Below are 70,937 nucleotides of genomic sequence, written 5' to 3' on the forward strand. Positions count from 1 at the left end.
GCTTATAAATAGGACCGGAGGGAGTACAAACCAAGAGAACAAATAAGACAAGGGCATATTATACAATTTGCAAAATCACAGAAGATTCCATCTCTTCTCTTCCAATTTTGAGAGGATATGAAATTTGATATATTCACATTACACTTTTCTCCTATCATAATTTCACCAATTTTTTCTTTTTAGTTCCTTATTTGCATTTGTACTTAATGATATCTCTCATTTATTTTTACTATATCTATCTGTAGTGGTGTTAATAATTGATCCAATCCAAACAAAACCGTGAAACCAATCCAAATAAACGGAAATCCAATCAAACCGAAAAAACCAAAAACTAAAAGAAAAGAAAACACCAAAAAATTTCATTGGATTGAATTTTAGATTTGATTTCCAAAACCGAACATATGAAAACGTATACAATTTTATTTGTACCTTTGTAATATCATACTTACATATTTACATCCTTATATGTTACTTTTTTTTGTACATCTATATTATGACACATGTATATTTGTAAAAAAAATATTTGAATAAAAAAATTCCAAGTAATTATTTGAATAAATATGCATCAATGTTTAATTGATGCTATAAGCTATACAGTGTTGTATTTTGTATTTATTATACATTCTTAAGATTTATATACTGTAATATTTAAGAGAAAAAAATTAACAAAAACGAAAAATTCAATCCAGTCCAAACTACTACATATTTGATCAGGTCGGTTCATATTTGAATTCTTATACAAATCAATTAGATAATAAAATAAAGGCTTAAATGCCTAATTGGCCCCTGTAATTGTAAAGGGAATCAGCTCCGATCCCTGAAAATTTTCCGCATCAAATTGGGTCCCTAAATTTTTTTTTAATCCAATAAAGGACAAAGTGTTCCAGCAGCTGATGTGGCTCGATATTTAGCTTACTCAGCTTTTCCACGTGGCATTTTTTTTTAAATTGAAAAATTCGAATACTTAATTTTTTTTCTAAGTCATAAGTTAGGATTTTTTTTTTCCAAGCCATAAGTTTTAAAAAAACCTAATCTACTCTTAAAAAAACCTAATATGTAAAACAATATTAACAATTTAATAAGGAGATTGAAGGAAGAAGAAGGTGAGAAGGAATTGTAAAACAAGATACCTTCGTCTTCATATTTCTCTCAATCTGAGAGGATATCAAAGAAAATAGGCTAAGAAAATATGAAGAAGAAGGAGAGAAAGTAGGAAGAAGAGAAGGACGGAAAGATTGAAGCTTGTCTCCTTCGTCCCTTCCTCCAACTCCAACGTGATGCATGAATCCTCCGCCGACGCCGCCGCCGAGTTTGACACCACCGTAGATTGAGGCAGATCAGAGTAGATATAAGGAGGAGATTTAGGCAAAGCTTGAAGCTTGATTTGCATCTGATTCACACCTTTCTTCCTCGTCTCTCGATCTGGGTTGGGTTGGCTCGATAAATGTGGTTGGGGTTGCGGTGGGTGTGGCTGGGTTGGGGGTTGCTGTGGGGATAGGGTTGTGGTTGTGGTTGTGGTGTGTGGCTCTTGTGAGTGGATTGGGTGGTGGTGCGATTGGTGGTTGACGGCGAGACTCGATGGTTATCTTTGCAAGAGCAGAGAAAGAAGAAGAGATGGGTTAGCGGCAATGACAGAAAATACCCAATTGGGTTGAGGCCAAACAGAGTTTGTAGTCTTTGCTAATGTGTTTAATGCTTTTGTTTTTTTTTTGAAAGTAATGCTTTTGTTGCTAATGTGTCTAATGCTATTTTTTCAAGTATGTCTTACATATGTATATAGATTAAATTTTACAAGATTTATTTTGAATTTTGCAAGATACAGAACAAATAGTCAAAGTGATGAATAATTGTAATTCAACAATTGAATTGAAAAACATGTTTCATCTAAAGATATTAACGATATAAGATTACCGATGTAAAAACGGGTGTAAGTTGATATCTTCCCATGTTCGAAATCAATCCAAAAATCCTCACCGTACTTTACTCTAGATTATAACAGTCATTGTAACTATAATTTATATTATAAGTTCAAAATAAAATAGATAAACAAATATAAATATAAAATAGCATTAGTTGAAATTTAATTTTTGATAATAATTGTTACAAATTTGATTAAATATTCGTTGCAGAAGCTAAAATAATAATTAAAAATTTCATGTTATCATCATCTGATAATAAGGACCATATAAAATATAACAATGAAGTAACAACTAAAAAAAAATGATACACGCAACTGTTTTTTGAAAGTATAATGATATATTTGAAATTATTGAATTGTTGTGATTTTTTTTTATTTCGAGAAGAGAATAATTTATTAGATCAGTAAGCATCCAAGAGAACAACCCTCTCAAGGTAAGGGGTTAGAATTCAGGCTAAAGTCAACAAAAATAATAAAAGATAGCAAACTAAAGGCATAAAAACAAAACAAACAATAAACAAGAGAGATCAGAAACAAGGCCTAAAATAAATATGTAGCAGAAGAAGAGAGCACTAGCTACATCATTCATAGTTGAATCTGACCTACATCCCAAGAGGTAGAATCGCGTGCAGCAAACAATAGAAGATATATTTTAAATTTAATTTTTTTGGTATGTTAAATTGCTCTCGCAATTCTGATCTGGGGGTTATGAACGCGAAATGCATTCCCAAAAGTGCGCTCCTATGAATCGAAATCTCAACCTAGGGTTTCAAACATCACTTCTACCACTATGACCGACAATTGAGTATTTTAATTTAATTAATGTTTCATGTACAATCATTGATAAAATAAAAAAATTCATGAAATTAAAACTTATTTTTTTGATCATATAACAATAAGCAACATAGGATCAAAAATTAAGTACAATCTCTATCATTTAACATCCTACTCATTTTCTATTCATTGTTTATTTCATCTTATGTTAACACATTAACAGATTCGAATTTCATTATAATACTTCTTTTATTATGATTAAAAAGAAAGTCAATAATTTAGCATACATGCTATTATCATGAAAATACCAATTGCATTTTGTTTAAAAACCAACATATCATGAGTGTACAAAATAGAATGACAATAAAATATAAGTATGTATAAAGTAGAAGTAGTCCTATTGTGTACACTACCATGTTAAAATGTGGTATGCAAAGCAAAGTCAAAATTTAAATAATTGTTGTTCTAGGTTTTAGTTTTTTTTGAAATTGAAATGAGAGAAAGTGAGGAATGAAGCTTTAGCTCCTTGAGTTTCTGATCATATTTTAAAAACATATTATTGGAGAAAAACAGTAAAGTAAAGAAAAAATTATAAATAAAAGGGCTCTAGCTAGTTTACCCAAACCCACTATGTTGCCTCAATTGACAAAATCACAAAAATATATGACACTAATCACAAAGCTTAACAGTTGTATCACATGTACATAGGTCTTCTTACAAATATCATCTCATGTAATCATAGTATTTAAATGTTTAGATTATTTAACAAAATGAACCTGAAGGTTCCAGGGCTATTGCCTGTCTATCTTTACTAGAGTGTCTACGTATCAAAGTTTCAATCAAAAGACCACCTCAGCAAGCTTAGCAGTTATAATAGCAATACATGCTAAAACAAACACAATCATGTACGTGGAAGAATACCAATATAGTCAGCTATATGTAAAGGACTAGTGTAGTATTTGTAAACCACCCTCATATCCATTGATTCCTAGCTATCTTCATTGCCTTATCGGTGGGAGAGTGTTTGCACAAGATATATGCACCGAACCACAATTGAAGACCAGCAACTTCAACAATGACATGGATGTCCTCATAGTTGTTAAGAGCCAATATTGCAATTCCAATTCCTATGAACAAACATGAATTGACATTAAACAAATATTTAAAAGAACTTAAAGCTATTCAAACTTAAAATGAAAATGTGTAGCAGATATTGTTAGGCATGTAAGCAGTAAGTTGATTTTCTTGTGCACTTCATCCAATGCACCCCAACCATAAGACATAAAGTCTGAAACCATGAAGAAAAAAGTTGTTGCGGTGGCTAAGAGCTTGGTTAGTGAGTTATGATACTTCAAACATAGTATAGCACAATGAAAAACCAATGCACAATTAAGTTTGAAACATTTGTCCTAAACTTCATCAATTATAGAGTCAAACTTGAAACAATTGTTGTTCTAGGTTTTGATTTTTTTGACAATTGAAACGAGAGTAAGTGAGGAATGAAGCTTTAGCTTCTTCAATTTCTGATCATCTTTTGAAAACAGGTTATTGGAGAAAAACAGTAAAGTAAAGAAAAATTATAAATAACAGCGCTCTAGCTAGTTTACCCAAACCCACTTTGTTGCCTCAATTGATAAAATCATAAAAATCATATGACACTAATTACAAAGCTTAGCAGTTATATCACATGTACATGGGTCTTCTTACAAATATCATCTCATGTAATCAGAGCAGTGGCGGAGCCACCGCCGCCCGGCGACCTTGGGTGCTTGCCCAGACTCCCTGGCTTGGTTCAGTTGGCAAAAATAGTTGAGTGGGAGGGGTGTGGGAGGAAGGAGGAGGGATTTGTGGGCAACTGAAACTGATTTTGGTCATGAGATTTGAGGGAGGGGCGTGGGGGGAAGGTGAAAAGAAAAATGGAGAAGAAGCCCTGGTGTGGTGGGCTGTGGTTTTCGTTTTTCTCGCTTAGTTAGATCAGACTGGGAGTAGTAGAAATATTTCAGAATAATGGAGTGCATTCATTATTATTGATTACTTTACTTTACTCAATGCATTGCATTCTAACAGCTGGCAGGCACTTATTTCATATCTTATGCTTTTTTTTGGACAAAATATCTTATGCTTTTCCTTGTAGCTTCAGCTTTTTCCCTCGTTTGTATTGACTCTTTGGGCTTTGGCCTTTTTTAATGAAATACTTCATTAATTGATAATAATAAAAAAAGACAAGCCTAGCTTGAGCAACCAAAAATATTAAATCAAAATGCTTAGACAATGAAAGCATTGTTTCTTGAGTTTAATTTTGACGTACCGTCAACCAATCGAATCTGATTCGCACCTTTCTTCCTCGTCTCTCGATCTGGGTTGGGTTGGCTCGATAGATGTGGTTGGGGTTGCGGTGGGTGTGGCTGGGTTGGGGGTTGCTGTGGGGGTGGGGTTGTGGTTGTGGTTGTGGTGTGTGGCTCTTGTGAGTAGATTGGGTGGTGGTGCGATTGGTGGTTGACGGCGAGGCTCGATGGTTATCTTTGCAAGAGCAGACAAAGAAGAAGAGATGGGTCGGGGGAGAAGAGAGTGAGGTCTGGATGGTCTCTTCACGGCGACGGGACGGCCGTGGATGACGGCTTTGTAGACGTAGCCATGACTGCCTTTGCCGACAGGGGCGGAGGCAGAAATTTTATAAGGGGGGTGCTAAGATCTAAAGGAATATAATTTATAAGAAAATTTAATTTTTTATCATATAAAGAATGTGAAAAAAATTATAAATAACTAACAATTTGTTATAAACACAATCAATATAAAATTAGTTTCAGTACAAGAGAGATTCTAACCGGCACCCATAATAGGGCTTAAAACAAACAGCACCCATAAAAAAAATTGTGGCAATGGCAGCAACGTACCAATTGCGGAAGATAAATCAAGATTTTGTTGATTAAATTCTTGAAGCAGCAGCCAGAGAAAAATCCTATTGAACGCTTGAAGGTAACAAAGGCAAGATTGAAGATAGATCAATATTTTTTTAGTGTTGTTGCTTTTACAAAAAAAAAAAGGTAATCAGTACTTGTACATTCGTATGTAACAAGCTATCTAGTAAGTGATAATATATTAAAAAAGTGCAAAGGTCTCACACATAATAAGAAAGACTGAAAGAGTAAAAGAGAGTGTAGGTAATGGTGGGTCCGTGGGTGCTATTCAGCTAAAAAAGTATAATATATGAGACTCAAATTTTTTTTGTTAATAAAAAATCAAAATTCCAGGGTGGCTACAGCAGGGAGTAACCCCCACTGTGCCTCCGCCCCTGTTTGCCGAGGAGCTAGCGGTCGGAGAAGCCATTGGTGGCGGATTCAAGTTCGCTGTACCGGATCTGCTGGATCTTGATGCCCTGTCTTTCTCTTCCTTCTTTCCTTCTTCTTTGATCCCTAATTCCAGAAGATTATGTTAGGATTTTTTTTTTAAGATAGGTTAGGTTTTTTTAACTGATATGAGTTGGAATAAAAATAAATAAATAACTTAATAAAATGTTAATACAAAACCTAAACTAATCAAGTAATAATCCCTAATTTTATTTAAAACCTAATCTACTAAATTAAGTTTTTTATTAAGTTTATTTTTTTTATGTTTTAATATATGAGTTGGAATTAAAAAATAAAGTTTTAGAATTTTTCAATTTAAAAAAATAAAAAAATGCCACGTGGAATTGCTGACTGGGATAAAATTGAAGTCTTGCCGCCTTTGTCCTTAATTGAATTAAAAAAAAAATTCTAAAGACTCAATTTGATGTGAAAATTTTTCAGGAATCAGAACTGATTCCCTTTACAATTACATGGATCATTTGACCATTTAAGCCTAAAATAAAAAACCAATAAAATTAGATCAGATGGTTTTTTCCTTAAAAGCCGAACTAATCCAAATTGCGTACAACCCTACTATTATATGGGGATGGATTATTATTGTTGGTAGTTTTGGTGGGACCCACCAATTTTATTGTTTGGGAGGAAGAGATTTTGGGACTTGTTTTTCATTCCTCTTTCAACTCTTTATCCTTAAAACAAACAAACCATAAAGGACTGGTCACACTGTCATAAACTAGCTTTGTCAGTAAAACCTTAAACCTAATGTCGGAATCCACTCTGCCTTCGCACACTGCATAGAGCTCTACATTTCCCCTGCCGTCGTCCAAGCAAGGTACTTGCCGTCGAGTCGAACCTTCAAGGTGTTTGTTGGTTTGTATCAAAATTTCTGATTTTGCTGCTAATGCATGTATCAAAATTTCTGAGTTTGCTGTTGTTTGTGTTCTGTGATCATGTTTTTTAAAATGGCTTAGGAATCCTTGATTCTTTTGGGAAAATGAAACTTTGACTATGATTGACTACCTATTGCTATTTGTATTGAGAGTATGATATTGATAGTGAAGGAGCGCTTTTGCATTTCTTTGTCATAACAAAAATGCTGGATTTTTAGTGTTTACAATGCAGTACATAGTGGTCAGTAAGACAGCATTTCCATTTTAATTCAGAAAATACTTGTTTGTTTGTATTGAAGGAGCCCTTATATTTTGTTCTTGCTGTGAAACTCTTTGCTTGTCAATGGAGTCTGAACTTAGAAAAGAAGAACTGTCCTCTTGTAGTATAGTATAGATATACTCATTCCTACACCCACTTAAATTATAATAGGTGAATAGTAATTGGATTGCATATAGTTCTTATATTTGTCAATAAAATTTAGATTTGATAATTAATGTATTTACTAGTGGATGCTTTATTTAGATTTGTTAACCTATTAGTAGATACCAACTCTCCAATCTGCGGTGAGTTGAGCCGTGTTGAGCCAGCCTGAGTTTGGCGCACTTTGACAGCTCTGCTCATATTAAAAAATAGATTGTATCACTTTTCTCCAGATTTGTGCTTGGTGGTTGAAGAGGAGAGTCAATAGCAGAACAAATGGTTGCAATAAAGCTCACGGACAAGGAGCTCCGAATGGAAAAGGAGCTTCTGGAAGCAGGAAGCAAGCTTGCAGATCCTCCATCATCTGTTGATGAGCTCTTGAATCTCTTAGACGTAAGCAATTTTTTATTAGCAAGCCTCACCCGTACTTGTTCTTTCTGCATTTATTTTGTTTTCATCCCTGTTGCTTTGTATTTGTAGCGGGTCGAGTGTTGTGTGTCTAGTGTGGAACAGTCACATACTGAGCCTATGCTTATTGCACTTTCGCCATTGTTGAAAGCACTGACTGCTGATAAACTTATGAGGCATTCAGATGAGGGTGTAAGAGTTTCTATTGCCTCTTGCATCAGTGAACTTATAAGAATAACGGCCCCTGATCCTCCTTATGAAGATGACCAAATGAAGGTGCGAGAACAACTGATTTCTATTACAAGTTATTATATTGTTCTGTCATTTACCAATGCCATTACACGTTGCAGGAGGTGTTTCATTTGATTGTATCAGCTGTTGAAAATTTGCATGATATGTCAAGCCGATCATATGCAAAGAGGATCAATATTCTCTATTTGCTTGCGAAAGTCAGGTCATGTATTTTAATGCTGGATCTCAATTGTGATTTGCTGATTTTGGAGATGTTTCAGCATTTCTTTAAGGAAATTAGGTGAGTGCCATATATTTTCTCTTACTCCCTCCGTCCCAATTTATAAGTCATTTTTACCTAATTCTCTAGGATTAAGAAAAGTAGTTACTAGCACTAAATTTGCAAAAAGTTTTATTAACTTTCCTTGATTGCCCATGAATTTCTCTCTCCAAATTGAAAACTTTTCAAAATCACACCATCTCTTTCATATTAAATATGAGGGTAACTTTGGGGAAAAAATATATTAAATGCTTCAGGGAATATCACCCAGAGACCGTATTTTCATCCATGGAGACTATCATGAACCTTGTCATTGAGGAAAGTAATGATTCGAGTTGGGATCTAATTGTTCCAGTTTTAACCAGAGTTCAGGAACATGATGAGGTTTGCAAATTTCATTTTCATTAGCTGAGTTTGATTTTGCATGAGCTTAGTGTTGATTAATTTTATTAGGGATTCTGTCATTTTGTACCTTGTTTTCAAAATATTTTTATGATGTAATTATATCTGATTATCAAAACATAATTTTTCTTATAATTTTAATTGCTTTTAAATATTTCTTAAAATGCTAGTTTTTTTTGTTTCGCAAATATAATAATAATTAGTGTAATCAAAATTATGATTCAGGGAGTTTCTCCAACAGCTAGAAAATTGGGGGAGAGAGTCCTGAAGGCTTCTACTATCCTTAAACTTCAACTTTATCAAGAAAAGAAAAGCTTGGAAAATTCTGGGGTTGATTATAACCAAGAAAGTGTGTAGCTGGCATTGAATAACATATTGACGGGGATATTTGTAAGAAATTATTGATTGTCTTGTATATTATTACATTTATCTAGAAGGATGAGAGTAAATCAGCAACTACAATTGCTGAAAGTCAGTACAGGTTCTGTGTTAGACTGCCATGAATGTGAAGCACTTGAGGAAAACAATGGATGTCGGCATGATGACCGGTTGTTCTAGGACTTTTGGTCCTGAAACTTGTGGATCTTTACTTTTTTTATAGTTTCGAGAGCCCGAAACTTGGTGGTGTTCTGAGACTCTCCAAATCTTCAAGCAACCGGCTTGTCCCTGAAACTTGTTATTGTACTCAAAGATTGAAAGGGCACTTTTTCAGATCTTTCTTTTGTTAATGTAGTATTGTTTTTTTAGAAAATGAAAATATATAGTATTGTTATCTATTATAGGTGAGTAGATTTGCCATAGTAAATGAAAATCACTTATATCTAACGGCATGAAATCCTAAATTGTGTTCTGCGCACATACTACCACACTAGTCTGTTTATTAGAATATAAATTTTCAAAATATTTGTTCAAAATTAAATGTTTCTAAAATTTTATAGAATTTTCGCCAAGAGGGTAAAGACAAAACAATTTGCATAGGAACACATACAAGACATAACTAAGGAACATTCAGGAGCACCGTAAACTGGTTTATTCATACTGTGTGCAACCAATGCAGTTTGGTATGTCCCTTAAGCCCCCATTTTCAAAAACTCCATCCACAACCAAAAAAACCATGTCCACCATCCACAGTATATGAAGCTGCAGAGCCCATTAGAAGTTTCACGGGAACATTGGCCAACTGATTGGACATACGTAATATTGTTCTGTCTGGTCTTCCTTCTGCAGATTTATAGGCACAATTTGAAGTCCATATACATAATGAAGATGCCAAAGAGGCAGACTTCACAAAGAGATGGAACGAGACTGGTCAACTGGAAACTACAGTGACAAAAAGTTTAAACCAAACCTCATAGCCAATATCAACAATCAGTACATAGATCCTCTAATGCTAGAGGGTGTTGTGCCTGGTTATAAAGAAGAAAGATAAAAAAAAAAGTCCTGTTCAAGGAAGAAGGAAACCAAGAGGAAGAGATTTCCCTCACCTCCCAAAAAAAATGAAGTAATCGTTTAAGAAGCACGATACTGAAGCTAGATGGGAGGATTTTGTTCAAAGGGCTGCTGAATTTGTTTCAAGAGATACCTGACCCTGAACCCACTCTTGTGAGAAGTTCTTATGAAACACCAGCTGCTCCAACTCCAATTGTGGTACCACCTTATGTTGAGGTACCATCTTCTGTTGCTGAACCTTCAAATTACTACCATCTCATCTTCTACTGAGGAGCATCCAAGTTCAAGTAGGACCATTGATAGGTCCTTGCCAACAGCTCTTTCTGAAGACTTGGTCCCAGCTGTTGATTGGGATAAATTGGATAGGTTGGATCAAATGATAGTCATGTTAATGAAGCATGGTAATGACATCAGAAGGGCTTATGAGCAAAGGTACAGAACAGAACACATGCTCTATGTCCTTGATAGAGTACAGATGGATAAAAAACCACCCAATTCTTGTTGGAAAGTTGTGTATCCAAAAGTCCAGTCACATTTTTTATTACCGAGGATTTAACTCCTCTAAAGTGAGGGTAAAGTAAGTCATCACAATCATTGATGGTGATTACCAACTATGAAAAGTCAATAAAGCAACTCAACTAACGATAAAGATGACTTACTTTACCCTGTGAGTGAGTCTCTCGCTTTAGAGAAACCGGACCCGTATCACCCATATTTAACATGTGTGGCCACCCACTATTTAAGTCTGGCCACCCATTATGTAAAACCCAATTGAAAGGAGTGAAAGTTTAAAACCATAACATAAGCCGAAGCGAGCGCCTCCTTAATTTGATGTCATGCCCCTTTTAGCTCTCTCTGTTTGCATATCTCAAATGTGAAAACTGTGCATATCTCATTTAAACATCTCATATTTCTTTATTTCTAACTTCTAATTGCACCACATCATATATAACATTTATTCATTAATTCTCCATTCTCTATTTTCCATTCCTTGCTTTCTTTGAATATCTACATCACTTAACATTTTCCAAAAACAAAGGGTTTCTGAAAATAAAGGGTCTGATTTGGTTTTCCATTTATTTTCACTAAAATTTAAAAAGTGATGGAAATATGTGATCATGAAAAAAAAAATACTTGCCCATATTTTTTTTTTTGATACATCGGAAAATTACTTGCCCATATTTATAGTAAGGGTATACTCAGAATTCTAGTTAAATAAAAAAACTAATAAAAGACACATAATCTCAAATAAATAAGGAACAAATCAATAAAATAATGAAACTGATCTAATGAATCACATCTGAATTACTCGCTTATGAAAAAGATACGAAAAAGAGTATTCATTAGCTTATAAAACTGATTCAGTGAATCATTAGCTTATGAAACTGATCTCAATTATCTGAATTTTGACTATTTCATCCAAACTGATCCAAAGTATCTCAATTTGTTACATTTGGCATACCCTTACAGCACTCGCTTATGCTTTATAAAGAAGTGCGAAAATGGATCGCCAATATTTGGCAATTTGCAGCCTGCAAACTATATCAGGATGTAACTCCTTGACAAAATAAGCCCTCACCTCTAGGCATAGAATCCAATGTTCAACTGAATGCGCTTGGACGCATACATAAAAGAAGAAAAACGGAATGCACCAGAAGGCCCCAAAAGTCACTACTGATCTTGCTATACAAGTAATTCAGTGCGTTCTTCACCTTCTGCCACCGAGGGGTACTGTCAGTGGCGCCTGGTAAAGAGGAAAAGAGATAACAGTTAGTTCAAACTTTAGGTGATATATATAAATCAAACTATTAAGTAAAAATTATTCTCACCGGTGAAGGCCTTTACTAGGATGTGATAATATTTTAACCTCGATATGAAACTGAAAAAAACAGCTTTCACAGCAAAATCTGGTAACAAAAAGGAAAATTCAGTCTGCAAGTTATAGCATTTATTCTCCTCTTTGCGAGAAATACTTGCATAAATATGGTGCTCTCAACCAATGCTTCCAAGTTGAATGCAAGTATTTTTTACTGGAGAAACCATTTTTGATTAAGAAAAAAGTGAGAAGTGAGTTTGGTTTAGATCCTCTTCCAAAAGAAACAAGTATAGTTAGATAACAAGGTTTAGGTATAGGAATAACATAATTGAAACATATATATAGCAGCAGTTAGTTGTGTAATTGACTATCAAGACAAGCTTTCATGTAGATTTCAGAGATGGAAAGGGAACTTACAAAAGTTTGTTGTGGGCATTTGACACGATTCACCATCCAACTTTGGACAAAGACGACCATACACCGCGTATTTGGTATAGATTAGCAACCTGCTGAGCCGTGAGGCATCCATCTTTCTAATGCTAGACCTTATCAGAGCACTAGAATGAGAAAAAAAATATATTAAGCCCATCATCAAGTAAGAAAATTATCAGCACCCAATAAAGCAAGCAAGACTCTGTTTCTTACTCTACACGCATTATGGCGATAAAATCTGGGGGCAAAGATTCCATGAATAAAGATAAGTCCTCAAACATCAGAGATTTCAATTCGTGCTTTATAGTCTCTTTTTCCTGGTTTGACATTTCGAAACCATATTTGCTGCAACTCACATGAAAAAGCTTCATCATATTCTTGTTATGCAAGAAAAAAAAAAATTGGAGCAAAGATTACAAAAGAGAAGAGAATAAGATACCCTCGCCCCCCTCAGAAAAAAGAACACAGCATAGAAAAAAAAAGACTCGTTTAACACAAGAAAGTTCTTTCATCTTTGTGCATATATCTGTCAAGAAGTTCCCTGCAATAAACCCCAGTCTGAGAACCAAAGAAAGGTCCAATATGCACTCATGTACCACAGAAAATGTGGATCGTGCTTCCTCCTTTAATATATTCAAGCATTCTGCTACAACAAAACACCTAAAGCATATATAGTACATTGCCACTTTTCCATAAATACTTTCTTTTTCCTCCCCATTCTTTCTCATAGCTTACAAAGATTATTATACTTCTGAAAAGTTGGTTAGATATTAACAAAAAAAAAAAACTAGATGACAGTTGAATTTAGTCAATGAATGAGGCTCCTAACATAATAGGGAAGCTCCCACGTTGGAAACTGCTCTTTTTCTCCCTCTCTTTCAAAACATCATATAGCTCTTTTTCTCCGTCACTTTCAAAACATCAAATAGCTCTTTCTCCCACTCTTTCAAAACATCAACTCCGAATTTTTTCTGCCGACAACCACTACACTTGGGCGCAACTAAGGTGGTGTTTATCATAATCATGTCATGCACGATTTTCTTTTCTGATAACAATCAGGTTGAACTTCAACCTATCACACTTTTTGTGTCCTTGACATCAGCCTTTTAACGAAAAAAATTCATGCAGCAAACATTGAGATACAGAGCCTAATTTGGAAAGCTTTTCCACTTTAGGTTTCATTTATCTGATATTTGACATTCCCTGCAATAAACAATTACGAAAAAAAAGTGCAATAGTTTTAACAGCCAGACAACAGTACTCCTTGACTACTTATAACTATAGTATTAGTAATCCTTGACTATTTACCACTATAAATTTGTTAAATAAAAGAGAGTCATGCAAAAAACAGGAGAGCTAGCCCCACAAGGATGTGGATGTTCAGGGCTCGAACAGGCCTTCCGTAGATGATACATGTGTTAGATAAAAAGGAAAATTCCAAACAATACAAAGACAGATCAAACCAATTGCAGTGGTTTGTATTTTACAGTTGTTATTATTATTCCACCAAATAAGTGAACACCAAAGTAAATAGCTATAATCTTCAAAATGAACTTTATTTCAAACTACAAACTACAAGCATATGCATCAATGATCAAAGAGTTAAGAAGGAACCTTTCAATAGTTTTTCCAGTAAAAATGATGGGTAAATATCTAGAATACTTCCCAGCACCAAATCGCTCGCCAAGCAACATTATTTTCTTTGAGTTCTTGAGAATCAAAGCTTCCCATAAGTGGCAAAAATCTTTTCTAAATTCTTCATCCAATTCCATGTAGACTGCATGATCTAGTAGAACTGCAAAATGATGTCACGGGGCTCAACTCTTCTGGTCTTCTAAATTTAAATGATTAGAGAAAAAATTATCTCAAATATTGAAGTACGTACCCAAGGAGAAGCCATTTTGACCTTCCGGAGAAACTAGTATATTACCAGGGTGTGGATCACCATGTATGTAACCATGTACAAATATCATCTCAGCGAACATCTCAATCAGTGACCTTGCTACCTTCAGTTTTTAGGTTTTGAATGCATCAGTTAAGTATGTCATCACTTAACACTAAGAGTAGGACAAACTGAACGAGACTTGTACTGTATATTCATTAGATTGTGTACAGCATCATCAACCAATTGCCAATGTTTCACCATAACACAAGATAAATACATCCAACCATACTGAACATAAAACACAATTTACATGAGTTCACCAAAGCTGTTATGAGTCAACCTTTTCTGGATCAACCCCAATCTGATTCAGAAAGTCCAAGTCATCAATCTGAAATTTAATAAGCATCTGATTACTAGAACGTAAGATGCATACATCTAAAGCATAGCACAACTTGAATATATCAACATTGCTACAAGCACAATGAAGTAACTATAAAAAATTGACTATGCAAAACTGATTTTGTGAAATAATAAATGCAAAAATCAATGGGTTTGGCTTATTCTTCTACCTATGAAAATACTTTTACTGACATATGCAGAAGTTTCTGTTATCTGAGAAGAATACCAAACAGCTTCAATGATGCAGTTTTTCTTCTACTCAAAAGAATAACAAATCTCCAACACAATCAGATCGAGTAAGAAAGCAAATATTTGAGAAGACAGGCAGGTCAGCTAGTTCTATTTCAATAAGCAGTCAAGTTAGCATTTCAACATAATAAATCCAATTTTCGGTATTCAGATTTTCATTTTCATTTTTATTTCATTTCTTCATGTCATTTTTATTTTTTTTCATTGTCATTAGGCCATTTTGTTCTTCATACAATGTAAATTTGATTTTTCTCGCCTTGCGCATGGGAGGGATAAACAACCACTTAAGGAGCCAACAATAGGTAACACATTAAGTATTTTGGACAATATCTATTGGGTAGCTAAGAAATACTAATGATACATAATGCAACTGTCTCATTTTGTATAGGCCTCGTGTGTGATAGGGTCAGGATTGTTGAATTAACTTTTGAAAACTAAAATCACCTAATGAATAACCCTATGAATCTAGTGGGCTCAATGTGGATGTGAATGACAAGCATTCACATACGGCTTCAGGAGTCTACTACAAGTCCCACATCGAAGAGACAAAAGCATAATCTATAAAGTTTATATACGGCTTCAGGAGTCTACTACAAGTAATTTGGGCTTAAGCATGTTTGAACCTTAAGGTTGAGCCCATTCAACTAGTGTCATTACTGAATAGAATGTAATCAGTAAAATATGAAACAAAGAGTGGACAAAGCTGAATTATTATTTTACGTTTCATTTAAGATGAACAAAAGATTCATCTAAGAATCTTAAAAAAATAAATCAGGAGAGTTTTCAGGGTATCTGACCAAATGAGGAAAGTGGGGAAGATATGTACTAGATTAAATTGATGAGAGAATAAGGGAGACATGAAAACGGCTGGTGCTTCATGCTTAACTTATCATAAGAAATTTAAAGGTAGCTGCAGATATTGAAATGTCTTACCTGAGAGCTAACATGACTAATCACATTTTTTTCCTAAAATAATAATTTACTGAAATGATTGATACTTCGTACCTTGCGTCCCCTATAAAACTGCATGGTTAGGACTCGGCTTGTTGTCAACTCCTGCGTGCATTATTATGATGGTAAGTTGGAAAGTAGTATAATAAAATACTAAATAGGAAGTCCACAGGAGGAACAAAAACGATCTAAGTTATCATACCCAGAACACATGAGGAATCCTGATCACTTTGTTGTTTCTGAAATTTTTAGCTGCTCTCTCAGAATTCCTTGCCTCCTTAACAAAGTCTGCAGGGAAGAAGTTAGGGAATACATCTCATTCATTCAGTTATTTCAAATGAAGACCAAGAAGGCTAACTTAAAAACACAAAATGTTGTTAATTTTTTTGTATGTTTCATTGGATCAATCAACCTCAAGACTACCTATCCTTAATTATTTCTTCAGGATAAATACTAAACAATAACCAATGGCTGGAGCTGAATGTTGACCGCTTCAAAGCCAATAAGAAAGTAAGCTCAATGTCACATAGATAAGAGCGTTACAATATACAGTAACTAATGGCTGGAACTGAATGTTGAGTGCTTCAGAGAAAACAAGAAAGTAGGCTCAATGTCACAGAGATGAGAATGTTAAATTGAATGGGAAGTTACACAAGACAAGATAGGATTAAAAATACGATCATTAGAGAGAAAGTTAGGCTAGCTTCTATTAGAAAAACTGATAGTCTTGTCTAAGGTAATTTGGGAATGTATGATGGATCATGGAGGAGATGGAGGATAGTCAGTAGTTAGTAGGGAGACAAAGAGAATAAGTCAAATCATTAAGAGAGGTTTAGAGGTAAACGGAGAATCTTTGAATTTATAATATGAGACAGGGCATTATAGCGTCATGTGATCCATTTGACCGACCCCAACAAATTGGAAAAGGCTTTGTTGTTCTTTTGCAAGCAATGTCTGGAACATGAGCATATAGTGCAATTTCAAAGGGGTTCAAATGCTAGACAGTCCACAGCTGGTATGCCCTAATGTAGGATAGAAAGGAAAATGTAACAAAAACAATGATAGAATGCATTTCGGACAGAAAGTAACAGTCATCTATATTTACTTGGCTTTCTTACTGACCAAGTTCTGAAGACATGGACTTGGCAAACGCTAATGGTAGCCACTCAAGCCTGTATTGAGGGTATAACTGCAACCAAAGGAAGCAGTCTTAACGAAATGTAATAGTGTATGTATGAAAACTTATGAGAAAAAAAAAGAGAATAGGGACAGAATAGAGTTCAACTTCAACCCACAATTAGACATTTTATTTGTTATTCCTTTTCATTAAAAAAATTATTTAGTAAGAAAGAAAGGGGCACAAGATAGGAGGAAAAGGAATCTTCCTACAATCAGAAAAGATGCTCCAGAGGAAAGAACAGATAAAGTACATCAGCCCAAAAGACCAACCAAAGTACCTTTGCTTTAAAGGATAAATATTCAGGAATCTTGCTCCAGCCAAATATACCACACTCCAGTACTACCTAAGCCTTTTTGATAAAATGAAATTTCTTAACACTGAGAGTACGGCCTTAAATATGTGCAGTCATGTAATAGCAAGCATTTTCGACTACTTGGCATGAAGTGAAAACAAAGGTATTTACATTGAGACAACGTTAAAGGAAACACCTCTCACATAAATAACTTAAATAATGATTGCAGCAGAATATTATATTATTTTCCGCTCATCTCTGAAAAATCATTTTCAGAAGATAGTACATAAACTGTTTGCAGCTGTATTCTAACTCATTTGTTGTGTTGAAACTTAAACATTTTCAACACTAAACTAAATTTTCAAACAGGTCCTTACGTTTTCTCTGCATGCTAACTGATCATACATTTTATTTTCAATTATTATTACCATTACCCATTTATGAGGATAAATACTTCTCTCAAGTGATAATTCATCATCAAAATAATGTATGCCGCTATTTAATCATTGCTATATATTAGTTGAAAATGAAACGTTTCCACCAAATATCAGCACTACGAACAGAAAAAGTGGTTTTTGTGAATGTGAGAAATGATTTATCAGGTGAGACACTTGGTTGGGTTCTATATTCAGCTAGATTTAACGACTATGAGAACCTAGATATTTCATTAATTTTATCTGTGCTACCGATTTCCAATCAGATGAGAGACAGTTCTTGTTAGTCCTATAATTAGTTCTTCACAATTGTTCTAGATTGACCAACACAGAATCATTGGACTATCATAAGGAGAAGATTCAACACTAATGTTACGTAAACAAATTTCCATTTGGTTCCACTTAGTCTAAATTTTTTATCCCCATCTTTTTCAATCAACAATCAACATAATATAATGACCATCGATTGAGATGTTTAAAAACATGCAAGTATAATAATAATTTACAGCATAAATTCTTTAATTTATTTCATTAGATAAGAGCTGTGAAGAGTAAGAGCATACCCATGAAATAGTTTTGGACAGGAAATGCATTGTTCTTATATCAAAATTCATCTGCTGCTCTATCCAAGGATATTGCACCTAGTTACCAGTGAAGAAAATGATTTTACATTCAAGAAGTGGCTTTCCAGATGTAGCTTACCTCAATTCAAAGTATGAAATAGCTAGAAGCATCACTTGGAATAAAATGACAGAAGTAAAAAAATATTTAAACAATTTATTGTCCATGCAACATTATGCATAATATTCCACCACATGATCAGCAAAATAACAATATGTTCTAACTAGAAATTAGAATTATTATCAGAAAGAATACTTCCATCTACTGAAAGATTGGCTATATTATCTTGGTAATTAGTAATTACAACTGAGAAAAAAATATCAAGTGATTGAATGTTAATCAAGTGCAACATCCAAACCATCAAAGTAATTTTTCTGATAGGAAGTTAGACTCTAAAAACACAGATATTTGTAGTTAGGAAGACAATTATGTCTTACATGTGCAGTTACTATTCTATATCTGATAGTTACTATTTGGTAGTAGTAGCAAAGTGATATATATATATATATACCAATTCATGTTTTATTGAGATATATAAATAAACATACACGATGATACCCATTGAAAATGTAAATTTAGACAGGTAGGAAAGCTTAGGACATGACAAGGCCATTTATTAAAATAAATTCAGGAGTTAAAATTATCCTCCAGTCTTACACTCACTATAATTATAAAAACAACATATTTAACTTCTTCATGTTACAAATCCCATCAGCCCAGACTACAATGAACAATTAGTTTAAATCCAGTTCCTATCCCAAACCCCACAAGGATGTAATCGCCTAAAGCACAAGGCTCAAGTTCACATTGATTGAGGCATGAAGTAAAAATTTATCTCAACATCATAAAAAAAAAACTTGGAAGTCATTTTCAAAAAAGTATTGTACATAATGACAGCCATCAGGGATTCAAGAATCAACTGACACCCACAGGACAAACCTTGATTGCTACTTCATGTCCACTTTTAAGCACTGCGTGGTGAACTTGAGCAATAGATGCAGCAGCTGTCGGTTGTTCATCAATTGACAAAAACCTATGTAATAGAGTTCACACAAGTACAAAAAGTGATGTTACTTAAAAGATGACTAAAACTTATGGGAAAAGGTATAAGTTAACGGATTTGGCTCCTCTAAAGTGAGTGTAAGCATCAAAACCATTGATAGTAATTACTTACTTTGATAAAGTCAATAAAATAACTCAATCAATGATTACGATGCTTACTTCAAAACTGGCTATTGCTAACTCAGTCCAATTCAAGCTATAAAATTGGCTTATGCATTGTTCAGTATTTACCCTCTAACCCCAGATAACTCTTATGTCATGAAGCTAATAAAAAGAGCTTGTTTAGCCACTTAAGTTGTTAACTTACATCGCAGCGAAATCAGGTCCAAGATTATCCTTCAACACTTCCTCAACAACTTTAAAAGGAAGAGGAGCAACCTAAGTCATCAAGATATTCCAATTAGCAAGATACCCAATAAAAAAATGAAAGGAACTTTGAACTTTGCATAGACACATTGAGCTATATACCTGGTCCTGTAACGTGGACAAAGTCGAAGAGTACTCTCTTGGAAGCACTTTCTGCGCAGCGACGAACTGTCCAGCCTTCACATAAAACCCCTTGTTGGCTTCGCAGAGCCTGAGAAGCCTCTCAGCAGAGCGTAGATGAACCTGCAGAGCACCAAAAAAATCGATCACCACTCAGCACAAAATTGAAGTTGTTGTTAGCACCAACAGAGATCTCAAATTCGTTGGCAATTCTCGGCGCCGATTGAAAACGAGGGGAACGAGTTGCAGAAAAACCTGGGAAATTGCATGGCGATACTGATCGGAGTGGCGTTGAAGGCCGCGGAGCGAGAATTCGTAGTCGACGACGGTGGAAGCGACCTGGAAGATTGAAGATCGAAGGAGGTGAGGAAAATCACGAGCTGCGAGAAGAAAATGGAGAGAATCGAGATTGAATCGGTTACCGTGGAGACGGCGCGAGCGGTGCGGACGAGGCCGTGGATTTCGGCGCCGATTTTGTCGGTGGAGAATGCGGGGGCGGGGGAGAGGTCGCCGGCGTTGGCGGCGGCAACGGCGGTTGCGGTGGCGGTTAGGAGGAAAAGCGCGGTGGTGGGTTTGGCGGGAAAGTTGAAGGGTTTAAGCACCATCTCATGAGAAGGTTTTTTGATGTTTCAGTTTCAGATTAAATAAACATGGATGGGAGTATAGTTTTTCTAGGGTGCTTCCTTTAATGTGGGAGCGACCTCTCACAAATGTGGTGAAGGTCAATTATAATGCCTCTATTACCGCCTTTGTTTTATTGTCCGTGGAGAGTTCTCGCAGAGGCGACTTCGGCTTCCTGTGCAGTCCTATCCCCAGGGTTGAGGTTCGTTGGGCTCTTTGCTTCCTTAGTTCATGATGATGTACAAACTTCTAAACCTATTGTTCGTGTTTAATGAATTCTAACAAGTTAAAAAAAATTTAGTCACAATGTGATAATTTGATGCTTATTAGTTGTAGCCTTTGTTTAGAATTTGACTATTATATCACTTAGATTTGAAAATGTGCCTAAGCCTAATTTGAATGTAGTGATCACCAACGATTTTCATGTATTTAATTTTCAATTCATATATGTTATGAGAGAACTTCAATGAAAAAACATAAATTTCAATGTAGTAAGCGTGAAAGTAACTTCAAACTTTCATCAAGTTATATCTAATTTCAAGTTGATCTCAATCTAAACATGCCCTCATGTCATCACCTACTAGGTTATTCAAAGGCTATAGGATCTTCGAGTAGATTTACATAAGAGGAATAATCAAATGATCCGAAAGACAGTACAATTGTTGAACTGACTGACAAATTAAAACCACGGATATCACGATCATGATCAACATATATGAATGATTCCAAAAAACCTTCTTCCCTTTCTACACATTTCCAAAAGATATGACGATTAAGCCAAGACAACATGAAAATATGAAGGAAGATTTTGGCCTCTATGGACTGCATAAGCCTCTATGGTTTTTAAACGAGTTCCTAAACATGCACTTAAGTCTTCAATTTCCTTAGGTTGAATGCAATCTGAATGTACTTTCATTCAAATTCACATGACAAATTTGTTTCGATAAAAATAATTGCAAATGTTTGCACTAATTTCAATAGATATCTATGCATAATCTTAGACACGAGCTTGAAACCCAAGACTAAAGTGTTACCTTCGGCTTGTTGCTAAAGATGCAATTTTGGTTCTTACTAAGGAAAAAAAAAAAGCAATAAGGATATGCCTACTGGTGCTCTTTGCACTCTATGCAATATTCATGAGGAATCTTCTATCCACAATATGAGCAATACATTACTCTATTTGCTTCGCCCAGAACATGGTACACGTTTTTTTTTTTTTTTGATAATCAAGTTTTTCTTTTTTTAAACAGAACTAGATATTATAAATATATAAACTTGAGAATAGGCTCTCTCAAGTGAGCTTGAAGTGACAAATACAGACCTCACTAGATAAGTAATCTCGAGAAAGAAAGAAAAAAAGACACATAAAAAAAGACACATAATTACATAAAAACCAAAAATCCAACTCAAAACAGAGATTCCAGCCCCAGAAAAATAAGGCTCTAATGAAACAAACCAACCACTAACATACCGCATCATCGAGGGATAAAAAAGACCAACGCTAAAAACCTAATTGGAACTTGAGAAGAGCAATGATGTTGCACAAGAAAAACAACCTTTGAGCTCCCATCTCTTATCTTAAGAGAGAATAGCCCAGGACACTCATATTAGGCTCAATGAAAAGCATATATAAAAGACAGAGGCAGACCTTTAGCAACAGTAGGTTACAACCTTTTTTCAATGTTGTCAGTAAAAAATTGAACCACCGTGGTTCAGTTTCATCTTCAAGCAACATGACTACGCTTCCGGACATCTAAAGCATCAGTTGCTAATTTTAACATTTAAATGCACAAAAGATATGTTTCAAGCTTGATAATCCAGCATGAAATTATAAATATTCCTACATTACTCTCATAGTCATACACTAGTGACTGGTGCAAATGCCTTCAACACATACATTCCTATGTACCAAAAAAATGGCTTCAGCACACTAAAGAGGGCAAGCATCGTTTTGAATTTTTCACATTTGTATTTTGACAACAAACTAATCTCTTCATATATAATTTCCACACAATATCTACACCATCATAAGGAAAAGATGTCAATTTACAAAAGAAAATGGCGAGAACGGTCAATATTCCTCTCTTCAGCTACTTATATGATCAAATACTTGGTTCCACACTTACATTATGGTTCTGTCTTTTGTGTGAGTGCAATCAACATCTAGTAAAGCACATGATCTAGGTCAGAGACTCAGTCTCAATAAGCAACTAGAGAACTGGGATTGGAGTGTGGTGCACTGGGGTGTGTAATCTAAATTGTGAGCAACAAAGAACCCGTCTGCATACATGCTTATTAGAGCTTATTGGAGCTTATTTACTAGAAAAAGCACTAAATAAGCTTCAATAAGTGTTCTTTTGCATCCAAACGGGTACAAAGTAGCCTCACACAAGATATTTTGTCTCAAATAAGTATGGAATGGTAAAGTGTCTCAAACTAGTACCCTGATAAATGTTTGTCCAGAAATGCTTTAGCCAGATTACTGAAGCTCACGCTAACTTCTTCAGCTGCAGCATACCTCTTGATGACATCAATAACTTCAGGCTTTAAAACCTCTTCCTTGTTAGATTCATCACAGACATAGTAAAGTGCTCCAAGTGCAGAATTTACCTAAAATCAGGTAAATGCATTGGTTGTTTATTAACTTGTAATGAACGGTTATATGGCCATAAATCAACTTTAGAATGTACAGATAATATAAGAAAACATTATTTACTCTGTAATTATCAGAAGCAATGTTGAGAATGCATTGATATTAATGTGAGTTTAGTAATTATAAGGGATATAATTAAACTACCAACAATGTCATGCCTTTCTAGAAGTTTTGCAAATGAAACAGGATTTCATCATGTTTTCCATAATATTCACCATGCCAATCAGGACTTTCGACTTTAACTTGTCGATATAGACCTCAACAGCATTAACTTCTTATGGCGCATTTCTCTTTGTATTTGGTTTGCTTTCCCTTAATGCAATCCACACACAACCAAGATCAGTAAAATCTAGATTTGGTAGAATCACATTCTTTACTAATCTTCCCTTGGACATTTATGCCACAAGTATGGGGAACTTTCATTAAGCATGTTACGCTTAATTCCACAACAAATTGTGGCAGAAAGGTGTAATAGAACATTGTTGGATATGGTTAGAAGTATCATGAGTAATTTTTCTATACACAAATTTTTGTGGATACATCATACATGCATTAAAAACTGTTGTCTTTGTTAAAGAGGTTCCTACTGAGGCAGGTCCTAAAAGTCCTTTTGAGTTGTGGACTGACAGAAAACCTAGTTTAAGGCACTTGCATGTTTGAGGTTGTCTAGCAAAAGCAAGAGTATATAATCCACATGAAAAGAAGTTAGATCCTCGACCAGTGAGTGGTTACTTCATTGGCTACCTAGAGAAATCTAAAGGGTAATATCTTTTATTGTACAAACCATAGCCCAAGAATAGTAGAAACTGCTAATGCAAATTTCCTTGAAAATGGTAGTAAAGTGAGTTCAGTAATTATAAAGGATATAATTAAAATAGAATGTTCTCCAAAATAAAAAAATGGAAAATAGAAAGGCAAGCATGTTTTAAATATTTAAATTTCATATGAAAAATCAGATAGTTTTTTTTTTCACATATAAGCTTTAACATTTATTGATGAAGTAAGTAACGTAAATCATACATGTGCATAACTTGTCGAGGGGAAAACTGATATCTAAAAGCAATTTATCGCTATTCATGGTTTAGCAATCCCTTTAGGCTAGAGGCTCTAGGGTCTGGAACTTAAGAGCCAAACATAATCATGAATGAACAAAGGAAAACAATGTCAATAAGCAAGTTCATATCCTTACAGTGTTTCTGACCGGGCTTGATAAACATTGAATGATAAGAGGTATCCCATCAACCTTAGTTACAATTGCTGCATTAGCTGGATCTGCAAAAAAATTGTTACTTATTTTTATTAATCAAAGACAATTAATCAAGTAGAGGTGTAGAAACCACAATATTACGGAACAAGAATTACCAGCACAAGAATTGCAGACCCCTCCAATACCGAATTCTATTAGCTTCTCATTGGGTTCAGTTATGCAGTCAAGGAAAAGTTCCAAAACATTGAGCTGCAAAGTTAAGCAAAGACATCTTAGTTCATCCCGCGCACTTTTCTTTCCTTGTAAATGAAGCTAATGGGTCCATACCTGACGTAAGTAGTTATAGTTGTAAGGATCATAAGCGAAGTTGGCCAAATTCGCTAAAATCTTCTCTTTTGCTTCTGGAAACACAAGAAACACACCATCAAACAATGAGATAGTAGAATTAAACAATCTATAAACAAAGGTGCTTGATTTAAAGAGTGCTTCATTCAGGAAATATTAATATACAAAAACAGTTTACCCTCCTCAGAAGCATTCTGAAACTGAGTCACCAGTTCCTGAAAAAAATGTTATCCATCTTAGATTCTCATACAAAACCAAATAATTGCAACACATACAACATAATGGTACATTATTGAATTACAAAAAAAAATTGATTTCATATGTTATTCATCTTAGGTTCTCATATGAAACCAAATAATTGCAAGTTGCAACACATACAACATAATGGTGTATATTACTGAATTACAAAAAAAAAAATGATTTCATTAGTTAGAGAGAAAGAAATGAAGAAGCACCTGAAGGTATTGCAATCTGGGAGTTCCATATTTTCCTGTTCTCTCTTGTTGCCTATGGTCATTGGTGAACATTTATGTTGTTCTTCTAGTCTATAGTCAATAAAAGTGAATGAATTTGGGTTTGGGGCATTATATAAAATATATCCACCAAATAATAATAAGGATTAAATGTGTGTACGCGCAGTGGCGGATCCAGGACCCCGGGGTCAGGGGGTTCAAAATTTTCAAATCAGTACATCGATAAAAATATAATTAAAAACAACTGTTTTTTTTTGGATAAGCTAAATGTATTGAATGAGAGTACTAGGGGTACCCAAAAAGACAAAAGTCTATACAATGTACAAGAATAAGAAAACCAAAGTTGAGCACTTAACACAAAGCATAGAAACGAAAAACATCAATAGCCAAAAGGCTCAGAACAGAGCTAAACAACTCCACCAGAATTAATAAAAACATCCCACCACTCCTAGTCTCCTATTGCAAAAACTCAGCCTCTGCAATCTCCTTTACTTGGCTACATGCCTTGAAAAGCAATTCAGCCTCCAATTGACAGCAAAACAATTACCAGACCCTTGTCTCTTGCAAAAACCATGAAGCTACAGAGTTCAGGCCTACAAACAACTCATATTTGTAACTTCATGACAGCAACAACGATCTGTACCCAGAAAAACCTCTTCACCATCAGAAAAAAAACAAAACTTAGGGATACTTCCAACCACAATCATAGGCTCTCCAGGCAGATTCTTGGGTTTGTGGGATCTTTTATATGAGTAAGAAAAACAAAAATTATACAACTCAATCAGTTCAAAGTACTACAAACTCATTTGACAAATTTACCAAATCTACTCAATTGGACCATTATGTCTATGAGTATTGAATGAAAGTATTGTTATTTTCATCACAGCACCTTTTTTCTCTTGGTTCGTACTCTATTTATCAAATCAACACGTGTAAATGCATCTAGGAAGGGACTTCAGAAAATTATGTTTTGTCAAGGACCTGTGCAAACTCTCTCTCCCTAAACTTGGTCTGGTACCTTACAGCTTACACTCCCAAGCCCAAATTTTGGTTTCCCAGAGTAGAATTTCAAAATTTCTTTGCAAAGAACATAACCTTACTAAAACCCCTCTTGCCTCATAAACTGAGAACATCTAAAAACTATGATTATAGCAAAAATACACAAATATATACTACAAAATACAAAGTGAGAATCAAGCTAAGGTGATGGGTAGAAGGGATTTGAGTAGTCTAAGGCTACGATTATGACCAAATCACCAAACATGTCATCAAAATCAAGCTTGAGAAGAGAAAGGAAATCAATTTAGGGTTAGGGAAATCAGCCATACCTAGGGTAGAGCCGCAGCAGACGGGCGGCTGGACTGGTGGACGGTGGTGGCGTGGCGTGGTGGTGACCGGTGGTGGTGGTGCGCCGTGCGAGAGGGTGAGAGCGTGGACTGGTGAGCGAGCGTGAATCGTGAGTGAGAGGGTGAGAGCGTGACTGCGTGTCTGTGAGTGTGTGAGAGAGAGGAGTAAGTGGGGTCTGGCTGCAAATATAAAATCTCAGGGGGTTCAAAAAAAAACATTACAAGGGGGTAAGTAGAATTTTATGTTTTTTCAGGGGTTCATCTGAACCCCCTGACTTGGCTGTGGGTCCGCCCCTGTGTACGCGTCGGTATAAATAAATTTTACACAATCATCCGATGGAATTCCGCTACATTGAAAAATATTTTTTTTTAATTAAAATAGGGAACAAAATTTAATTATGGCGATCGAAGAACCAAGCTTCAACCTTGAGAAAACCCAGTTGAGGACGGGAGATCGAAGAATAGGGATGCGGTGGAGAGGAGTCGCGATAGAGATGGATTGTGGCGTTTGGGACGGCGAAGGTGGTGTTGGCTGCTACGGTACTGTACTCACAGGCACGGTGGTGGTCAAAGCGGCGGTGAGAGGGAAGAAGAAGATGAAGAGGAAGAGAGTGGTGGGGAAGACAAGGAATATGGATTTTATTTATTAATGATGTGTTCTTTTCTTTTTTTTTTAAATGAAATGGCATCCAGTGGCAAAATTAACAATGTCATGTTATTAATGAAGTCCACGTACGCAGCTTCCATTAGAAATTGGGTAAATAGCCAACTTGATCCCTAAATGTATCAGCCGATTTCACATTGGTCCCTAAACTTTTAAAATGCCTCTCGCGGTCCCTGAATGTAGCAAAACTCATTCACGTTAGTCCCTCGGTTAAAAACATGTTGACGGACGTTAACAAATTTATTTTTTATAATTTTTTTTGCCTGGGTGGACTGCCTAAGTGGAATTGGAATGTTGAGAAAACATTTAAACGTGAAATTAGTCCCTCAATGTGGCAAACTAGTCCCCAATGTGGAAAAAATAATAATTTCTATCACCTCTAAATTCTGATTCAGATCCAAAAATCTTCCAACTTCATCACAAATTGAACCCAAAAAACTTTAACAATGACGTAGTTTTCACGATGAGAGCTTTCAACGTTCTTACTTCCATAAAGTGAAATCCAACATCTCCATTCTCTATTTCCCACCTTCTCCAACATGTACGATAAAACAAACATACCCAGAAAGCAGAACAAGTTCATCATCTTACAAAAGTTATGTTGAAAATGAAAAGGAGAACTTACTCTTTGTAGGAGATCAACAAATATCAAGACAGAGTGACATTTGTCAAGAAAAAACATCATTTTTTTTACATTCTTCAAATACCCAATTCATGATATATTCAAGAAAAGAAGGCCGAGTAAAAGAATGAAATTTTGGAAACATACAACCCATTGAAGCAAAGATACAAACATGTAAAGTGCATAAAATGAAAGAGGAACTGAAGAGTTGGATTTTGAGAAGGATATGCAAGATCTTCACTCTCATCTCCGTCCCCAGCAATAGACGATGGTGTAGAGTTTCTGCGAATTGTGAATTTACAATTTAGAGACCAAGATGAAGGCTTTAGGGGAAAATGTTACAGGACGTGAAGCTATGATTATTCTCCCTCAAGTACCCTGGCCAGCAGCGCATGGCGGAGTGGTACCTCTTTTCGGATCCCTCCCGACTCGAATCCAACCGCGCGGGTTGGAGTAGCTGGATTTGGACCCGCCGAATCTGAGATCTGATTTGTGGAAGAAGATGAAGGTTGAGGGAGGTTGGTGTTGGTGGAAGAGGGTTTCAGTGGTGGTGGTGGTGTTGGGTGAGAGGGGGGATTTGGTGGTGGTGGCAGTGGTGCTGATTTTGAAGGTTAGGTTGAGAGAAAGAAGATGAAGGTTGAGGGAGGAGGAGGAAGGAGATGAAGTTTCATTTTCTTATTTTTTGGGGGAAAATAAATAATTTCCACATCAGCACTCTTGGATGGAAAAAAATTCCACATCACTGATTCCGTTAACGTCCCTCAAGTTTTTTTAACCCAAGGACTACCGTGAATGAGTTTTGCCGCATTCAGGGACTGCGAGAGGCATTTTAGAAGTTTAGGGACCAATGTCAAGTCGGCTGACACATTCAAGGACCAAGTTGGCTATTTACCCATTAGAAATTAAACGGCAAGACCCAATTGTCACGTCCTGATCTTTAGTGTACTAAAATTGCTCATTTTAAATAAAGGGGATCAAAATTGCACAAAGGGCATAAATCAGAACAAAAAGTGCAATTAAGCCTAAGAAAAATTTAAAAATCTAGTAGCGATGACAATGGAACCCGAACCCGATTTTACGGGTAAAACCCGATATGATTGGGTTTGAGTTTGGTATTGGTGAAACTCGCACCCGAACCCAAACAATATATATGAAATTGCAAAACTACTCTTACATTTTTTTTATAAGCAAAAAACTACTCTTGCATATCATGTTAACAACTTAATTTATTAACAATTTGATCATATTAGAACATTAAGGTATCATATTTTTTGGAAAAAAATATATAAAAGGTTTTTTCACAATAAATTAATACAAGTTGCATTTTGTTTTGCAAAAAAATCTATACCTCAAGTTAGGTTAAGACGTGAATTTGAGACTACGACGGGTTTGGGTAAACCCGAAACCCGACGAGTTTGGGTTTGGGTTTAATATGAGAGTTTGAGTTTGGGATAGGCGAAACCGAGCCTGACCCGATCCGTTGTCATCCCTAAAATCTAGATATCTTAAAAAAAAATTAAAAAATTAATGACTTATTAGGTAGTTGTTATTGCCACCCTTCACATCCACCGGCTTTTAAAGTGTGAAAAATACTAAAAAAATGTCGTTAATGAAAAGTGAAAAATACTAAAATGTCCTTCATAAAGAAAAAAACATAACAACTCCCCCTCACATCCTCTCTCTTCTTTCTTCCCTCACCAACATCACTCATCTTCATTTTATCTTCATACCCATCTCCAAACACAATATCCATCTTCTCCTCTCTCCTTTTTCTATCTTTATAGTCGCTCATTCCCATTTGTTCGTCATCATCACCGCCCCGTCATTGACAGTCGTCGTTATGATCTTCGTTTTCAGATTTTTTTTTTCCTACAGCTAAAAACACTTTAAAGTGTGTTTAGCTGCATATTTCAACATAACTAATATCAAGTAAATTTAAAACAAAATACATATTCAAAATTCGTGATTTTCTTTCCTGCTCATAAAAAAATTACCAAGTAAATTTATCATCGTAAATCCTTAATGTAATTTTTCTTATTTTAATTAAAATATCTTACATAAAATTATTATTGAAAATATTTTCTCAATCAACATTCAAATTTATTATTTTTAAAAAATACTAATGTATAAAGTCCACAAAAAATAACTTTAAAAATATATTTGTAACAAACATTTATAAATTCATTATATATAAATTATATCTATATATATTTGTGCAATTAAAGATTATAAAAAGATGCCAAAATATAATAACACACAAACTTTAGATTTTATCTAACAAAAGTCAGGGGTGGATATGTTGTGGTGGGTGACGGTGGTGATAATGGTGGCAATAACAATGACACGTGAAAATATACTAAAAGAATGTTTTTTTCTAGAATGTTTTTCCACGTGACACCCCCATATCATCTCAATTCAACATATTCGTAAATATTAAAAGTAATTTGTATTGGTATAAAAAAATAAAATAAAACCCTATATATAAAAAAAAACATATCCGTAAATATTAAAACTAATTTGTATTCGTATAAAAAAACTATATATATAAAAAAGACATATCGGTAAATATTAGAACTATCTTTTTCTTAGGAATTTTTTCCCGTTCATACGAACATGTGCCATTGCCAACAACAACCCTGCTGCATAGGTTTTGGTTTAACCTCAACAACAACGAAATCAATATGAAGAGATTGAAGGATAAGAGATTGGAAGATGAAAAGTAAAGCTTTTGGGGGTTTCATTGTGAGTGAGCGTAAAAAAACATAAGAAATTGAATGAAGGATGTTGTAAAACACAACTAAAACTATCACTAAAATGAAGGTGGTGCTTATAAAAAAAAACTTAAATGAAGGTGGTTATGAAATCAGTTCAATCAATTTATCTTAGCATTAAGCATTGAATTTTTAAAACACAATATACTTTTTTTCCTTTCAAAAAGCAAAGCTATTATCTTCATTAATTTAACAAAAAAAATTATATTCCTCTTACGTTTTATTTTATAAATTTTTACTTTAAAAATCAAGACCATAAGAGTTTTCAGTTCAAAAGTAAAATGAATTTAATTTTTTAAATTTAAAAGATCATAATTTTTTAACTATTTAAATAAGTACAAAATTATGGTGAATAAAGACACAACATGAAAATATGTCATAATCTTTACAAATCCAAACAAAAATATCAATTTTGGATGTATATTTCAAACAAATACATTGGCTATAACAGTACAAAAATAAAAGTCACTTGTGCCTCACACGGGTAATTCCACTAGTTATTAAATAAATTGTAAGATACATAATAATGGAAATTTTGGAATATTATTTAGTATTTGAACGATACTTCACCTAATAAGTATTATCAAGACACAGATTATATGAGTTCCTTCACTTTCTTCACTACTATTGTACAACGACTCACTTACCCAGTTCTAGTGTATCAATGTTTGATCCTCTTATTTTTGAGACAATAGAACTGGGTAAGTGAGTCGTTGTAAGATTTATTAAGGTTCATATTTATTAACCGCGCGTTGGCAAATCTCCCTACTTAGAGACAAATTACCTCACCATAAATGTATTTGCCAAAAACACAACCTGTATAAGAGCATCTCCAATGCAAGGCTCTTAGTTCTTATTTTGGACTGGAGGGGATGACGTGGAGTTCTTAGTTCTTAAAAATAAAAACTAGGTTCTTATATAAGAAGTTTTTGTAAGATCAAGATTTGGTCATGTGGTACAACTCTATGTTTTGATGATAACAAGTATTTATTTGTGGATGAACAATTATGGTACTCTAACGTTTGTCTTGAGTGTTTTGACAAACAGGTTCTGATTCTGACACCAGAAGATATATTCATCAGAAGATCTGAGGATCAGAGGCTCTGAAGGCCCAGAGGTTCTGAAGGTCTAGAAGCTCTGAAGGACCAGAGGCTCTGAAGGTCCAGAAGCTCTGAAGGTCCAGAAGCAGAAGTTACGAAGGTCAGAGGATCCAAGCTTCCCTCTGACTCTGATCACCAAGCTTCACAAGTTCCAACATGAAGCGTCGACAGATCAGAAGTAAATGGTTACAGGCAAATGTCACTATCAAGAAGTACAAGAGCAGTGTACTATTCTGACAAGCCTACCTACCAATATTCAGCCACAGCAGGTTCTGGAAGTTCCAGAAATGCCCTCCAACGGTCACATTCTCTCAACAGAAATATCCTTTGCACCTTGGACTATTTAAGGCTGAAGAAGAGAAGAAAGATTGAGGAGAGAGAAACCAAGAGCTGCAATACAAGAAAAGATTCAAGCCTCCACTTTCTTCATCTGTTCTTATTTAGTTTACACTCAGCTTATTCAGAAGCAAACCTTTGTAAACACCAACCTCAAACAGTTGTTTGATTTTTCCTTAAGGGACCGGGTAGGTCAGTATCCTTAAGAAGACTAGGATCTGTGTATCTTAGTGGTGATTCCTTAAGGGACCAGTTAGGTCAGTATCCTTGAGAAGACTAAGAGAGTGAATCTTAGTGTGAGCTAAGTCAGTGTATTGTTAGTCACTTGTAGGTTTCAAGTGCAGTTGTAACAATTATCTGATTAGTGGATTGCCTTCATTCTAAGAAGGAAGAAATCACCTTAACGGGTGGACTGGATTAGCTTGAGGGATTTATCAAGTGAACCAGGATAAAATACTTGTGTGCTTCTCTCTTCTCTCTATCTTTATCCGCAGCACCATCTATCTCAGATAAACCGAAAAGATTTACTTTAAATCTTAAGGGGAAAGTTTTTATATTCAAAACTCTATTCAACCCCTCCTTCTAGTCGTTTTTCACACCTTCAATTGGTATCAGAGCGCAAGTTCTGATTACCACACTTAACAGTGTTCAGTAGATCCGGGCCAGTGTGAAAAACTCATGGATTCCACCACTACTACAAGCAAATATCAATACAGTGCAAGACCAACTATCTTTGATGGTCAGAGATTTGATTTCTGGAAAGACAGAATCAAAAGCTTCTTTCTTGGCTTTGATCCTGATCTCTGGGATTTTGTTGTTGATGGCTACACCCCTCCTGTTGATGAACATGGTGTAAAGATCCCAAGGGAGAAGATGAGTGAAGATCAAAAGAAGGAGCTCAGAGATCATCACAGATCAAGAGCTATTCTGCAAAGTGCCATTTCATATGAAGAATATGAGAAAATTATTGATTGTGATTCCGCTAAGTGTATAAAAGTTCCTTAAAGATGACACATGAAAGAAACAAAAAGGTGAAAGAGACAAAGGCGTTGTCTCTGATCAAGCAGTATGAATCCTTCCAAATGGAACCTGACGAATTCATTGAGGATATGTTTTCCAGATTCCAGTTGATTACTGCCGGAATAAGACCCATCAACAAAAGCTACACCACTGCTGATCATGTCATGAGGATCCTTAGAGGTCTTCCTGAAAGCTGGATGCCTTTGATAACTTCCTTGGAGCTCACAAGAGATGTTGAGCAGATGATTTTGGAAGAACTCATAAGCATACTGAAGTGTCATGAACTAAAGCGTGCTGAACATCATGATCAGAAGAAAAAGTCTATAGCCTTGAAATCCAAATCTGAAAAGGCTAAGGCTCTCCAAGCAGAAGCAGAAGAATCTGAAGAAGCCTCTGAAGATTCTGATGAGGATGAGCTGACTCTGATATCCAGAAAGCTCAACTGCATCTGGAAGCACAGGCAGAGCAAATACAAAGGCTCATCAAAGGACAAAAAGTCAAAGAAGCACTTCAAAACAAAGAAAAGTCTGATGGTGACTTTTGATGAATCAGAGTCTGAGGATGTTGACTCTGATGGTGAATTTCAAGGACTCATGGCTATTGTCAAAGACAAAGAAGCAGAGTCAAAAGATGCAACTGACTTTAACTCAGCATCAGAAGAAGATCCTAACTCAGACGATGAAAATGAGGTATTCGCTTCTTTCTCAACCTCTGAATTAAAACATGCTTTGTCTGAAATTATGGATAAATATAACTCTCTCTTGACTAAGGATAAAAAGTTGAAAAAGGATTTCTCTGCTGCTTCTAAGACTCCTTCTGAACATGAGAAAAAGATTTCTGAATTAAATGTGAGTAATCATGCTTTAGTTAACTCTAACTCTGTGCTCAAAAATCACATTATTAAGTTAGAAGAAGTTATTGCTTGTGATGCCTCTGATAGTAAGAATGGATCTAAATATGAAAAATCCTTTCAAAAATTCTTGGCTAAAAGCGTAGACAGAAGCTTAATGGCTTCAATGATCTATGGCGTAAGCAGAAATGGAATATATGGCATTGGCTATTCTAAACCTTCTGAAGTTGCTCCATCATCTCTTAAGAAAGGAACTTTCTCTATGTCAAAATATCATGCTCAAATTCCTTTATATTATCCTGTTGAAAGACTCAAAGTTGTCATAACTTCTGGGCTAACTAACAAGAAAGGACCCAGAAAGTGGGTACCTAGGGATAAGATTATATATGTTGCAGATATCTTCAATAGGTCCATCGAAACTCCAACCATGGAACCTGGACAGTGGATGCAGGCAACACATGACGGGAGAAAGGCATATGTCCCAAGATCCAAAACTTGAACCTGAAGGTGAAGTTGATCTTGGAGGAATCAGTAGAGTAAGATTTGGTCAAGGAATCATTGGTTTTTGATAAGAATCCCTTTGTTGATATTCTGAACGCTATTCATGTTAGAATTAATGATAAGCTTGACTCTGACAAGTCAAAGCTAGCTGAAAAAGCTTGCAGAGATGAGCATGACCGTTTCAGAAAGAAACAAAGACTCAGAACTTGTCAAACCAGAAGCAACAACATCAGAAGATGCTACTACAACTTCTGACTTGCGTCATCAGAAGAAGAGTAGGTTCCTAGTTTCTCATTCTGAAGATGAAATTTTGTCCAGAATGGAGATGTCACCAGAACCACACTTCTGCTCTCATCAGAAGATATACTAATCAGCAGCCAAGTATCCCTTGGTATTCCTTCTGAGGGGGAGTATTTCGTCTTATGCTCTTACTATTTTTTTTCCACCTTCATTCTTTTTGCTTATGACAAAAAGGGGGAGAACTAATAGTATCTTGACAACTCCCTTATGTGATCAATTTCTATGCTCTGACAATACATTCTGATTGATGTCATCTCTTTCAATGCTATGATACATCTTATGACTCAATTAACTCTGATCACATACTTCAATATAGCTCAGAATCTATATACTTCTAGCGTGGTTGATATTAAGTATTAGATTCAGGGAAAGCTTAGCTCAGAATCAAGCTCGAGTCTTCGATTCAGAAGGAGCTAGATAAACTATACACATCAGGATAAGCTTTAACTCTGATACCTTATACTCTAAGTGTAGTTTATTTGTTTAGAGTTGTTCATCAAAATACATGGTTTTGTGATCATCAAAAAGGGGGAGATTGTAAGATCAAGATTTGGTCATGTGGTACAACTCTATGTTTTGATAATAACAAGTATTTATTTGTGGATGAACAATTATGGTACTCTAACGTTTGTCTTGAGTGTTTTGACAAACAGGTTCTGATTCTGACACCAGAAGATATATTCATCAGAAGATCTGAGGATCAGAGGCTCTGAAGGTCCAGAAGCTCTGAAGGTCCAGAAGTAGAAGTTACGAAGGTCAGAGGATCCAAGCTTCCCTCTGACTCTGATCACCAAGCTTCACAAGTTCCAACATGAAGCGTCGACAGATCAGAAGTAAATGGTTACAGACAAATGTCACTATCAAGAAGTACAAGAGCAGTGTACTATTCTGACAAGCCTACCTACCAATATTCAGCCACAGCAGGTTCTGGAAGTTCCAGAAATGCCCTCCAACGGTCACATTCTCTCAACAGAAATATCCTTTGCACCTTGGACTATTTAAGGCTGAAGAAGAGAAGAAAGATTGAGGAGAGAGAAACCAAGAGCTGCGATACAAGAAAAGATTCAAGCCTCCACTTTCTTCATCTTTTCTTATTTAGTTTACACTCAGCTTATTCAGAAGCAAACCTTTGTAAACACCAACCTCAAACAGTTGTTTGATTTTTCCTTAAGGGACCGGGTAGGTCAGTATCCTTAAGAAGACTAGGATCTGTGTATCTTAGTGGTGATTCCTTAAGGGACCAGTTAGGTCAGTATCCTTGAGAAGACTAAGAGAGTGAATCTTAGTGTGAGCTAAGTCAGTGTATTGTTAGTCACTTGTAGGTTTCAAGTGCAGTTGTAACAATTATCTGATTAGTGGATTGCCTTCATTTTAAGAATGAAGAAATCACCTTAACAGGTGGACTGAATTAGCTTGAGGGATTTATCAAGTGAACCAGGATAAAATACTTGTGTGCTTCTCTCTTCTCTCTATCTTTATCCGCAGCACCATCTATCTCAGATAAACCGAAAAGATTTAGTTTAAATCTTAAGGGGAAAGTTTTTATATTCAAAACTCTATTCAACCCCCCCCCCCCCCTTCTAGTCGTTTTTCACACCTTCAGTTTTAATTTTTGAGTTCTTAGCATAAAAAATTATTTTTTCTCTCTCATTCATTTAATTTAAGTATTGAATTAGCATTTAAATTTAAATTATATGGAAATAAAAAAATATTAATATAATGGTATTGTGGGATAACTCCATCATTGTGAAGCTTTTGATTAAGCGAATGAGTTTGAGATTGTTGAATTCCGCCTTCTGTAACGCCCTGATTTCTCACGGGTCACTACTTGCTTAATTAATGCTAAAGACTAGCTAATAGACTCCACTACCCCGATGACTAGGGATATTTAAATAGAAAAACAAATGATTATCTAAAACTCCTAAGTTTTAGCTTACAATTTGTTTGTATTGTTTGATATAAACTTTTCAATTTCATAAAACGAGATTGACACCAAAAATTTCTGCTAAGAGTTGCATTAGAAAGAATTGAGACACCAAATAGAGTAAGTGACTCACGGTAGAATGGGGTAGTTTGAGGGTATGCATTTTAAGAGCTAGAACTAGACACTATGGTTACTAGCCATCGACTCTGATATCACTTGTAGGGGATTCAATCACCTCGATTGCACGGAGTTGTAGAGCGAGAAATCACAGATAAAACACACAGCATCTTTGGTCACGCAGTTCGGCCAAATTTCCTACCTCTGCGGCTATAGAGTAGCTATAGCTCTTTTGTATTACTTGTGGCATGAAGCATGTGGTACCAAGTACAACTTTTAGGGTTACATTGTTATCCTATTTATAGTGGATTCTATTGATCTCTATTTTACAATAAAATCCTAATAAATCTTATAACAATCCCTTAAAACCTTTTTTTTGATAGGCAATCCCTTAAAACATTTAACAATCCACATTAAATCAAATCCTAATAAACTAAAAATTTTAGCCCAAAATATAATGAGTCAAATCTCAACAATCTCCACCTTGACCAATTCTGAACTCCCCTATGAAGATCTGCTGCTTTAGTTTCCTGATTCTGATTTTTGGGATTGAACTCGACCTTGCTCAACACCTCGTTGCTTCACTCCTCCACCTTGGCATCCATCCACTTCTCCTTCCCTGGCGTGGCCATCGCCTCTTGAAAGTAGACAGATCTCCACCTTGTTCTGTGTCTTTCAGATCCGTCGGTTTCTCCTATCATGACGACTTCTACAATCCTTGTTGACCTCCCTTCGCAGCGGAAGATATCAGTTGTCACTATGGTTACTAACCATCAGCCCCTCCGCAGAAGTTACTCGGCCGTTACCATGGTTACTAACCATCGGCCCCTCTGCGGAAGTTGTCCAGCCGTTACCATGGTCCCACGAATCATCGGCTCTGATACCACTTGTAGGGGATTCAAGCACCTCGATTGCACAAAGTAGTAGAGCGAGAAATCACAGATAAAACACACAACATCTTTGGTCACGCAGTTCGGCTAAATTACCTACCTCTGCGGCTATAGAGTAGTTATAGCTCCTTTGTATTACTTGTGGCATGAAGCATGTGGTACCAAGTACAACTTTTAGGGTTACATTGTTATCCTATTTATAGTGGATTCTATTGATCTCTATTTTACAATAAAATCCTAATAAATCTATAACAATCCCTTAAAACCTTTAAGAATCCACATTAAATCAAATCCTAATCAACTAAATATTTTAGCCCAAAATATAATGAGCCAAATCTCAACAAAACTATTCCCACCAAAGTCTTGAAATCATGTGCTGCTTTCCCTTGTGACCCTGCTGCATCCAGCACTGTCTTCTTCACCTAATGTACCTTTTCTCTCATGATTTTTCCCTCTTCCTGCAGCAAAATCAGATTCATGCTTTTCACCAACCCATCTTTGGTGAACACCCCTCCCTCAATCTTCACACCAATCTCCAAAATATCCTCAACCAGTCTTCCAGCCACTCCATGATCTGCAAATAATGGCCTGCAAATCATAGGCACCCCATTAGAAATGCTCTCAAAAACAGAGTTACACCCACCGTGAGTCACAAACACCCCAACAGATTCATGTCCTAAAATCTGAGTTTGAGGAGCCCAATGCAATATCTTCCCACAATTTTTTGTTCTCACAAGAAACCCATTTGGTAAAAGACCCTTCAAATGGTCCTTTAGAGACCACAGAAATGGAAACCCACATTGTTCCAATGCCTCTGCCACCGCCACGATTTCATGTGGTGGCGGTGTCTGCTGAATTTAATTGACTCAATAGATCATATAGATATAGATACAGATTATAGCATGTTGTGATTCAAGGATGTAAAAGGAATTGTGCACCTGAAAGGATTGAAGATTCCATGATTCTACCAGAGAATGAAAGAAAAGAAAAGGAAACCAAAGGAGTGGAACTGCTCTCAGCACCTAGTAATAGGTTATCAACATAAACTGTCTAATGGGGCAGCAGTTTATATATTACCAGTTGAGACCAGGGTCCCCTCATTAGGCAAAGTTAACTGACCTAACCCATCATAGGACAGTTACTAACAAAAGCCTAATTTACCATCTATCATAATACATGTAATTGAATTAATTTAATAATTCACATAATTGATATTAATGACCAAACAAAATATATTCTAATTAATTGATAATGTTAATCCACATAACAAAAGAGAGAGTTAATTATAAATAAATCTAACAGTGTCCCCACAGTCCCAAAGCCAATATACACCACAGATCTAGCACCCTGGTTTTCCAGCCATGACAAGCAACCAATTTCATCGGTTTTTGATGGTGGCAAAGGAGGAAGAGGAAGAGAAAGAGTGAGAAAACCAACATAAAGCATGGACATGGCCGTGTATTGCCTTAGGCCAAAAGGGCAATGGCCTAAGGCCCCCAATTTTTTTTAATACATAAGACATACTATCAAAATTTGAGAGAGGTAACGAAATAATAGAAAATTAGATAATATAAATTGCAACGTGAGAACTTATAAGTGCAATGTGAGAAATGCAACTTTAATAATTATTATTAGTAGTAGACTAGTAGTGTTTTACATTAGCAAATTGACATTTTTCAAAACACTAAAATATCCGTTATTTTTACATTCTCATAACTGAAAAAATTAATTTGTGTTACTCATAGTTTTTTTATTAATTATATATTTATAGTATTGTGCAAGTTTGCTCTTCACTCATTGTTTCTTCTCTAAAAATAAAATATTAATTTTTCTATGTTAAAGTGAATTGTCAAAGAGGATATTTGATATCAAAGTGTTGCAACATCTCTCATTGTTTCATTCATTCCGTTCCAGGTTCTATTGCTAACAATATTTTGTTTATTTTTCAATGTAAAACTTTGGTAAATGATTTCGAGCTTAAAAAAATAGAGATAATATAAAAATTGATAATATATGATGTATTAAGTCTTTTTAAGATTCTTGTCAAAACAAAATTACTTAAACAATTTCACCTTAGGTCCCGAAATCTCTATACACGGTCCTAAGCATGGATTGCAGCTTCGATCTCATGTCATGAATAAACAGAGGAGGGTCTAATTCCTCAAAGAAATTGATTACCACAGCCTTGGCTTGTGGTAGCACTCTACCCAGTGAACCTAGTGTCTTTGAAAACAGAGTCTCGTCTTCTCCAGCAACATTAACCACATAATCTGCCAAATCTTCAACCTTCATCTTAGACCAACCAGGAAGAAAATCCAATGCTCTGTGTTTTGCTTTTGCACCGTTTTCACCACCAACCTCTTGGCGCACCAAATCAGTGTAGAAATGAACGGAGAGAGAGCATGACCATGGAACCCAAACCGCAATCCATGGAACATTCAGCTTTTGAGCTACGAGGAGAGAAGAAGTGACAAAAGCATCAGCGATGATGCAAGTGACACTCTGTTTTGACTCTGTTTGTGCCAAATCTACACCCTTTTGCAGATTCTCAGGGCCAGCCTGAAGGAAAAGATTCACCCTCTCAACTGGGTGGCCACCGAGTACATGACCCTCTGGGGTACGGTTTAACGGGTGGCTGTAGTTTCAAATGTACTCCATTAAAATTAGGTAAATTCTGTGGTACTCATAAATTTTTTTGGGTGGGAAAGAAGAAGCAGAGTGATCAGTGTAATGTTGAAAAAGTTTTGTTTCGAAACTCTAGACGTTATACTCCGAGATTTAATGAGGTTAAAAAATGAAGACAATATACATAAACTTTTTGGAGGAAACGTAGTAATACTTGGAGGTGATTTTAAATAAATACTACCTGTAATAACAAGAGGAAGCAGACAGGAAATTGTGCAAGCTACTGTAAACTCTTCATCAATGTGGAAGCATTGCAAAGTTATGAAATTTTCTAAGAAAATGCGGCTAACCGATTTGTTCTAAGCATTCCATAAAACACTTTAAAGTGCGAGCGAAAAAAAATTAAGGGCGTTTCTGGATTTTACGAATATAAGGAGGTATGGATGTGAGGTGGTGACAATAACAACTGTCGACTTGTTATCTTATAAAATAAAGTTATCTATAACTACTACAAAGGTGAAGCATTTTGGCTACTATTCACATAAGCGTTTTTATTCAATGTGGTGGAGGTGCACCGTAAGGAACTATTGTTGTTACTTTTTGGTTTTTCTATTTGGTTTCAATTGAAGAATTAAAAAGTTATAGATCAAGGTCCATCGTAAGGGCTAATTAAGGTTGTTTTTTCTTACCTTTTGGTTGGTTTCATGTAGGTTTGTAAACTTTTTTGGGTTTTATCATGTTGATTTGCTTTTTGTTGCTCACCTGGTCAGTGGAAAGTTAATGGATGAATTTGAAGTACAATTTACTTTTTGGTGAACTTTTGATAGGATAAAGTTGTTCGATTGTTTAGTGTGTGAAATTGCTTTCAATTGTTGCTATATAAGGGCGTGTTTCTGACTTTTGAGAGGCAATTCTCATTCACACTGATATGCTATCTGGTCTGTGCTATCTCCTAATTGCTATTTTCATCTTGCTGTGATCTCTGTCCGGTTTATTCTAATGGCTTCATTTGCTGCTGTGGACAATGGGAATCATATTTTGGGAGCCAATCTTAGTGATACCAATCTCTAAAATTTGCATCGAGATTGCAGGCAAGAAGTCCAAAGTACATATCTTTTCTCAACCATCATCGCATATACATACATGAGGTAAGTTGCCTATCAAAAAAAAAACTCTTCCGGTATTATTTCTCCTTTTGCAACCCCCCCCCCCCCCCCCCCCTCTCCTCTGAATATTATTGAAACTTTTCAAACCAAAATTCATGAAAGCTGGGAATGGTGTTTTTCATTAGGTTGTGTATAGAATCTATGTTCTGTGAATTTTATTTTTGACAGTAGTGAATGAAACTTGAATGATTGACGTTAGAAACTAGAACATGGCATCTATACTGGGTCACTCCAAGTCCAAGCTGAGTATCTATTTTAAAATAAATTTCTGCATTTTAAGTTTATAAATACTAATGAATTGAATTTTTGTAGTGGCAAAGTGGCTTGTGGGTACTCGAATTAAGAAAGTACCTTGTGTGAAGAATTGACAAAAACAGACAATCTACAAAAGGCTTTTAATGTGACACTCAAAATCATTAAATAGACTCATAATGCGCTTATAAAATTGGCAGCTATCTCACTTGAAGCAGATTGCTGGAAACTAAACAAGGTCAAAGGGGAAGAGATAGCAGCATTATAAAGCTAGAGATCTTATAGATGCAGATTTTAAGCAACAAGACAAACACAGGTAATAAAGTTCAAAAATTTCAACTAATCTGTGTTGTAATTAAGATTGAACCTCTTAATATTTAAGCTCCTGCTCTTTTTTTCTTTCAGGGAATGATCCAAGTGTACAAGAAATGGGGCAGTTGAACCACAAGAGAAAATTTCCTTAAAAAATGGTATTTTGATGTTATATTTGCTCCCCTCAAAATTTGTATTATGCCTACTCTAATCAAGCATGGTTAATTTTGTTTAATGTGTTGAATTTCCGCCCCTCGCCCATAATTTTTCTCGCCCCGTCCTTCCCTAGGGAAGAAGATGCACTTCCTTTTCCTGTCTGAGTTATACAAATAGAAAATCACAATGCAAGCCCCATCAAGAGATGAATGAGTAAAGGGAGTGAGTATTAGAACAAAGACTACGCCATAAAAGAGGAGGTTGACTCTGCTATGCAGTAGTATCGGATGTATTTTCATAAATGACAATGGAACATGAAACAAAGAGGTATTCTGATGACAGGAGAACATCATTTTAAAAGAAATATTGATGAATCATACAGGTTAATGTTCATGAACAATTGTCAATTTTCCATATCTTTGATGTACTGTGTTTTTCATTCTTCCTTTGTTTTTTATGAACCTTCAACTTTATGCTTCTTTTTTCCTTAGTTTCAAACAATGCTTCTTATGTAACCTGTTTTCTACTTTGCCTTGTGATATGCAAAATACTAAGCAGACATTTATGCTAGCAACCAGGACAGCAGAGGCTGATTTGTTGCTCACAGTTTGTATACTCTTGATTGACTCTACCGAGCACTTCATCTTATTCAAAGTTAGTGGGAATCAGGGACATTTTACTTTGGTTAAGATTTTCCTAATCTTAGTTGTGCTGATTGTGTTAGGTGAAAAAATATATATATAACTGAATGTAGGTGCAATTTTTTTTACATATTGCGTTATATGTGTATTATGTTAAAATAAAATTTTAATTAAAATATAAAAGCATCTGTGCATCGCACGGGTTATTTCCTAGTTATATTCAAGCATCATTTTTTCTCTCGTTATGTTACATTCAAACATCATTTTAGTTAAATAGCAAGTAATTATTTTCATACTTTGTTTACAATTTTAAGAAAATATTTTACAAATTATACTATATATTTTTCATTTTTGATCTCTTAATTTTTATCTTTTTTTTTTTACATCAGAAAGATAAATTGCACCCGCCAGGAATCGATCTCTAGACCTCCCATACTCAACCATGGGCATTAGTTTTAACACCCCCTCAATTAATCATCCACCCTCCTTTATATATCAAAATGTCTCAAATACCCTTAAAATTTAATTTCATTCCAAACATATCCCTTTTCCTACCTTATCACTACCCTCATCTTTTTTGTCACACCACCCTTCACTTTTACTCTCATCTCATAGTTTTCTTCGTTGCCACTTTTCACACTTAATATATGTGAAAACATTTCATACTTTGTAAGTGTGAACCGATGTATGTTCATTCCCTCTTCATCTTCTTCCTTTCGTTTTAAGTGTTTCACATTCAGAAAATGTGAAGCATTTTCACACTCAAGTAAGTGTGAAAATTTTCATTTTATCACAGTTGTTCGTATTTCACACTTTAGAGTGTGAATTTGGTTTGTAGTTCACACTATGGAGTGAGAAATAGTTGTTCCGTTCACACTCAAAAGTGTGAAATTTACTTGTTTGCGAATTTTTCTTTTTGATTCTTACTCTTTCCATTTCAGGATAGCTAATCATGTCTCCTATGCTCATTGAGAAAGTCGATAATGTGGCTGAAGGGAATCATATCAAGGTGGATCATGTGAAAGAAGTAGATAATGAAGTGGATGATATGAAAGAATGTGGTCACATATTGAAAGAGGATGAAGATTTAATGAATGCAATAGATGACATGAATGCATTATCTCATATTGTTATGGTAGATTGTACAGAAAACCTTCACCACTGATAAGATTCATATATCTCATGTGCTTAATATGATATATACAATTGATTGACTTTATTAAATAATAAGCTGACCGTGTTTGTTGTTTGTAAAAATTCCAAAATCGGCATGAAAGTCTTTGATTGGGCTCGGTTGGTTGGGAAGGACAATGACAATTTGTTGTTGTTATGATAAGGTCTGACTATGGAACCTTGCACGGGAATGAAAGTTTGACATTAGGGTGTGAGCAGGGTGGTAAATTCAAACCATACAAGGAAAAATTTGACATTAGGGTGTGAGCTTGCCTTTTTCGCACTCTTGAATGTGAAATTAATTATAAAAAAATGAAATATTTAAAATTAAAAATAAAATTCTTAACAGTTGGTTCCTTCACACTCTTGAGGGTGAAATTTGAAAATATTTCACACTCTTGAGTGTGAAATGAAAATATAAAAAAACCAAAAAATATTTTTAAAAATAAAATTATTAACAATTTAATAACTCACACTCTTGAGTATGAAATATGAAAATGTTTCACACACTTGAGTGTGAAATTTAATTATAAAAAATGAAATATTTAAAATTAAAAATTAAATTCTTAACAGTTGGTTCATTTGCACTTTTGAGTGTGAAATGAAAATATTAAAAAAACAAAAAAATATATTTTTAAAAATAAAATTATTAACAGTTCAATAACTCACACTCTTGAGTGTGAAATTTGAAAATGTTTCACACACTTGAGTGTGAAATCTAATTCTAAAGAAACGAAATATTTAAAATTGAAAATAAAATTCTCAACAGTTGGTCCATTCACAGTTAGTATGTGTGAAAATACTATCACACTTTGATTATCTCTTTATAAGAGAGGGTATTAAAGGAATTTAGAAAATAAAAGAGGGTGTGGAATTAATAAGGGGGTGTTAAAACTAATGCCCCTCAACCATGTCCCAGTTCCAACCCATATTATCTTTAAATAATATTTTAATTTTTTTTTTGTGATATGCATGTTATATTTGCTAGTTATATTCAATAGAGAATACCAATGTTGTAAAACTCAAACATAAGTTAGTCGTTGAATTGGTTAAACCAATACATATCATTAGACTGTGAATAGTTCAATCAACTTATATCTGAACGTACGCTAAGAAAGCGTGGATGGTTGGCAAGCTTGTAGATTATATGTTTGACAATGAGGATGAGACAACTATCTGCGGCCTAGCACAAGAAATGAATGAGTGGTAGCGCCTGGTGTCATGAGGTTGCTCTTAGTGTTGGCCTTTTTGGATTTCGTTTAGGTGTGTTTAGCTTTGGTTCCTTTGGATTGTTTTGTCCTTATTGTTTATGGGATGATTGGGCGTGTGTGTATTCTTTCGGGTGGGACAAATTGCATGTTTGATTTCCAATTCAAAATAACATCATTTTCCAAGGCACATTCACCAAAAATAATGTACTTGGATGAGGGAACATACTTTTACATTTACCCAACTCAAATCCAAATAGACCGACGCCATTGTAGAGAATTTTGAACTAATACCACTTATTATAATACTGCTTCAAGTTCAACAAATGTAAGGAATCCAATCGTGTAAATAAAGCAGATATGTATATCTACTTAAAAATTTCAATTTGTGATTTGTGCACTTGAGAGTTTCAATTTGCGATTTGTGCACTTGAGACTTGAGAGGAAAAAGCAATGTGCCATATATTAACCCGTGAGCAAAAACAAAAAATGCCTACAACTGTAATATCAAATAAATTCATATAAACTATGAAGAACATCAACACAGAAAGAACCAAAATGCATACAAGTTCCCAGGGAACAACGAGCAACAAGAGAGCAATATGTAAAAGTAGGGTGAAGAAAGTGACCTAGCTGTGAAATTCAGAGAAGTTGAGGACCAACGCTAATGATTATAATACTTGTTTGAGCCCTCATACTCATAACTCATTGCAACAAAAACCATTATTATATCCAAAATGGCATGAAAACCAATAAAATAGGGGAGGAGGAACACAGTATCACAAGACAACAAGTAAAAACTCCACAGTGGACATACTCTCAACAAAAAAGCGCCATCTTATTTTCTTTTCCTATCAAACTTAAAATAATACATAGTTAAAGTAACACAACTGCACAAGACTATCAAGGTTGTTGTATATGCATGGCCTCATACACACATAAACTCATTAGCTTCGTCGATCCTTACAGGTCCTCCGGGCCATTAATTTCCTGCGCATGACAATTCAACCTTTAGGCTTTAGGCCTAATTATTACCATGAAAACATCGTGCTTATAAATAGAATTCATAAATAGGTAAGTACCTTGTTCACAATTTCAGCTCCGTCAGGAATTTCTAGCTTTACACCAGGTTTTGCTACTATACTGACTTTCCCCTGTAAATCACCAGAAAAACAAAATATATCACAAAAGCATATTAGTATGATTATTTTTAATAATCTTATCAATATGAATAGGAATATTAAAAAGATGAAGGCAGAATAAGTTACTAGCAGTCAGAACATAAACTGAGAACCTAGCCAGAATAGTTTTAGGCCAGATTGGACATCAATAAAATAAGGTTTTAAGGTAGTCCGTGGTCTATTGGGGGACCAATCCTTCATGAACAATAGGGGTCGTTTACTTCAAGAATTAAAAGTATTAGGACTAAAACCCAGATACCTGAAAACTGTAGGGATTCATAGTCTGTTAGGATTCATATCATTGTCTTTCACTCAATGATATTATGATTAGGACCGAAAAACAAATAAGGAAAATACAGGGACAGAAGCCAAAATAAACGTTATAGGGACCAAAAAGGCAAAAACCCAAATTGGTGAAAAGTTGAGACCATATTGAAATCCAACGAATCTGAGTAGCTGGATGATGGACCCATTAAGTGAGAAAACACTCCAAGAAGACTAAATCCAAGACCTTATACTAACTGAAAAACATTCTTTTTAGTTTTTGCTACTTAGACAAAGAGACATTGGTAACTAAAATTTCCTTTAAACACAAAATAACTTATTTGCTGAGTATACAAAATACTACAAACAAATAGTTACAAACATAGTTATTTGCTGAGTATACATCCATAGTTTCTTGAAGTTATATCCATTAATAGTTACTTATACCAAAATACTACAAACAAATTGGACTTGATAAACGAAAACTTCAACTGTATGTTGGCCACTATTTCAAGATTTTGATTTCATACAAGCAAACACTAGAAACACAATTCTGAGCTCACATAGTAATGAGATGACACTTTGACACTAACCATACAAAAGCTTATTATGAAAGTACTAAGGTTTCTTGCATTTTTACATGTCGGTCAAAGAACTGAGGAAAATTTGAGAGAAACTATAACAACTACGATTAGTAATACTGGAACAGTAAGTATTATTATTCTCGCATCCATAAAGGAACCTCATAATAGATTGGAGGCTGAAATTTAAGATAATAATTTGAGTAATATTCGGTGGTAAAACTCTAATACCTTAAGGATAACACCAGCTCCAAACCATACATCACCAGCCACTTTTACACTGTCAAGCTCAATAATACTAGGAATTGATTTGAAACGGCTCAAGAAGTTGCCAACCTGTGAAAAAGATTAAGAAAATCAGTATTATAGTCATCATCTAACACAGTATGATTTTGTTAACATCAGCCCTAAGCTGATGATAAGAAATTAGAGGGACATTGGGAAAAAGGATTAAATGGACTTCTGTATTTTTTATATAATAACTCAACAAAACCGCACAAAGTAACTAGTAATACAGATACTAACCTTCTTAAATTCTGGCCCAAGTTCAATAGAAGGGTTTTCAGGGTTTGCCCTGGCCTTGTTCCGATTGACAAATCCATCTTCCAGAGTGTAGAGATCAGACTGTAAAACAGACAGCGAATCATGTCAAATAAGTCTCGAACCAATTTCAAAGCAAGATTTCATGTTATGTATCAGAAAAGCTTATAACCTGGACAAGAAGCAAATCAGATGTTGCTTTCACTGGAAGGAATCGGGATCGTGGAACATTAATCCCAATAGCCTTGTCAAAGAACTGTTAAGAGATAAAAGAAATCAATACCACTAGATGAAAGTTACAACATTAAGAACACTACTAATATGTCAATAAAAGTTTAGTACCCTTATTGCTGCACCAGCTGCAGTTTCCAGCTGAAGAACTTTCACTCCATCAACTTCCTACATCCACCGATTTTGTCAGCAATTTCGCAACTGAATATCAATTGTCCAACAACAGAGCACCCCCACCCCCCTCAAAAGAAAATAAGGACAGGTAGGATATCAGTTGAAAATGAACCAATGTGAACCTTTGGATTGGGAATAATCTCCATCTTAAGAGCATCAGCTTCAGCAAGCCTCTTGATTGCGTTTAAGTTCACCCACCTGTAGATCATCATCAATATCTACTTATGCGTATATAATCTAAAACAATCAGGGCTGATGCCAGCAAAGTCAAAACTTACAAATTATTCGTGTTGAAAATTTTGAACTTCTCTATTGACTTGAATTCACTAACCTGCATATACAACAGCACTATATGTAAATGAAATAATTAGAAAAAAAATCCCTGGTCATCATCTTCTATAAGACCAATGTTTTTTGTTACTAATAACCTAGACAAGAAACCCAAGAACAAGCCACGTGGCATGTTTTCCGTGAAACTCCGTGAGTTTTCAACCCATATTTGAGTTTTTTGAAAGAAAAAAAATGAAACATAACAACCCATCGTTCATTTCGTTTCGTCCTAAATAGCAAAGCTCCTTCTATAAACATATTCCAGCTACCATAAAAACATTGAAGAATTGCAGAAGTATGTATTGTCACTTAACTTTATAAACATCGTAGTCATCCAAAAGTATGTATTGTCAAAAATTTATAAACATTCATGTGACTTGGATAAATTTTGATAAACAAATGTTAACATTTATTAGTTAGAATTCGTACTACTAACAGTTATCATCTGCTTGTAAAGCAATAGATATCATGCAATTGCATTGACATAAGAAATTCTTATCTCTTGCTTAACATTAGGTACTAAAGTGAGATCCTACATAATTGCCATCTAGTAAATGATCAACCTTGACATATTTTCCAGAAAAGGAGATCTTGTACAACTTCAATGAAAATGTCAAAGAATCATGATTTATACTTTTTTCAAGCAAGTCAATCCCATCTTAGTCAGAGTAAATGCTTAATCATTATCCTTGTTCCTAGTAGCATTTTATTTACATGAAATTACTTAATTTATTAAAAATAGTTGCCTACAGTTGGGAGGAGGGATGACCCAGGAATATGAGACAGATTTAGAAGCTTACATGTTCATCTGGGACTTGTGCAATTTCCAGAAGCTGCATTGAAGAAACAAAGGCAAATGTCTCAATATCAATGTTCTTAAGATTTAAATTATCTTAATTTCTATTTCCTTTCAAGTTTCAAGAGATAGAAACCAAAAAGGGAGAGACAAGGATAGCTTGAACTGGATGGATTTAATGCTAATTATTATTAGAGATAAAAACTGTGGATAGAATATACTACACAGATGCAAGTTTAAAAGGAGAGATTTGAAAATGTGCTATAATTAGAGAACTGAACTAATCAGATAAAATCTTGGTTGTGAAGAAATTAAATCAGCAAAATGACATACCTGAACCCTTCCTTCATAAGAAATCAACGTGCCACCCTTTACATCAGCCAATGTTTTGGGAGTCACCTACATAATAGACAGAAAATAAATTGAAATTATTTAAAGTCAAAAAATAAAGGAAGTTATCTAATAATGACTATCTTTTCTTACCTCCATACAGTATTCATTCTTGTTCTCGATCAAATGATTTAGGATTTCTAAATTGATGTGTTAAGTAAACGGGTGGACCTAAAGGTGTACTTATCGTGTTTTAAGTAACAAGCAAGTAAGCAATCCTGCTAAAATTAATAGAAAAGAAAGAAAGAATGACTGAAACATAAATAAGGATACTCAAGTCAACAATAGCTCCCAAGTTATCCGAATTGGCAACAAAAACATACTCTTTACCCTGTAAAAACAAAAGGGAAAAGGAAAAAAATAGTACTGATATTGATTATAAAAATAAAATAAAAAAAGACAGTCCAACTAGAAACAAGTTGAGCTCTGGAGCCAACCTGTGATAGTAGTGCATCAAGTTTTCCACTGTTCAATAATGATGGGAAGACATCGCCATGGCCAGGAGGGTACCTATGCACAGGAATTATTCATGAGCAAAGCTTGGAACTCTATTAGAAGATAAGCTCAAGGGTAGTTTCAACTCTCAACTGACTTATCACTTTGCTGATTAAAAACAACATAAAGTATAGGTACCACCAATGTTGTGAAAAGCTAGATTCTACGTAGAATCGGAGAGGGGGTTCAAAATCGTATAATCGTATAATCGTAAATTGAATCGTAAGATTCTACCATAAATAGAAAAACAAAAAAATAGCATAGATATCTTGTAAGTCACATCATTTAACAAAAATGGGAATAAAAATTCATCAAATTAACATCCATATAAGTCATAATCTCAATCCAAAATCATATGGACTTGGGGTCAACATCGTAGAGGTAAAAGAAGCTGGTGGGAGATGGGGCGGTGCCAACAGCGGCGCACAAGATCTCAAAGCACCGGATGAAGGCCCAGGCATTGGGGTGAAGTTGGCAAGGAGCCGCGTTGATATCGCGGAGAACAGTCTGAATGAAGGGCGAAAAAGGAAGTCTGACTCCAAGCTCGCCGAACATATACTCATAGGCAAAAAAGAAATGGGATCCCTGTACATCGCCGTCGGCCCTGTGAAGCCAGGGGCGGTCTTCAGCACTGCAGGGCCAAATCCGGAGTTTGGCGTTTATTTCGTCATCATCAGACAAACCGCCAAGGCTACTTACGAATTCCACGATAGTCTCCCTATCCTGGAAAACGGAAGGTTGGTCAATGGCCTCGTGTGAGGGCGCTATTTGGACTGGAAGGGGCAGGGTTGTGAAAGTTTTTAATCGGTATTGAGGGATCTCCGGGACCTCTAAACGGAGGCCGCCGGCTGCGGTAGAGTCAGGATCACTCCCAGAAGAAGAGGAAGTGTGATTAGGGGAGTTAGGGTTTGAAGCCATCTTCTATAATCAAATGAGGAAAAGGGGAAAAAGATGAGTAGAGATATGATGCAGAGATAAGGGAAGGAGGACTCACCGGAGAAGGATGTGAAGAGTGGGTAGCGGAAAGGGTGATAGGCAACGGCACCGGGGCGGAAGTTGGAAGAAGGAGCTTGGTAGGCAATAAGGGAGGTAAAAAGCGGTCTCGGAAAAGGATGATTGTAGGGAAAAAGGGTTTTTATAGGCAGGGGAGAAGTTGGAAAGGTGACGTGTGTTGGACACGTGTGGAAGATTGGAAGTCATGATGGTTTTTTGGGGAAGTGGAACGCGTGTGATGGGGGTTACTGCGCACGATGGGACAGTTATGAAAAGTGAAGTGACGGTTCCGGAGAAAGAGGAAAACTGATGTAACTGACGCGTCACGTGGAGCAGTTAGGGATTTGAAAGGTTTTTGAAATAAGAGGAAGCGCGAAAGGCCTCGCCACCATAGAAACCAAACGCCATCGCCTGACAAGTAATACCAGCATTAAAGTTTAGTCACTCGCCAGGGACATTGCCAGCCAACACTTGGGGATCAGTACATGATCAATGCTTGCCACCTTTCTCGCCGGCGAACGATCGCTCACCTACTCCAACCAATCGCCAGTACGGAGCGATCGTTCTCGCCGCTTGTGGACTTGTGGACTTGTGGACTTGCCGGTTTGGGTTGTTCGCCAAGACCAAAAATGCTTGTTTCCTTTTGCTTACGCCATGTTGGCGACGTAGTTTACTTCTTTTTTCTCAAGCCATGTTGGCAGCTTAGATCCCAGTGTACTATAGGATACATGTAAAGGCATTTAAAAGACACACTTAGCTCTCATACTTCGAGCTCGGTGTCTTGTGGACTAGTGGACTGGGCGAGCCCCTAGAGGGGTAACGCCCAGCGTGTAGCCCGCCCCGAGGCGAGGGCCTGGCCTCAAGTTGGGCCTCAGCCTCGGAGGCCCAATCGGCCCAATAGGTAGTGCCCAAGCTCTATAAATAGGAGGTAGTTACCAATTGTAGGGGACTTTTTGCTCACTTTATGAAATAACACATGAAATTCAGCATTCTCATTCTCTCTTTAGCACATTCTTCCACTCTCTAGGTACTATCCCTTCCTTCAATGTTCATTCCCAGAACAGTACTAGAACATGAAATTAAAAGATGAAACAGAGACATTGAAGAATGAAGGAAAACAAAAATGTTGAAGAATGAAGAGAAAACAGAAGAGGAAGAGACCTAGATAGAGACTACAGAAAACAGAGCATGAATGCGTGATTCACACTCTACTATGAGTGAATTATATAGGCAATTAGAGGCATGAAGGTTGGGTCACATGGGTTGATTTTTCAAAATATACAATCCCCTAAATGAATTCTTATCAATTAACCATTCAAATTTGGCAACTACAATCGATTAGAGGTTCAATTTCGAAATCCCCTAAATGCTGGGTGGTGAGTTGTTTTTTCCACCAAGTCAAAAAACTCTTTAGTTTCCCCAATTTTAGGAATCAGCTTCAAAAATTAAAAAAATACTAGAATCGTAAGATTCAATAGGATTTTACGATTAAAATCTAAGATTCTACGTGATTTCACCAAAAAAAGATTTTGCATGCGTTTTGAATCGGAACAGTGCTGCAAAATCGTAAAATCTTAGGATTTTGCTATAGATTTTGCTAACATTGGGTACCACTTCAAACATAACCATAATAATGATAATATAATGTTTCTTGGGTTTCAGACATTATTAGCATGATATTACTTTCAAACCATGACACTGCCCAAAAAGTTCAAGCAATTAAAAAAAAAACCAAAGTACACTACCAAATACCAATACTTCTCTGACAAAGAAAGATCAATTACATCCAGACCAATTATCTTCAGCACTGTAGATACATGGGGTTTAAGTGTTGGATACAAGTCATGCATACCAGAAACAACAGACTCTGTTGGATGAAATTGAAATGTGCATAATTGCTAATATAGAGGGATTCGGTTCCCATAACACGTCACTTATCCAAAAGGTCGAGAAATAAAGAGGATTTGACCATATGTCTACATATTAATAGATGAGACAAAGCTTACATCGCTCTTCAAAATTTTCCCGGCAAGATAAAATAATAAAGGAAATAGCAAGTTACTGAGGAAATCCTTTGATTTATGGGTTGAAAACGAAATAACATATTATGCGCTGCTTTGACTACAAAGTTTTTTATATAAACAGTACTTAACTTTTTCTTGTCAGTACCAAAGATGTATGAATTCATCCTGAGATTTATGGTATCTGCTACGTCTATTTTCAGGAAGAACAGGTTTATAATAGTTTTTGTTATTTCACATTTAATAAGTAAATCCTTCGACACTTGAAGGAAAATCATAGAGGGGAGAACACAAAACTAAAGAAATCCATCGGGATATGTCGCTTAAAGCCTTAAACAATAATGTTTGAAACCCCAGCTTTGAAAGAAGAATATAGTTGCAATTTGAATGGCAACCAGATAACACTGAGAAAACATTAAATACATATTCATATTGGGCAAGATATATTGAAATAAATCAGCATAGAATAAATTCACATATCGACAATGACTGGTTATTGGGTCCAACTGTCCAAGTACTCTAAACTATGTTAGGAGTTTTATACAAAAAAGTTACTCACTTTTAATTTTTTTCTCATATAAATAAAAATAGATATACCTTTAGATGAACATTAAATTATTCATGTACAAGTTTATAAGTGCTAATTCAAAACATGTCAGAGGAAAGACAAATATCTGCTGAAAGTTGTGAAGTAAATGCAATAACTTAGTAGAGTCAAATCAGAAATGAAGTCATACCACCCATCCTTGTCAGTGCGCCCTTTGGAAGGCAAAGGCAAAAAGTCATCAACGACCAACCGCGGATACTGGCTCTGCATGATTCAAATAGTGCAGCAAAATATCAAACTAAGAAATTAAAGCTCAAAGTTCAGAAAATAGATGATATAATAGGGAAAAACAAAATAAAGTTACAAACCTGGTTAAAAGTATGAATATCGATATTTGAGTTTTTGTACTTCTCGATAATCTACAAACAGTTAAATAGTCAATTTACCTTCCAATTTAAGTTATGATTCTACTAAGTAGAGGGGATAGACGGTAAATGACAGGTACCTTTTGAGTGTCATCATGAGTGTTGAATGAGTTCATCAAAAGCAAAGGAACATTGCTTCCGTATTTGGAATTGAGATTCTGCACCAATTTTAAGTTATCAGTGGAAAGTCCAAGCTCTGGAAGGGAAATAAAAATCGAGCAAAAGAAGGACCAAAAAATAACCTCAATTTGGATGACAATCAAATCTAGAAATGTCAACCCATCACGAACTTCAATGACGGATCTGCATTTCAATAGCACACAAATTAAGAATGATACAAGTCGCGAAAAAGCCAACAAATTAATTTCCTATTCAGCTATTCTCCATACTCCTGAGCTTTCTACATTCAATATGTTGAAAAATAGTTCACATATGATTTTTCCTACAAAAAAAAAGGCGGCACATGATTTGCTTCGAAATAAAATGGCATAAACACACCTCCTACATGAATGCATCCCATAGCCATCAAGTCGAAAAAAACATGACGCTAACAATTAATTAATTCAAAAATCAGATGCATGATCTTGATCTTAATCTTAAATCTTGAATGAAATCTATAGCTAGAACAATAATAAATCTAATCAGATCAGGCATAAGCATACTTTGGACCAGTGCAACCCATGGTTGTCCCCAATCCTCCATTAAGCTTCAACACCACAAGCTTGTCCAAAAGATTCTTTACCTCTGAAGCACCTGCACCGATTTCATCGATTCGATTTCGTCTCAGCTAAATACACTGAACCTCATCACAACATCAAATCAAGTAATCAACCAAAGCAAAAATTGAAAACTGTGCATTACCATCTGGAGTTGGCGCCAAAGTATCGTAAGGCACAACAACTTCATCAGTAGGAGTCTGGATCTTACTCCATTCAACATGCTGAGCTTCACCACTGCAACGAATTCAAAAATACGAAGCTGATATGAACAAAGAAAACAATCAATCAATTCAAAAATCAACAAAACGGAGCTCGAATCAGCGATTCACCTGAGGTAGCGAGAAACGAGGTTGATGAATCCGTTCTTCTCATTCTCACTGCAAAGAACGAAACAAACACAGATCAGATTCCGATCGGAGATCAAGAAAACTTCCGCAATCGAAGAGATTGGAAAGAGAAGGAAATGGTTGGATGGAGTTGGGAAAATGCATTGCAATACCTGATTTGGTTCAAGCCGGCGACGGCGGATTTGAGATCGGAGAGTCGATCGGTGGCGGTGGCCATTGCGGTGGTGGACGGTTACAGAGAAAACAGAGGGAAGATGGAGAAGAGGTGAAGAGTGTGTGATGGAAGAGAGTGTGGAGATTGATGACAAAATATAAACGCTCGTGTGTGGAGAACAGATAACTAGTAGTTGCTATATGTTCGGCAAAACTGAACTAATATTTATTTACTTTGATATTTTAATGCTAATAATTTTTTTTTTCCCATAGATTTTTAGTTAGTTTGTCAATTTTCAATCACTACAAATTTACAATTCTTTTCATTCATCCCTTTTATACCTTAAATTTCTTGTGAATAAAAAGTTTTGTTAATTAGCTCCTTACTATTTAGTGCGCTAATTGTAGGGTGCAGCATTACTCTTACGACGGATATTTTAACACTAAAATTTACTAATTAAAATATTGAATTTCACTCAAAGTTATGTCTCTATAACTTTTCAATCCTCAAAATATTTGAATAAAAAAATAAAATTTAGTGTATAACAATGAAAAATAATTTATTTAATTTTAGAAGTAGAAAAAATTGATTAGATTAAAGAAATTAAATAACCAAATTCACATATACTCTAAACTAGGAAGATAAAAAAAATACAATTAAGCCTATTTTTTCAAATATATCCTTAGTAATTTATATGTGTAAATAAATTAAAAAATATAAATGAGAAAAACTAATTAACATAAAACATGAAAGTTACAATAAAAAATCAGAATTTTTTTTTTTATGATTTATGAAACTAAAATATTAATTAGTCTTATTTATTACAGCCTTTATTTGGGGCCATATTTATTACAACCTTAAACAAGATGGGTTGGTGCAGAATCTTTTGAATAGAATATGCTTTGTAATGTTCCCCTAGTTTAGCAAAGAAATATCATGAAGGTTGGCACATTGCTCTTACGATATGGAGTCTAATCCAATCGTGGAAAAGAGTGGCGCGTCTTTCACGCAAGGTCGCAAGCAAGAAGGTAAGAAAAATTGTGCTATTGAGCCCATTGGTTTTCAATATTTTTTGTCTTTTCAGTTGGGGCCTGTGGGCTTCTTTTGTTGTGAGCTGAATCAATGGTCTTAGAGTTTAGAAGCTTCTCACAAAAAAGTAAACAAGAAAGCTTCTACAATAATGACAGATTTGTTTGGATCTTGATTCTTAAGAGAGAAGAAGGGAACAATAAAAGAGAAATGAGGATTGAAAATATTCTGGTAACCACATGTTGGAAAGATAGAATCATATTTGGTTGCAATATCTCTGAGAATGCAAGGTAGGTAAGTATTAAGTAATGAAGCATCTGTAATATTAAATGTAACATCATTTAACAAATTTCATGATATAAAATCAACTAAGTTTTTGGTGGTTTTCCGAACAGAAAAAAAAAGTTTTTGGTACAATGGGAAGTTAGCTAACTTAAGTTATAGGGCATGTTTGCTATAGAAAAGGAAATTGAGAGAAGAGAAAAGAAAAAAAAAAAGAATGAGAAAATGAGATGATTTTTAAATTGTTTGGTTGTGTAGTAAGTGAAGAGAAAAGGGAAAGAAAGTTTTCGAATGATATTTCAAGTGGGGAGGTCCAGCGGTCAATTATTGAAGAATGCAATTTATATTTGAAAAATAACATATATATTATTAATTAGATTCTTACATAAATATTGTCAAGATCAGCACCCTTGTGCCCACTTGGTCAAGGAAATCAAGAGGTTGGTTAGTCAATTCTGTCAATATGACTGAAAGCATGTTTACAAAGAGTCCAACTCAGTAGCAGACTCTTTTACAAAGAATGGAATATCTATGCTCAAGTCGATGTGTATATATGATGTTCTTCCCTCTTTAGTACTACAACCTTTTTGTTTGATATTTGTGATACTCTTTATGGAAGGAACTAGGTTTTGAGCTTTAGCCCCAACATTAATAAAAGAAAAGTTATGGAAGATTAGAACTCACATGTTACATTAATTAAAATATATTAGATTTGTTAAATTAAAATGAGATCAACGATGTATATTTAGTGTAGCAGTACCGTAAAAAATTTAGAAGGGATTAAGTTGAACCATATGTTTGAGGATTATATGTACTAACCTTTGTAAGATAAACTAGATTTACACAAGGTTGACGATACAAATTTGAACTTCAAGGGAGTATGTCAAAGTCTCAGACAGGGGTGGAAATGGGCCATGCTGGGCTAGGCTTTGCGAGGCCTAGGCCTGGCATACATTCGGAACTCGCTACCCAAGTCTTGGCCTGTGGTCTTTCATAGGCGAAATTTTAAGGCTCGGCCTGACCTTCTAGGAGGTCTGGTCTGACCTACGAATCTATTCGAAAGCCTACTTACCTAAAAATAACCTCTTAAAGAGGCTAATAGACCTTGGGGTCTAATAGGTTGTGAGGTAATAGGTCAGCAAACTTTTAAGCCTTCACAACTATCATTGAATTTCTTTTTTGAATATTGGAGAATCCAATTAAAAAAACTCATTCTCAACAATACTAAAAGAATTTCTTCTTAGGAGAGAATGTTTATAATTTAGGTTTTCATCTTAGTTTTTTTTTGTACTTTTGTACTTTATAGACATGATATTAAATTTATTAATATTTTTTTATTACAATTAAATTTATTAATATTTTAGTATAATATATTTATTAAATTATAAAAAAATTAGGTAAATATGCTGGCCTATCAGCCTGATAGGCTTTTTTGTAAGCTTAAGCCTGACCTTTTTAGCTAATCAAGCTTTTTAAAAAGCTTAAGTCTGACCTTTTTAGCAAATAAGTCTGGCCTAGGCCCGACCTTTGGTAGGTTAGGCCGTAGGCCCCTAACGAGTCGTCTGACCTATTTCCACCTCTAACCTCAGCATTTCTAAACACATCAGCGACATACGTGTTTAATGGCGGTTGTACGTCATCGTTAAATGCATATATTTGTTGCATGCTAGAAACCTTGCATGTACACTAATTCACTAAACATTATTGGTAAGGTAAGTATTTAGTTAAAAATCAAAGTTAATAATGGAGCCCACACCCATAGAAATGATAGAATGAAGCATTAACAGAAACAGGTTAGGTTCGTAGGTTTGTATTACCTACCTACCAAACAATTGCACATTGAATTTTGATGGACATTGCAAACTTTTCCACGTTCTCTAACAATCCCTACAGCTGCCTCTGTACTCCATTAAGTTTTGAAATGTCTAAGCTAATGAAATAGTTTATGAAGATTTTCATGTCTTCTTAACACATCAACATGCACATTGAGAATAAAAAAATTTACAAAACAATATTGCCCAACAAATAAGCTGATAGTATAATACTTTATCAATTTTTAATATTTATATATTATTTAGAAAAAAATTCTTAATTTAATACCATGTTTACAATTTTGTTTCGAAACTTTTCTTGATCAAAGTGAAAACTCTCGCATGAATTTCGACAGAAAATTAAAAGAACCTAATAGTTCATTCCTTTTATAAGATCGCCCTGATTTGAGACAAATTTCTTGTAGTTGTTTTAATGGTGGATGCGTTGGTCTATGGGCTCCTCATGCTTGGATTAAATTAATCAAGATTATCGTTTTATTTTCTTTTCTTTCTTTTTGGTAACAAAAGCTTGAAAAAACAAAGCAACAGAAACTTAAATCCTAAGATGCATGGTGCCCATGCGATCAGCCTCCAACACCACCGCAAGCCCTGGCGGTTGGCCCTCAAAGATCACAAGCGACTCCACGCTACCCGCACCCAGCTTGGCCATGTGACCCGCAACAACATTACCCTCACGAAGCAGATGATGACAAGTAACATCCCAATCACGCTGCAAAAGATTCTTAATGCAACTAACCACTGTTGCATAATGGTGAAAAGGGGAATGAGGCTTCGTAATCAATCCCAAAGCCACCAACGAATCCGTGAACACCTCAATCTTACGGTAGCTACGCTGCCAGCAAGCGTCCAATCTGGAGAGGATCGCAACCAACTCAGCCCGTAAGCAATCTGTGACTCCAAGATGACCAGCAAAACCAAACAACCAAGAGCCATGACAATCACGCACCACTTCTCCAAAACCAGACAGACCTGGATTTCCCAACAAGCTACCATCTGTGTTCAATGCCACATAGCCCACTCGCGGATAATTCCATTAAACAAGCATGTGCTGCTGCTGCTGCGTATGAGGGCAAGGATACACCCGAGCAATTACTTCCAACAACCCACGGATTTCCTGCACAACGCGGTGAACCACTTGGAGATCACCTGTAAAGTAAAAACGACAACGTTGCTTCCAAATGATCCACACCGTAGCTAAAAACATAGTTAACCCATAGCCCTGGAACATTGCCATCCAACTCATGAACTCATGGTGTAGGAAAAAGGAGCTTGGAAGAACCACTCCAATAGCGCGCCAAACTTGCTCAGCCTTAGGGCAGTCGCGAATGTAATGCATTAACGATTCAGTAGCTAAACCGCATCTCTTACAAGTCGTTGTCATGGCTAACTGGCGCTGCATCAGGACTTCCGGCGTTGGCACCACGTTATGCAAGGCCAGCCACACAAAGAAACGGATATTCTCAGGCACCGACAGTTTCCAGCAAGGTCCCCACGGTCCCATAGGAAGGGTAATAGGATGCTGATTCAATAACCACTGATAACCTGCCTTCGCCGTATAATTCCCATCTAAGTTTTGGCTCCACACAATACAATCATCTGTAGTCTCATCACACACCACATGGTGGTAATGACCAAATAAAGAAACAAGCTCAGGAGGTATAGGTGTATAAAAAATCCCAGCATCAAAGGAACCAGAGGCAAAGACATCACGAAGAGTAAGTTCTAAATCATGAACATCCACATAAGGAACTAGCTCACATAGCCTTCCCTGCAGCAGCCAATCACCAAACCAGAAGGGTGTTTTTCCATTGCCAATTTTCCCCACAAAACCCTATCGAAGCTCCTCTTTAGTACGCTGGATAGCACGCCAAAAAGGGGAACCCGTGCTCTTGGCCACAGATAGAAGCCTAGGGCCAACCACATAACGCGCACCCATGGTTTCAATCGTGCTGATCTATTATTTATTTGTATAGAAATGATAATTGTGCACAACACCCATTACATCTAATACCACGCTACTAGAAATTCTCTCTTTAGCAACCGAAATATGCCAGTCACAAATAGCGACCGATTTTGCGACGGAATCCACGATATTTTGGTCATACTTCAAGTTTGACTTATTAGCGACTGAAATATTCGTCGCTAAAAAGTAGAAGGCAAATAACAAAGTAAGGTAGCACTTGTATTAGTGACAGGTTATTTAGCGAACGACATATCGGTCGTTATTTGAGGCCGTTTTAGCGATGGAAATATTAGCGACCAAAATTTTCGTCACTAAAAAGTAGAATACAAATAGTAAAGTAAGTTAGTGACTGATTTAGCGACGAATTATTAGCGATAGAAATATCTGTCGCTAAAAAGTAGACGACAAATAGCAAAGTAAGGTAGCGACTGTATTAGTGACAGATTATTTAGCGACTGACATATCCATTGCTATTTGCGACTGATTTAGCGACAGAAATATTAGCGACCGAAACTAATATATGATATTCATTTTAAATCTTTTATATTTTCCAAAATAGTAATAGGAATATATATATATATATAGGTGCTGTTAAAAAAGAAAACGAAAAACTAAGGCCTCACAAAGGAGACACCCATGACATCTGCCAATAATGACAGATTATTTAGCGACTGACATATCCATTGCTATTTGCGACCGATTTAGCGACAGAAATATTAGCGACCGAAACTAATATATGATATTCATTTTAAATCTTTTATATTTTCCAAAATAGTAATAGGAATATATATATATATATATATATTTGGTGCTGTTAAAAAAGAACACGAAAGACTAGGGCCTCACAGAGGAGATACCCATGACATCTGCCAATAATAACAAACTCATCTCATTAAGCGGGTTATCAATAAAAACTAGATGACTATCCTGACCAGCTCCAAACTTTGCGAGGAAATCGGCACAAGCATTACCCTCCCTGAGCGTATGATAAACTTCCACCCTCCAATCGTGATCCAGAAGGTCCTTAATGTCCCAAATCAAAGCAGCATAGCTGTGTCTAGTGGAAGGAACAGAGTTCACAATGAAGGTATGGAAAACACTAGAAATGGGGGTTTGAATAGGGTTTTGCAATAAAAACGTTTCCTTTTTGAGTTTCACGTAAAACACTCGGTAACAAAGGTAAAGGGAGAAAAGAGTAAAGAGAGAAGCACACAATCCTGGTTCACTTGAACAAGTCCTCAAGCTACGCTCAGTCCACCCGTTAAGGTGATTTCTTCCTTCGTTGAATGAAGACAATTCACTAATCAAAGGTTGTTACAATTGCACTAGCACAACTTGCTCAGTGACTAACACACCTAAGAACTAGCAACCACTAAGACACACAAGTCTTAGTCTTCTCAAAGATTCTGACCTAACCGGTCCCTTAAGGAATACAAACAATATGATCAAAGGTTTGTGTTTACAAAGAGAGCTTCTAAAACAAGTAAGGTGTAAACAAATTTAGAACAATGAAGAAAATGATTGCTAAGGTATTCGCTGAGTGTAGATTGTATGCAATAAGTTTCTTAGCTTTTTTCTTCCTTTCTTCTGCCTTTAAATACTCCAAGCCTTGAGAGAATTTTCCGCTGTGAAATTCTATCCGTTGGAGGGTACATCTGAAATTTCCAGATCGTACAATGGGCTCGTAAGGTGGTGGTCAGGATAGTACACTGCGATGGTACTATTTGATAGTAACCATTTTCCTTTACTGTTGACTTCTGATCTTCAGAGGCGCTTCAAATGTGAACTTGTGAAGCTTATAATCAGAGTCACGAGGATGCTTGGATCTTCAGAACTTCAAGTCTTTAGCTTATGGACCGTTCACTTTAGAACTTTTGGTCTTCAGAATAGAAGCACTTGGTCTTCAGAGCCAGCTTTCTTTGGGTCTTTAGAATCTTCAAGTCTTCAGAGTCTTTGATCGTTCACTTCAGAACTTCTGGTCTTCAGCACTTGATTCTTCAGAACCCACATCAGAGCTTTTATCTTCAGAACATCTGAAGCAGTAAACTATCGCTCATCAGAACGTAGTGAGTGCATAAGCGGTTTGTTGGTCAACACTTTGGTCTTTGACTTCTGTTGAATACCACTTTCAATCAGAATCAGAACCTGTTTGTCAAATACATAAAAGAAAAACGTTAGAGTGCCAAAGTTATTCATACTCAAAATATATACTTGTTATCATCAAAACCTAGAGATGTACACATAACCAAATCTTGGTCTTACACACAAGAGAGATAGCATCAAGAGAGTCCCATTGGCACTCAACGTCGCGCGCACCCCTATCTCAGGCCAGACTCAAACCATGATACATAGCAAGTAACTCAAGATGCAGAATATTCTGGTCATCTCTATAACCATAGAAGTCACCCAACCACTGACCTGAGCTGCTGCGAAAACACCCCCCATAGCCTCCTCGTTTGGGGTTATCCCGCACACTACCCTCGACGTTTATCACCATCTTATCCGGTGAACGGGGGCACCAACGGACCAGTCTAGGGGGAAAAAATATAGGCTTAATACATCAGAAGGCCCCTGGAATTGTAAAGGGAATCAAATCCAGGGCCTGAATTTTTTTTGCATCAAATTGGGTCCCTATGAAATTATTTTTAATTCAATTAAGGACAAAGTGTGTCAGATGCTGAAGTGGCTTCAATTTTAGCCTACTCAGCTTTTCCACGTGGCATTTTAAATTTTTTTAATTGAAAAAATTCTAAAACTTAATTTTTTAAATCCAACTCATATATTAAAGCATAAATAAAAAATAAAAACTTAATAAAAACCTAAATCTAATTAAAAAAACCTAATCTAATAAAATACCCTCTCCTCCTCATATAAAAAAACCTAACCTAACAAAATCTAATATAAAAAGACCTAATCATCTTCTGGAACCTTCCTCCTCCACTTTCTCCTAATCAAAATTCAATTGAACCCAAAACCCCTCGTGTCCCTTTCCCCTACCATGTAATGCTACTGAGGATAAAAACCCAGATTGAAGCTCTAAGAGAGGAAGAAGATTCTGGGATGGAGACTTTAAAACAAGGAACACAGCAGCGCTGTGGTGGTGGTACGATTTGTTGGGCTTGGCGGCGCTGGCGAGGACTTCAGAGGAGGATTGCTTGACGGTCTCGGTGGATCCGGTGAGCATCTGGACGACTTGCTTGAAGGAGGTGTCAGCTTGCACGAAGGTAGTCAGGTATGGGGTGGCGGATTCAGATCTGGTGATGGGTTTCTGATGAAGGTAGTCGGGTATGGGGTGTCAGCTTGCATTGTTGCTGACTCCTCAACCAACTCGATCATTGTTAGCTTGCACGAAGGTAGTCAGCTTGCACGAAGGTAGTCGGGTATGGGGTGTCAGCTTGCATTGTTGCAGATGCTGCTGCTGCTTGAGCTGCGAGGTGATGTGAGAAGGTGGTGGTGATGGTTGTTGTTTCTTGGGGATTTGGAATCCATGGTTGACTTGTTGTTGTTCTTGGTGATGGAGGAGGAAGGAGAGCTTGGTTTCTTGGCTGGGTTCAATTTGGGGATGTGGAAGATTTGTAATTGGGTTCAATTTGGGGATGAAAGAGTTTAATTAGGGATTTGTTATAATTAGATTGTTTAGTTAAGGATTATTAAATTAGGTTTTTTTTTAAGTTTTTAAATTTTTTTTCCGATTAAATAATTGAGTTTGAATTAATTTTTTTTTTAATTTTTTAATTAAAAAAAATTATAAAAGCCACGTGTAATTGATGACTATGACAAAATTGAGATCTGGCAGCATTTGACCTTAATTGAATTAAAAAAAAATTCCTAAGGATCCAATTTGATGCAAAAAAATTACAGGCCCTGAATTTGATTCCCTTTACAATTACATGGGTCTTTTGATGTATTAAGCCAAAAATATATTGTGATTTCGATAAAATAATGATAGTTAAAAAAACATGTAGTGTTATAAAGTTAATAACATAGGTGGTGATTGGTGATGTTATTTCAATTTATAGTGGAACATTGACCAAAAGAAATTTTTTTATAGTGGAAAGACAGGTTGGCGATGATGTGGTGAAAAGTGCAAGACAGAAAGTGACACCCTCCATCTCTTGTTCTTTTTTATCTACAATTCTTGGCGTATACTTTAGAGGCCTTGGATATTTAAACCTTCCCCCCTGCTCACATGCACATATCCTCCTATTTAAATTTCTTAATAATACAAATAATAACATCATATAGTTAATTATTATGCTGTATTTGTGTTTAAATTTCATAGCAATAAAAATAATAACACCACGTATTTATTTTACATTTTTTATGAAACTAAATAATAATAATAATTTTGAAATGAAAAGCAATAGGTTTTTTAATATTAATTTTTTGGTGAACATAGATTTTTTTAATATGGTAAAGTCATGAGAAAATTTAATTAAAATTATAAGAATAAACTATAAATTATGGAATCAAACACTTCTTAAAACATAAGCTAATAAAAAAATATCGTATTTAATAAATAATTATTTTAATAAAGAGTACTTAATACACAAGAGGCATGCGATGTATTAGTGACATACACATTTAACGATGGTTTTAGACTGCAGTTAAACACAAAATGTAAAAAAGAAAAAACAATCAGGAAACACTCAAATTTTTGTGGCGATTGAGGTGGCTTTCCTAAACCGACTGCATATATATATGTGATAGTTTTTCTACGTCAGAAAACATTATTATTTAATCAAATAAATTTACTTAAAAACGAGCCAATTTAAAATAGACAATTTTGTGGTACCACTCAAAACTTAAAATGAAGGATTCTATATATTTTATTTTGATTTATCATGAAGTCTTTTGTTATAAAATTTGTTAAATTTACAACAAGTGTCTTTTATAATCTAAATAATGAACCGAACCATGGGGAACACTCTTATTATTATTATTTTTTTGAAAGAACACTCTTATTTTTCAGAGTAGAGCAATGTACTTTAAAATATCTTATTTAACAACCACTTCAATCAAATAATCTTAAATAGACAGTTCAATATTATCCACAACAGTGAGAATTGGTTTCCGCCCACCCAATAAGAAAGTGCAACGATATCATAGAAAAGTGAGGGACAGAAGAGACGGCCACGACACGTGTGGAGTGGACCTGTTTCTACTTGAACCACAAGATTTCATCAACCTCTCGAGATTTCAATGAAGAAAAGGAAATTGAAAGAGAACATTTTTCAACGACAAAACAAAACTCAACACCTAGCACGTTCTCCTTGCACTTTTGTTTAATTTAATTTGGTTCACCTTCACAACAGTCTCTTTCTCACCTCACTTTTATATCTATCTTCTCTTTGCTTCTTCAAACTTCTGTTTCCCTAAACATATAAGTCTGTTGCAAATATTGAATATCTCATTCATTTCCTTTTAACCTGAGAAACTATCTATCATTAATACTTTCTAGTTTTCTAGTGGAGGAGGAGTGAAAAGACTAAATTTCTGTGTTTGTGCTAACTATTGAAAAACTTGTACAAACTATCTATTATTGGCTCTGTTGAGAAGGAGGACTTAGGAGAAGATTTTCACCTTTGGATTCTGCTTCCATGGATATTCAAGTATGTAGCTATGAGCTTGTCCTATGTTTTTCTAGTATCTCCAATTTTGTAGATTGTATTTGTTTTTATTGTATTCCTACATCATATGTTTTGCTCTGAATTCCAGCTAAAAATTTCCATTTGGGTAGGCTATTTTTTGTCTTATTTTGAGAATTTGTTTAATAAAGTGAAAAAGTAGAACCGTATGTCTATTGGTTGTGATTTGCTGCATGTCTTCTTGTGAAATCAATTGTTCACTTGAGAGATGAATGAATTGTTGGTGGATAAAATTCTTTTTTTGTTTATGATTCAAGTCTACTTGACTATTCTATTTCAGAAAATATTCATTGTCTCTTTAATTATTGAGAAAAAGTTTGATGCACCGTTTTTTTACACCGTCAACCAATCAGATTTCAAGGATGTGAGAAAATCTCTCTTTTCATTTAATTTCTTTAATTGACATGTCACATCCTTGAAATCTGATTGGTCGGTGCATCAAAATTAAACTCTTAATTATTAGAGATTAATTTCTATGCACCGACGGTGTAAAAAGTTTTACACCATCATTCAATCACAACCTTCCATTTTTTATTTTAGATATTATTAAATTCAAAATTAATTGTGAACTAATAAAATGGAGGATGTGATTGAATGATGGTGTAAAACTTATTTACACCGTCGGTGCATAGAAATTAATCTCTAATTATTATATCATATTTATTTGAACTTAGTAGTGATTCAACACTTCGATGGGTACCTGGAGTTTGATTCTGAATTCTTGAGAATGGGAAAAAAAATTCATTGGTCAGTCCCTATGCCCTATAGCATAGTACGTTGACCGTGGGACGAGAGATTAGTTTCATGTATGTCTTGGTTAAGACAAAAAAAAATGTCATATTTATTTGTTATTTGGTTTGGATGCAGGGTCGAAATGGAGCTACTAGATCACAAGGTGGCCTTCCATTTGAAAATGGAGTATCTTTAAATTCTGGAATGCATTTGGTGCCATGTATTGAGAAACAAGATGATCAGATTTCTTGCGGAAATGACAATTCTTTGAAGGTTCTCCCTGGATTCTTATGCCTTTTTGGCATTTTATAAACTTTGATTTTTCCATTTGTCACATGTTTTAATCAATTCTCTATCTGCTTCCATAGGCAAGGAAACCATATACTATCACGAAGCAGAGAGAGAGGTGGACAGATAAAGAACATGAGAATTTCCTTGAAGCTTTGAAGTTGTATGGCCGGGCTTGGCCACAGATTGAAGGTATACATCATTAGTTTATAACTTAGGCAAGTTTGCCATACAAATTTTTCTAGAAAAATTAAAAATGGTCTAAGTTTTTGGATCTTTCATATTCACCACAGAACATGTTGGTACAAAGACTGCTGTTCAGATTCGAAGTCATGCTCAGAAAGTTTTCACTAAGGTCTATTGCTCTATTCAGCACCCATCATCTACCATATTATTAATATGCCATAAGTCATGTCAATAGCATGTTTGATGATTTTATTTTTCTCAGAATCAATTCTGTCACGCAAAAGCTACTCACATAAGCTTCAAGACAAAATTGATTCTGGCTGTAGAATCAATTGTGGAAGAATTTCCAAATATGCTATAAGTTACAATTGTGATGACCCTAGGAGATGCTAAGTGCAAACTTCCTTGAGGTTGAATTGAACCATTGGAGCCTCTTTAAATTCACTCATCCTTTGTTTTAACTTCATGACAGATTCTTCGCGAGACTAATGGGAACAGAACAACCTTGGTGGCGTCCATTGAAATTCCACCTCCAAGACCAAAAAGAAAACCAAGTCATCCTTACCCGCGAAAACTGGTAGAGATCCCAAATAAGGAATTTTCCATCACAGAACAACCACTATCAGATTTTAGTCAAGAAAATAAATCTCCCAAGTCAGCATTAGCTGCAGCTGTTTCAGAAACACATGGTTCCTCTGATTCAGATATTACTAGTAGCTTTCCACTTGTTGATCCCAAAACATCATCTGAGGAAGATAGATCCTCACCATTAGATGGAGTAAATGGAGGTTCAGCTTATAATATGCAACCACTTGTGGTACTTTTTAAATCCTAGCCTATTTCCTTTTCATGACTACAATATCATCATGAGAATATTTTTAAGTGCATGTTTGGAAATCTTTCTACCATTGATTCTTAAGGGGAGAAGCTTATGTGGGTATCTTCTAAGTTTCAGAATTGATTTTGAGGAAAATGAAGTTTATCCGAACATGCTATAAGAAGATGGTATGTGATTTTACGTTCTAATGTTTGATCTTAAATGTCTAGGAACTCGAGCATTTGTCCAAGGAAAATGTTTGTAGTGAAGGCGAGGCATCAGAGGAATCATCTGGTTGTACTTTCAAGCTGTTTGGGACAACTCTACTTGTAGCAGATATCTGCAAACATTCATCTCCAACATTGGAGACAATTAAACCAATACCTGCCATGTATCTTATGCAACTTCAGAGTGGGTGTTCTGATATTGCAACTATTGTTCCATGGTGGACTCTTTCCTCCAAGGAGCCTGAGGAGAAATATCCATATCCTAATCTTACAGAATGTGAAGATAAAGAAGTTCCAAAGGAAGGATCTTGGACTGGTTCCAGCACTAGTTCAGTCCATGATGAAGAGAACAATGAGAGATCAGATGATCAAACCAGAAGTCAAGTGCATAATCTTGTTGGACACACTACACCAAGTGAAACGTCAGCAGCTATATCTGACCTCAGAGTGAGATCTAAAACCTGTGGGAAAGGGTTTGTGCCATATAAAAGGTGTGTGGCAAAGAGGGACAATCAGTGCTCAGCAATAACAGATGAGGAGAGTGAAGAGCAATGTATCCGACTATTCTTATGAGTTCCCTTCAAATGGAGTTTTTCTTCAAACCGACAGCACACATGTGCTTGGCTCCACGCTGAAATGCTTTAGAATTACTTCTCGTTAGAAGCTACAAGTCTCAGCTTCGGGGAGTAAACGCCACTTCAATTATCTGCTAATCGTGAAACAAAACATGCATGCTACTAAGAAAGTAGGTGGATGACCTGATGTGAAAATAGAGAAAAGGGAGCTGAAAGTTTTGACATATCTACTGCTTGGAAAGCCCCCATTGCTCTCATATTGATCTTCAAGACTATTTTTTTCTTTTTCCATGGCCAGTGTTTTTGCTTTTTAGCTTTTCTTTACTAATTGTCTTTAGCTGTACTTTCTCTAAAGCTTTATTAGCACAATTATTCATTTGTCACTTGTCTCTCATATTAATAAGATATATATAGCATGCTGAGATCATTGAGCCATTGGCAGAAATATTTATTCTTATAGTTCTCATTTTTATATTGACTTAGTATAAATTTGTTTGAGATAAACATTTTAAATAAAAAGTACTCTCTCCGTTCCTGATCTTTTGTTGTTTTAAATTTTGGTTTAAATTCTAAAACTTTTGTTGTTTTACAAATTCAATGCATTTTTTCTCAATTTATTCCATATATGCTTTCATTTAATATTATATCTCTCATCTATCACCTCTTATTTTCACCAATTAAAATCATAACACGTTTTTTTAACAAATAACTATTGTTCTCTTTTTTCACTTGAACTCAACATTAAATAAGGGTGTTTATGTCAATAAATATATCAATGATTATATATCAATAATTGCATTTTTAAACAATGTGTATAACCTTAAACAATAAAAAAATCAGGAACGGAGGGAGTACTGTGCTTCAAATTCAGTTTTTAAGAAATTTAAAAATTAAGTTTGGGAATTTCTACTCAAACACATTCTAAAGCATATGGCAAAACAGTATTAGGATTGACACCACGCCACTCATAGTCTCATACAATGGTCATTTTCATGATTATTACTGCCTTATTTTTCAGGTGTCTTGGTCAAAGACTTATCTTCTCATCGTGGGGCACATGATGTTGCAGTATGAATTATGAAGGCAGTAGATAATGTTGGCTAGTCGAGGGAGGTTTGATAAATATCAAAATTTTACATTTCATCATCTTGCTGTATTATTGCCTCAGTCACGCATCATAACACTAATTCTTTCAACCAACTAGCTAATTAGGCGTCAGCCCCTCCTCGGGCTGATTCCTCCTTTTGCTCCTCAGCTTACGGGGTATTAGGAGCGGTTTCCCGCCGTTGTTCCTCTTCCAAGGGCAGGTTCTTACGCATTACTCACCAGTCCGCCACTGAATTTGGAAACACCACTTCCCGTCCGACTTGCATGTGTAAGAAATGTCGCCAGCGTTCATCCTGAGTCAGGATAAACTTTGAAATCATACTAAATTGTTCCTTATACACATTATCCAAAGATTCATCTCAATGTCAATGCCAGATATCTATTAACTGGATTTGGTATGAGATGTTCAATTATCAAATAATAAAACAATATACCAATAAAAAAAAATTCATTTATTAACTTGAGTTGGTTCGCTCCGGTCATCACTACGGACCAGGACATTAGGACTATTGATCACTTACAATGACACTTATAGATCGTCTACCAACACTAGCTACGAGAATCGATCACAGCCTTTTGAATAGAAATGATTCGTTATTAGCAAGTAAGTCAAATTGGTCATTAAAATTGATACTTACATAAACATGGTTTTCAAATTGTAAATCAAACCAGTCATCAAAAAAGCAAAAGCACAGTGCCATTGTCGGTAGTAAATAAAGCAAAAGCAACTCATAATCCATCACTGTCTCTTCTTCTTCTTCTTCCACTGATCTCTCTCTGTTCTCCCTCCCTTCTCCGTCTCCACTGAGAAATGTCACTTCCCACTGCATCATTTCTCATCACCCTCCTCTTCACCACAGTCA

The 70,937-nt window shown here is 35.5% G+C and overlaps 6 protein-coding genes, 1 long non-coding RNA gene and 1 pseudogene across 10 annotated transcripts in view; 4 read left to right on the top strand and 4 right to left on the bottom strand.

Moving 5' to 3' along the window:
* Nucleotides 1–6,720: 6,720 nt before the first annotated feature.
* On the top strand, nt 6,721–9,399 carry LOC130733801 (sister chromatid cohesion protein PDS5 homolog C-like). Of its 4 annotated transcripts, none has more exons than XM_057586067.1 (6): nt 6,721–6,871; nt 7,584–7,743; nt 7,831–8,034; nt 8,109–8,290; nt 8,527–8,653; nt 8,897–9,399. In XM_057586067.1, exons 2-6 carry the CDS (start codon nt 7,627–7,629, stop codon nt 9,026–9,028), a joined length of 762 nt encoding a protein of 253 aa, XP_057442050.1. In that variant the 5' UTR covers nt 6,721–6,871; nt 7,584–7,626; the 3' UTR covers nt 9,029–9,399. The 4 variants fall into 4 exon arrangements, with proteins under 4 accessions (XP_057442050.1, XP_057442053.1, XP_057442052.1 ...); XM_057586069.1 differs by having other exon boundaries at nt 6,743–6,909; XM_057586068.1 differs by having other exon boundaries at nt 6,743–6,899.
* A 2,035-nt stretch (nt 9,400–11,434) lies between these two features.
* LOC130733802 (uncharacterized) lies at nt 11,435–20,956 on the bottom strand. The gene is made up of 16 exons (XM_057586071.1): nt 20,350–20,956; nt 20,183–20,266; nt 19,910–20,050; nt 19,749–19,819; nt 19,319–19,412; nt 18,322–18,399; nt 16,975–17,041; nt 16,055–16,140; nt 15,907–15,957; nt 14,594–14,641; nt 14,254–14,374; nt 13,983–14,163; nt 12,582–12,713; nt 12,354–12,493; nt 11,950–12,027; nt 11,435–11,864 (listed from the first exon to the last, which is right to left on the bottom strand). Exons 1-16 carry the CDS (start codon nt 20,530–20,532, stop codon nt 11,722–11,724), a joined length of 1,698 nt encoding a protein of 565 aa, XP_057442054.1. The 5' UTR covers nt 20,533–20,956; the 3' UTR covers nt 11,435–11,721.
* Nucleotides 20,957–22,497: 1,541 nt separating this feature from the next.
* LOC130733803 (uncharacterized) lies at nt 22,498–26,737 on the bottom strand. Its single transcript, XM_057586072.1, has 8 exons — nt 26,555–26,737; nt 25,209–25,298; nt 24,932–24,968; nt 24,736–24,809; nt 24,564–24,657; nt 24,391–24,473; nt 22,992–23,158; nt 22,498–22,711 (listed from the first exon to the last, which is right to left on the bottom strand). The coding sequence occupies exons 2-8, from the start codon at nt 25,278–25,280 to the stop codon at nt 22,705–22,707; spliced, it is 534 nt and encodes a 177-aa protein (XP_057442055.1). The 5' UTR covers nt 25,281–25,298; nt 26,555–26,737; the 3' UTR covers nt 22,498–22,704.
* Nucleotides 26,738–37,391: 10,654 nt separating this feature from the next.
* LOC130727887 (anthocyanidin 3-O-glucosyltransferase 7-like) lies at nt 37,392–40,659 on the bottom strand (annotated as a pseudogene).
* A 187-nt stretch (nt 40,660–40,846) lies between these two features.
* Nucleotides 40,847–43,013, top strand: LOC130731633 (uncharacterized). Its single transcript, XR_009016766.1, has 3 exons — nt 40,847–41,440; nt 41,911–42,026; nt 42,116–43,013. It is a non-coding gene; the product is annotated as an uncharacterized LOC130731633 (long non-coding RNA).
* Nucleotides 43,014–45,851: 2,838 nt separating this feature from the next.
* Nucleotides 45,852–55,571, bottom strand: LOC130733804 (UTP--glucose-1-phosphate uridylyltransferase). The gene is made up of 21 exons (XM_057586073.1): nt 55,387–55,571; nt 55,217–55,264; nt 55,030–55,121; nt 54,831–54,921; nt 54,411–54,471; nt 54,249–54,326; nt 54,112–54,162; nt 53,934–54,007; nt 50,125–50,197; nt 49,961–50,018; nt 49,781–49,827; nt 49,631–49,696; nt 49,302–49,334; nt 48,450–48,502; nt 48,294–48,369; nt 48,109–48,165; nt 47,939–48,022; nt 47,752–47,850; nt 47,458–47,562; nt 46,283–46,354; nt 45,852–46,190 (listed from the first exon to the last, which is right to left on the bottom strand). Exons 1-21 carry the CDS (start codon nt 55,449–55,451, stop codon nt 46,164–46,166), a joined length of 1,410 nt encoding a protein of 469 aa, XP_057442056.1. The 5' UTR covers nt 55,452–55,571; the 3' UTR covers nt 45,852–46,163.
* A 10,087-nt stretch (nt 55,572–65,658) lies between these two features.
* On the top strand, nt 65,659–69,394 carry LOC130733805 (protein REVEILLE 1-like). Its single transcript, XM_057586075.1, has 6 exons — nt 65,659–66,106; nt 67,010–67,147; nt 67,243–67,354; nt 67,456–67,517; nt 67,821–68,165; nt 68,396–69,394. Exons 1-6 carry the CDS (start codon nt 66,095–66,097, stop codon nt 68,963–68,965), a joined length of 1,239 nt encoding a protein of 412 aa, XP_057442058.1. The 5' UTR covers nt 65,659–66,094; the 3' UTR covers nt 68,966–69,394.
* Nucleotides 69,395–70,750: 1,356 nt separating this feature from the next.
* LOC130733806 (expansin-A13) overlaps nt 70,751–70,937 on the top strand; it is a 3,479-nt gene continuing 3,292 nt past the window's right edge. The window contains exon 1 of the mRNA XM_057586076.1: nt 70,751–70,937. This exon is cut by the window's right edge and continues 454 nt beyond it. Coding sequence (XP_057442059.1) covers nt 70,886–70,937 — 52 coding nt within the window. The 5' untranslated portion in view covers nt 70,751–70,885.

The sequence above is a fragment of the Lotus japonicus genome, chromosome 1, assembly GCF_012489685.1.
Source record: "Lotus japonicus ecotype B-129 chromosome 1, LjGifu_v1.2".
Lineage (NCBI taxonomy): Eukaryota > Viridiplantae > Streptophyta > Magnoliopsida > Fabales > Fabaceae > Lotus > Lotus japonicus.

Bases quoted from the DNA above. Each gene is read 5' to 3' on its own strand.
- LOC130733801 (XM_057586067.1), top strand. From the start codon at position 7,627: ATGGTTGCAATAAAGCTCACGGACAAGGAGCTCCGAATGGAAAAGGAG. The intron at 8,291-8,526 runs GTGAGTGCCATA...TAAATGCTTCAG, and splicing joins CATTTCTTTAAGGAAATTAG to GGAATATCACCCAGAGACCG. The intron at 8,654-8,896 runs GTTTGCAAATTT...ATTATGATTCAG, and splicing joins GAGTTCAGGAACATGATGAG to GGAGTTTCTCCAACAGCTAG.
- LOC130733802 (XM_057586071.1), bottom strand. From the start codon at position 20,532: ATGGTGCTTAAACCCTTCAACTTTCCCGCCAAACCCACCACCGCGCTT. The intron at 19,413-19,748 runs GTAAGTTAACAA...TCTATTACATAG, and splicing joins GGACCTGATTTCGCTGCGAT to GTTTTTGTCAATTGATGAAC. The intron at 14,642-15,906 runs GTACGAAGTATC...ATTAAATTTCAG, and splicing joins AGTTTTATAGGGGACGCAAG to ATTGATGACTTGGACTTTCT.
- LOC130733803 (XM_057586072.1), bottom strand. From the start codon at position 25,280: ATGTTCACCAATGACCATAGGCAACAAGAGAGAACAGGAAAATATGGA. The intron at 24,969-25,208 runs GTGCTTCTTCAT...CATTTTTTTCAG, and splicing joins CCAGATTGCAATACCTTCAG to GAACTGGTGACTCAGTTTCA. The intron at 24,658-24,735 runs GTATGGACCCAT...TTAACTTTGCAG, and splicing joins ACTATAACTACTTACGTCAG to CTCAATGTTTTGGAACTTTT.
- LOC130733804 (XM_057586073.1), bottom strand. From the start codon at position 55,451: ATGGCCACCGCCACCGATCGACTCTCCGATCTCAAATCCGCCGTCGCC. The intron at 54,327-54,410 runs GTTATTTTTTGG...AAATTGGTGCAG, and splicing joins TGATTGTCATCCAAATTGAG to AATCTCAATTCCAAATACGG. The intron at 48,370-48,449 runs GTAAGTTTTGAC...GATGATCTACAG, and splicing joins ATTTTCAACACGAATAATTT to GTGGGTGAACTTAAACGCAA.
- LOC130733805 (XM_057586075.1), top strand. The intron at 67,148-67,242 runs GTTCTCCCTGGA...CTGCTTCCATAG, and splicing joins GAAATGACAATTCTTTGAAG to GCAAGGAAACCATATACTAT. The intron at 68,166-68,395 runs GTACTTTTTAAA...TTAAATGTCTAG, and splicing joins ATAATATGCAACCACTTGTG to GAACTCGAGCATTTGTCCAA.